Raw genomic sequence first — 62,980 nt, forward strand, 5'->3', positions numbered from 1 at the left:
ATTGGTTTCACTCCGGTCTTGAGCGGGGAGAGAATTTGGGGGAGGGGGGTGCTGGACACAATATATCTTCTGCTTTCCAGCAACTTATACACCATACATTCGCGCGGGCTCTCTCTCTCTCTCTTTCTCGTTTTGTTCTTTCACGTTGTTTATTTTTATTGGTGACCGCTTGATTTATTGTATATTTATCAGTATTATAATTATTAATATTTGTATCAATAATCTTTATTTACGTCTTCGGCCTTATCTACCCTTGCACTTTTTTTTCCTTCAATATGTTTCAAACGAAAGTATGATCATCACTGGCATACAGATGGGGGAGGGGCGTGCTAGGGGTCACGGATCCCCCCATTCTCCCTACCAATGAAAAAAAAAGAATAAAGGAAAGGAAAATAAATGTCATCCTTGTCTCGCCCCCTCCATTTTTTGTTGTTGGCTCATTACGCTACTGGTGAGTTACTATAAAACTAGACTTCGGTTGTATTTTTGTTCTATTCTGTGCAAAGCGACAATATAAATATATTATAATAAATGAATATATGTATGTATCTCTCTCATTACGTCTAAACAAATAATGTTATTTTTAAAAGACAATAATATATATACCAGCAATAATATAGTTACAAATTCATGAAACCCAATACGCATCTCACTGAATTTATAATGCGAGCACAAAGCACGAGCTGTTATTGACATGGAAAGGGGACATTTATACGCCTTTTTTAAATTGTAAACATGAAGCATATCTCGGGGGGGGGGGGGATATCTCGTAAAAGAAATGAGAGCACGATGCGTTAATTTAATATTTTGGATATATTTACCAGAGTTACAATTCTATATATTTCTTTTTCTTTGTGTTATTTATTTCGACAAACTGTAATTGAAGTATTGAAGAGTATATAGGCTGTTATGCCTGCTGATCATGATAGAATGTGGATTATTTTGCTGATTCATTAGATCTTAACTTGTGTTCTTTAAATTGGGTAATTTGGGTACATGTTAGAAACACAGGCATTGTGCATTCAGATGCACATTGTGGAAATGAGATTCAGTATTCCTTGCAGCTAAGAAAGGTTTTGAAAATGACACTACTCTCAATTACATGTATACTGTGTCCACAGTTGCGAGTGTGTGAAAATGAAGGTGTTTGCAGTCATTAAAGTGTAGTTTTGGTTGGAAAACGTTAATAAAACTGTCGAGAACGTACAGTCTTCATGATTTCAGTTATCTCATGTTCTGATCAGTTAATCAAATAAAAAATTATAATGACAAGAACTTGTTAAGTTTATCCTTCTATTTCAATCCCATGATAAACAGAAATCGCGATATTCAGAAATAATAAGTCATACACCTCCTTTTTTCCTCAAGCTCTCACTCACTCCCCCTCTTTCTCTCTCTCTCTATCTCTTTCCCTCCATAACCCTTTTCACAATCATTTTTGTTTGATTTCCGCATAAGCAAAACGATGACGACAATGATAATGATGGTGATGATGAAGATGCTGATAATGATGCTGATGATGATAATGGTGGTACAATGATAATGATAATAAGTACATGAACACACGTTTTCTTCTCATATATAGTTCATTCTTGGAAAATACATAGGCGGCCATATACACATAAAGGTATATCATTTATAGAAGAAAATCTTCATTGATTTTTTTTATTTTTTGAAACTACGTGTAAAATTATATCCCCCATCAACAACAAATTGTTACTTATATTATAACATAATGAATATAATTCGACTATTGGCGGACCATATTTAGATTTAGATTAAGATTTATTCATTTTCCGTTCACAAAGCACAACAAAATCAAAGTAACAATACATAGTCAAATTTAAAGTACAATATCAATCGGTATAATGCATAAGAATTAGAACGTATAAACAATGAGAACTAATGCGAACTAAAATAACCTTGACTAATAACTATATAAAACAGAACATATGGATTTTATTTTTGGATTATTAAAAAAAAATTTATTATCCTTTTTCTATCAGTGAAGAAAACAATCATGATCAACATAAAACAAAAAAGCAACTCACTATTATATACAGTATTATCATAATCTAAAAACCTACGGTGTGTATGACATGATGTGGATGTGGAGACCAGACTGAGAGCACTGTGTACGAGAGGATATGGAAACCAGAGTGGAGGGCTGTGCCGAGAAGGTGACACGACATGTAGCCTTTCACAAGTTGGTATTTTCTTGAATATTAATTTTTACTTACTGAATGTCTTGGTCATGTTTGTATGGCACAAAATTTGCCGACAGTAAACATTTTGCGTGACTACAGTACAGGTTTTTGACAAAATAAGGTGGGGTATACCGTTGGATTTCACCTGGAGCAAATGTCTCCACTTCGGAGCATATTTCGCCAGTCTGAGCGATTTTGACGCTAAGAATGGGGTATGTCTAATTTGTTTCTACTGTTATAACATGGAGCTATATGGTCATAATAATTACATGAAAACGCGTTTTTTTTTTCATTTTAATCGCCAGGCACGTAATAAAACTTACACAAATAATCCCCCCCCCCCCAACCGCGTAGCCAGGATTTTATTTTGGAGGGGACGGTACATGCACGCGAAGCGTGCCAACGCTTTCGGTGTTTCATGAATTAAAATGAAAAGGAGCCGTCTCTCTTGTCTCTAGTACCTATATCAGCTAGCTCCAATTCAGTTGACTATATTTTGATTTTGAACCTTTTTTTCAAAAGTGATTGTGAACGCACAAAAAAGGGATAAAATGGAAGAAATTAAAATAATAATTACCCCGCGCGAGGCGCGGAAGCTAAAGCATTTTATCAAGTTTTTTTTCAAATAAAAAAGGGTCCCAAGATAAGGGTTCTCTAAGTTAAAATGAATGCGTCCCTTAGAAAGATCAGATTTGATTACAAACAATTATATCTTTAACTCGCAAAACAGAGGAGGAGAAGGGTATATGCCGGGAGGAAAATAATCCTCCCCGCCCTGAGCAATGAAACTGAAATTTCAAAGGGCGGACGTTTCATCAAATGCAGATATCTCTAATACCTCATCGGCTCTAATTCAATTGATTTTCTAAGATTATTGAACTTCATTACGAGGAAAATAGTGCGCAAAAAGTTGAAACTTCTGTGATTTATTTAAATTATATAAAAAAAGATGATTTCTTTGACTATTGTCCTGAAGCGCTTCATTTTGAATGATAAAGAAACTTAGGTGTCATTAAAAATTTCAAACTGAGGGCGCAAAACAGGACAGGAGATGAATGTGCAGGGAAATGAAGTTTAATAGAATTTGATAAAAAAATATTGTACTTTTTTTTATTTAATACGACACGAATTGTATACTTTCCTCTTTTTAAATAGGTACCTGTTTGCCCCCAAATTATGGTTGTTTAGTAATGAGCTGAAAAGCGGGAGAAGTTGCCTATATGGAGGTGACGGCAGAAATTGATATAAAGATTTTACCCGCCCGGAGTCGACCCCACCAGAAGTTGCCCGATCAATAAAAAAAAAGATTACTTCATATACTTCAGACTAACCTTACTCTAATTCCATGGAGCTATAAAACATGTCTAATTCCACGCCCTAATGTATACATTTGAACTTTAACTGGCAAAAAACACACATAGCTGAGGTGTAAAAACAGGGTTAGAGAAAGGGTGAGGGGATACAAAGGAGAACTGCAATATTGTCATCTAACCGCGCGCAGCGCGGAAGCAAAATTCATATAAATTTAGAGCAAGAGTGAAAGAGTTTCTCTTTTGAGAAAAAATAAAGAATAAAAAGAAAAACCCACAAAGCTACCTTTCTTCCCTTTCCTCCCTTCGCTTTTCCTTTTCTCCTCTCTTTTTTCCCTTCTTTTTTTTCTTTTTGGGGACGTTTTTTTTTTTTTTTTTTTTTTTTTTTTTGGGGGGGGGGGGGCGACCGCCCTCCCTGGCTACGCGCCTGCCCCCCCACCATGAATAAGCATTAAGAATATCTATCCCTCCTTTGTGCTTACCCCTTTTTTTATATTTCTTTCTATATGCATGTATCAGGGGCCGCGGAGCCGGGGGCTTTAGCCCCCCAATTTTCCAAAGCCGTGTACAAAAAACGTAAGAATGACCATATGATTGTGATTTTTAGCATGGACAGCCCCCACTTTTGACTCAGCCCTCACTTTGAAAACCGTTCCGCGGCCCCTGTGTATGACATTTAATATATCATGCAAGCATAGTTTAAGTTTACTTTGTAGATTCATGGAGCTATGCTCCATGGTAAATTGACGCCTTCAGCCTGTGCTAAAATTGTTATGCGTATGAAAGTACCAATAAAAAAAAAAAATAATAAATTATTGTCGCATTATCGGAGCAATTTACGGCGGAGCAGATGTCGGCGGAGCAATTATCGGCGGAGTAATTGTCGTATAATCGGAGCAATTTTCGGCGGAGCAAATATCGGCGGAGCAATTGTCGTATAATCGGAGCAGATGTCGGCGGAGCAATTATCGGCGGAGCAATTGTCGGCGGAGCAATTTACGGCGGAGAAGATGTCGGCGGAGCAGATGTCGGCGGAGCAAATATCGGCGGAGCAAATATCGGCGGAGCAAGTGTCGACGGAGCACATATCGGCGGAGCAAGTGTCGACGGAGCAACTGTCGGCGGAGCAACTGTCCGGAGCAATTGTCGGCGGAGCAGTTGTCGTATTTTGCGTAGCAATTGTCGGCGGAGCAAATGTCGGCGGAGCAATTGTCATGGAACCGGCTGGCTATGCATACCGCTGAATAAAATACTTTCGGACGAGCTGCAGACTGGCACTGTAACGTGGGATCTAACTCGGCTGGACTCACGTTACCTTGCTCCATGCTACCGATGCACGCCGTGTCCGACCGTGGCCGGGTCCCGCCTTGGGGCCATTGCATGCAGGCATACATGTCCGTACATGGGAATGACGATGTAATATCGATGTGGCAGATATGGCAAGTTCCGACTCGGAGTCCTCGTATAAAAACAGTAGAAGTCTGGATGTATTCTAGGATAGTTGAGCCACATGGCTGATTTGCTTGTTTGTTATGTTAAGGACGTTCCACAGTTAAAGTGAAATCCATGTCATTTTCACCAAACTTTGCACATAGATACTTTAGAACCTTAATATTCGAAATATGTAAAAATTAACATAGGTCCATGTGCTTGATTTTTTGCTATAGAGCTTCAAAGTTCACCTAAATTGATGTTCTTAAAAATTGCGCATTCAAAAGAATTTGGCATTTTTAGACCGCCCAAGATTACTACAATGAGTTTAAACCTTTATTACTCAGTCAAAATACATGAAAAAGTCATCAAATTTCGCAAGAGAGTTAATAATTGTACCGTTAGAATGGAGAATTTATCTATAGTGCTATTTGTTTGCAATTTTAAGTTTAACAGCACTGCCAGTTCTTAAAAATGGCGTAAAAGATAACAAAATCCCAATCTAAAAAATGTGAAATTTCAGTAACAAACTACAAACGTACAATAAATGCTGCACTTTATTCAAAATCCATGTCATTTTCACCAAAATTTGCAGAGTTGTAAAGGAAGGTATACCTAAGTGGTACACACATTAAAAAATAGGGGTTCATGTGCTTGTTTTTAAACTATCAGCATTTTTATTAGAGCAAATGTGCTTTTTAAAACACAAAAAATGCGCCGAATACTTTGTATCTATGTGAAGAAAAAATCAAAACCACTCTACCATTTATTCAAACTCGGGGTAATATTCGTGATTCTTGGCAGCACTGCAGAGTAAAGTATTTTGAAATTGTAGAGAATTTTTGTTTAATCGTCCATGGAATAATTCCACTTTTTAGCTTCATGAAATAACACATCGGATCTGCAGTTAAAGTGCAGAAGATGAGAAAAATCAGCTCCTACCCGCAGCTAATTAATCACCTGTTCATCCATTGTGACGTCAGCGCGCAGAGTGTAAACTATGCGCAGATCATAATGCGCATAAACATAACTGTGGAACGTCCTTAAGCAGTAGGCGAGTGCCTTTTATTTAAGGCACTTGCCGGCTTAAAACGAAACTAGAATTTGAATTTTATTTTATTTTCCCAGCGTGTTTGTCCCATTGAAGACACCGTTAGAAAAAAAAATCGCATCAAAATAAAACGCCAAAAATCCAAAACCCGAGTGATTTCGAACGCGACCCGAGTGATTTAGAACGCGAACGCGACCCGAGTGATTATAACAAGCCTAATCAACTGTGCAAATCGACAGGAATTTGAGGTCTTCAGCGTGTATCTTCTAAATGGGATTGCATTAAAAGTCTATCCTGTGTAGAATCTTATGCTGATTCCAAATATATTAGTCTCAATGAACTACCAATAATCGGTGAAGAGTGTTGATAAATGTGATGAAATCCTTTACATCGAGTATTCATAACGTTGTTTGACCATGCACTGTGGTCATTTTCATGATTTTAGCCACCTTGACCACAATGTAGCTATAAATGGAAACTTCACATATATGGGGAGGCAAATTCAGGAATGAGACATTTTAGCATAATTCAATGTTAGGACATATTTCTAAACTTTATGAAGTAGATAAATTCCTTTATGAGCTAGTGCTCATTTTGGTCACTTTTGGTCCCAACAATGACCAATAACATTTGAATGCATCAAATCGGATTCAAATGTTGTTGTCGCTCTTTATTGATAATAAGATGTATTATAATCAATCATAATAAGTGACAAAATACTTATTGATTTCAATATAACATTACTAATAGTAAATAACCGCAGTGCGTGGTCAAACAACCTTATGTATACTCGATGTAAAGGATTTCATCACATTTATCAACACTCTTCACCGATTATTGGTAGTTCATGCTGATAATGACACTGACCAACATTTAAGCATTTTTTTTCATCAAAGTATGAGTGGTCACTGGTCACTGAGTAAAAAGTGGTCAAAAGGACCACAGGGTCCAATAGTTAGGCCAATAACACTGGACTATATGAAATCATTGTATTGATTTTCACCCAAAAGCTTTCAAACTTTCTCCATTTAACAATAACTGATGCTAATATTAACGCAATCCTGAATCCATCCTCATCATGTTCGCTATAGGGTGAATTAACATACACATTGGGCAGGGGTCAAACCCGGGGTCAAGGTGGACAAAATGACCAAGGTAGTAAAAATACTTTGGGGATGCTCAATTTCAAGGGTTCATACACCAGTGTTATGTGTCACAGCATACCCTTGTAATGATTCTGGTAACATTCGAAGTATTATTGGATAAATTATGTTATTAGTCATTTTGGGGCCAAAAAGAAGCCAAAATAACCAAAAGATTTTAAATACGGTCAATAAGACTGATTTATTTTTAATAACCATAAGATTCTACACAAGATAGACCTTAAATGCATTCCCATATTATAAGGGAAAAAAATAATACACACTTAAGACCTCAAATTCCTGCCTATTTGAACAGTTTATTATGCAAAACTGCGCGAATGGTCAGTAATGTCTAAAGTCCTCAAAATGACCCTCATAGTTCAAAACTGATGGGATAAGAGGTCAAAATACTCAGCTTTTGAGATGTTCAATTCAAAGAATTAATACACCAATATTTGGTGTCACAGCACACCCTTCTAACGATTCTGGTAACATTCGAAGTATTTTTGGATAAATTAAACTGATGTTCATTTTGAGGACCATAAGTGGCCAAAATCACCATAAGCTGTTAAATAGGGTCATTTACAGTGATACATTTGGAATCAGCATAAAATTCTACACAAAATGGACCTTTGAATGCATTCCCATTTAATAAGGGAAGAAGATAAAACACGCTGGAGACCTTAAGTTCTTACGTATTTGCACAGTACATGAATGTAAAACTGTGCGACTGGTCAGTTATGTCTAAAGTGCCCAAAATGGCCCTCATAGGTCAAAACTGATGGAATAAGTTACATGAGGTCAAAATACTCTCATGATGTTCAATTTAAAGATATAATAAACCAATGCTTGGTGTCACAGCACACCCTTGTAACGATTCTGGTAACATTCGACATATATTTTGATAAATTGAACTGATGTTATTGGTCATTTTGAGGGCCATAAGTGGCCAAAATGACCATAATCTTTTGAATAGGGTCATTAAGAGTGATATATTTGGAATCAGCATAAAATTATACACAGGATAGACTTTTAAATGCAATCCCATTTAGAAGATACATGCTGAAGACCTCAAATTCCTGTCGATTTGCACAGTTTATTATGCAGACTTGCGCGAATGGTCAGTTATGTCTAAAGTACCCAAAATGACCTTCATAGGTCAAAACTGATGGAATAAGTAACATGAAGTCAAAATAATTTTGAGATGTTCAATTTAAGGATTAATACACCAATGTTAAGTGTCACAGCACACCCTTGTAACGATTCTGGTAACATTCGAAGTATTTTTGGATAAATTTAATTTGTATTATTGGTCATTTTGAGGGACATAAATGAGCAAAATGACCACAAGCTTTTAAATAGGGTCATTGAGACTAATATATTTGGAATCAGCATAACATTCTACACAGGATAGACTTTTAAATGCAATCCCATTTAGAAGATACATGCTGAAGACCTCAAATTCCTGTCGATTTGCACAGTTTATTATGCAGACTTGCGCGAATGGTCAGTTATGTCTAAAGTACCCAAAATGACCTTCATAGGTCAAAACTGATGGAATAAGTAACATGAAGTCAAAATAATTTTGAGATGTTCAATTTAAGGATTAATACACCAATGTTAAGTGTCACAGCACACCCTTGTAACGATTCTGGTAACATTCGAAGTATTTTTGGATAAATTTAACTTGTATTATTGGTCATTTTGAGGGACATAAATGACCAAAATGACCACAAGCTTTTAAATAGGATCATTAGGACTGATATATTTGGAATCAGCATAAAATTCTTCACAGGATAGACCTTTAAATGCATTACCATTAAGAAGATACATGCTGAAGACCTCAAATTGCTATCGATTTGCACAGTTTATAATGCATAACTGCGCGAATGGTCAGTTTATGTCTGAAGTACCCAAAATGACCGTCATAGGGCAAAACTGACAGAATAAATTATATGAGGTTGATTGTTATGATCCAGCGCACATTTTAAAAATAAATGTGGATTTCTAAAGACATCCAATCTTTGTTCTGATCAATGTTTGTAACACATTTCGGACAAGAAAATCATGAAAATTGTCATTTTTGGTCAAAACATGGCCAAAATGACCACTTCTAGTATGATTTGGAAAATGAAACCACTTTATTTGGAATTTGGGTGCATTTTTGCTCAGGATAGACCCTTTTAATTGGATGTGGTTACAAAAGCATTCTGTTAAGGGACCATTTTCCAAAGAGTGGTCAAATTGGTCATTTTTGGTCAATAATTGGCCAAAATGGCAAAATGTCGTGAGTACGGTCAATAAGACTGACATTTTTTGAATCAGCACACAATTTCACCCCGGATAAGCCTGTCAAACCTTCCCCACCAAAAATTCTGAATAAAGCCCCCTATCTCCTAGACTAATATGGGCATAACTCCTTAATTTCCCCATGGATTTATGTCGATGTAACCGTCATCACAATAACTCGTGAGTCATAAAATTACTTTTTATTGATAATATTTAAAAATGATTTACGCATTGGTCCAGTTAATTGATGAATCTATAAGTTATATGATATAGATTTCCAATGTTGGCAACCATCAGATCATTTTAATTACTTTCTTAAGTGCAAATCAATGTAGAAAAGTTTGTTGACAGCAAAATTTGCATATCAAAAACGCGCATGCAGTTGTACAATTTTGTAATGTACAGGAGGCCTAATGGGGGAAATTATGTTTACAGTATTGCCTTGCAAATAACATGATAAACAAATTACAATGCGTGTTTAACGCAACATAAAAGAGTTTCTCTTTGATTTTCTGGAAAATCTAGATTTGACCCCCCCCCCCCCCCCCGGCTGAAATAATATACTGATCGGCTGAAATACTCTGTTGACATATCGCTGGTGTTTAATCCTTTGATTTGACAAATTATGTGAACAAATCAAGGATCGAATAATAATTAAGGTATGGAAGAAGGAGGAGAGGAGAAGAAACAGAGCGGGAGTGAGTTATAATTATAATTTGTACTATACTACAAAGAATATTATTACTACAACTGAGTGTATAAAACCAATTGATAACAAATATCCTGAGATACATCTATTGCAATATTAATAAAACTTAAAATAAAAAAGTTTTGCAAAATTGTGAGTACAAAAACCAAAAACATATTAAGCAATAATAGGCCTATTGTAAAACTGACAAATACTTGGAATAAGATAATACAATTATTGTTGGCTGTTGAGTGATCCTAATTTTAACCTCAAGTGATACCTGTCAGGGAGGGGTCCAGTCGAGCCCCCTGTACTTGTATACTTTTATTTTGATTGTGAATTTTCTTCCGGGTGCGTATGTCACTTTAATTACACCCCACCCCCTAAAAAGCGAATAAAATAAACCGATTCTAACTTAAATAGAAGGGTATTAAAAGCAACAATTTTTGAACAATTTCATTTTCGGTGCGATATAGGCCTGCAGATTTAGGGAATTTATCATGTTCCTATGAGAAAAAAAATTAACAAGTGCACTGAAAACCCAATATTGTTTTACCATTGATGGTGTAACGGGAGGCTCACCATGATGTAAAATTAATAAGATGCCCTTTAAATACTCTATACTTGCTAATAAAATAGTAATCAAAGATCAAAACACTTATACAAATTATTGTACATTTAAAACAAACTTGTATATACTTCATACAAATTAATGCAAGTTTCATGCATGCAGTTGGTCATTTATGCTCAATTTTTGTAGGCCTACTGGTTTTTTTACGATATAAGAATATTCATCTGTAAAATTGTAGGGCCTATCCGATATATATTACTTTGTATTATGTTTGAATGAAAAAAAAAATGAATTGAGGTGAAGTGAAACGAATAGAGTTGAAATGAATTAAATTTACAAAATTATATCCATCATAAGAAAATTGGTCATGAGAACACGGAATCATGTGGACGAAGGAATGTGCCAAAGGATGATGTATCATTAAAGCCAAAGATAGGGAAGTCCGGAGAAGATGGGCTCACTGGCGTAAATCCCGGGGGGATGGGGGGATATACCCCCCCCCCCCCCACTTTTCGAGGAGGGGGGATGGCCTGTACAAACATCCCCCCCCCCCACTTTTTACGAAAGAAATGAAAAAAAAATCACAAGAGATAATTGTTTTATTGGTGAAAATTCTTCCTAAAATACCGCTTAACAAATAAAACAATATTATTGAATCATACAATGCAAATAAAGAGCCAGTTCACCATTTCCAAACGAAATACTTATGTCCTTATTATAACATTGAAGAGAAACCCCCGTTTCTTCCAATTCATCAATGTTGGGGTCTTTGGGAAGGGATTAAGATGGAATGTCAAAAATGTTGATTGTAATCTCTAATAAAACCATTAAACAATCATGGGGTAAAAAAGATAATAATATTGGAGGGATATTTGCCATATGGACATACAGTGGCGTAACTACGGAGGGCATGGGGGCACATGCTCCCCCCATCAGCTGACAAAAAAAACCCGGGGAAATGGGGGAAAAGAGAAAAGAGGGAGAAAGGAAGAGAAACGTAGTGGGAAAGAAGAAAATATTATTCATTATAATATTATATACTATATCTATGTTATGTTACATTACATAAGAAACATTTTTATCATAACTTTATTAAACATAATTTGCCCAGGGCCTACGTCTTCATTGTTCCTGGTGCTCACATTGTCTGTTCAACGATATATAACATCCTGTTGTACTAAAACATCCCGTTTTCAAGTCAATATAAACCAAATATATTTCCTAGCACTTGAGTTATCATTGTTTTATGTAGTGACATATGCTTCTTTTACATGACTCAAAAAGTGATTGCCCCATGTTAAGGTCTTCGTATATATAAAAACATTTCCTGTCCGTGATTACGTTCACATTAGTGGATTGGTGAGTCTGCTCTTCATGAATTCCTAAAATCAGTCCTTAAAATGTCCCTTCTTCTGATCTGAATATCAAAAACTTTCAGCTCGCGCTTCGCGCTCGTATCGAAATGCGTATGGTTCTAGTTAATTTATACAAAGAAACATTAGAATGCCCCACTTCAGGTCTGAATTATCTAAATTATCTCAATTTTCAGCTCGCGCTTCACGCTCGCAATATTTGATTAGTGAGATGCGTATGATAATCATGATTGCAATGACTACAAAAAGTGTTTCATGTGTTCAGATGTAATTCTAATAAAATCAGCAAGCGCTTGGCACTCGCATTAGATGACTATGGTGAGATATGCATACTCTTGAATGAATTCCTAAAATATATTCCTTAAAATCTCGCTGTTTGGGGTCAAAATATACGAAAATTTCAGCTCGCGCTTCGCGCTCGCATTGTTAAGCGAGACAGGTGCCTATCATGATTACACAAATTTGATTATAATTTCCCTTTTTAGGTGTGAATATTAAAAAGAAATTCAGCTCGCGCTTCGCACTCGCATTATTTGATCAGTGAGATACATATCCGTTCAATGACATTGTCCTTAAAATTTCTCTATTAGGTCAGAATAACTAGCAACTGAGCGCGCTTCGCGCGCTCACTCAGTGATTCAAAAATTTTGCTGGTGCCCCCACAATGCCGTGACCCACGGTACGCCACTGTGGACATATCAATTACAATTGCAAAAAAAACCCCAAATATTTCAGTCATCCCCCCCACCCCTCAACTCGGATTTACGCCAGTGGATGGGCTAATTCACTGTCTTTTGAAATGATTGTCAAAATTTCCTTTTAATGTTGTATGTTTTATTTTTTTCTACTTATTTATGTCATATTATCAATACTATTATATATTATTATCTATAGGCCTAATAGGCATCAGTGGCAGGTAATCGTAAATGCACTGTATAGAGAATTTCATCCCGAGAATCCAGATAAAAAGACAAATTATTAGCAGAATTCCCATGTAATCACACTAATAGTTTATTGAGATACAATTTGTCTTTCATATTTTCAATTGTAATGAGGTTGGATTCCTTTCTTCAAGATAAAAGCCGGAGACAGCATCCCTTTTCTCAGCGTTACAACGTACGAGCTATGGGTACATCCGGGTACTTCTGCAAATCAAGACCTATCGAGCAATGGCCGACCATGCTCCGCGCAATCACAGACGTTAAGTACGCGCGCCTATGGCGACTCCGCACTCTAGCGTAATTAGTATACACCTCTATGGTTATACCCGGGGTATAAAACGCGTCATTTGACGTCATTTTAATCCATGGACTAAAGTTAGCACCTAGGGGCTAACTTTTGCGATTCACAAAGGTGGACTAAAGTTATACCGGGGTATAAAACGCGTCATTTGACGTCACGATTTAGCCCGGGGGGGGGGGGGGGGCCACTTACATTGACGAGTGGATACCATGCGCGACCAAAAAAAACACTTCAAAAGGATGTCCTTTTCACGATAGGGCACGTTACGTACGTAACGTGATAAGGGTGTCAAAAACACAAAAATAATGAAAAAAGGGTGTCTATTTCGCTAGGAAAATTACGTGTTTAGGGTCGAATTTGCGGGAATGATAAAACCAAAAAAAAAAAACGTTTTATAAAGGATGTCCATTTTGCCCCAACACTTCGTGTTTAGAGTCCGATTTGCGGAGGTGTAGAAGGTGGGGTCGTACTAAACCAAATAAGGTAAAGCCGACGACCGAAGGACCCGTAACAATAAAACATTCCTGTACTTGTTTAGGGGTTAGTTTCAGGGAATATTTGCCAAGAGTATCGTTTTGTTTCCAATACTTGTTAAGGGTAGGGTTTCACACGCCAATACTTGTTAAGGGGTGCATTTTCAGAATATGGAAATTACGTGTTTAGGGTGCTTTTCGAGACCCCATGGTCGCGCATGGTATCCACTCGTGAATGGAAGTGCCCCCCCCCCCCCCCGGGCGATTTAGTCAGCTCTTTGGGGTGGACTAAATCGGTGGATTAAAGTTAGTCCACCGTTTTAACCAATCAGAGAGCAGCGTTGCGATTGCGGAAAAGTTTGCCGTAGGAAAAAAGTTATTTGGACGGAGACGAGATTTGGTGTGATCGGCTTATCTAAAGCTTAAAATTTCACGACTTCAACCGAGATTGTAAGTAAATCACATAATTTTTTGGAGCTTAAATCATGACGGAGCCTTCAGTTCCATCAGTAAATATTATTGATAGCTTTAACTTTCCAAAAGTATACTCGAAAACTTGAAATGGTATCTGAATCATTGTTATCGTCGCGTCTCTAAGGTGCTCAGTCCCAGCCATGTACTTTTGTGTGCGTTCATATCTATGAGCAGTGCAGTGCAGTGCGAGACGCAATTAGCGTACACTACACAGGCAAGGTAGGCGTGATTGAAAGGCCGATACTAGTTATGCCAGGCAGTGGTTTTGAGTGATTCTCGATTTCGTGTGATTTTCATGAATTTTTTGTTGTCTACGATACCCCTGCCACTCCTCCTGGCTCTGCCAACACAATCTACTGTGTATCTAATTTTGTCTAAAGCAAGGCCAAGGCAAGGCCAGGACTCCTGGCAGGATAGCAGCAATACAAATGATTTTTTTTTTAAACACTAACGATACAAATACAGAGCCGGTATAGACATTCTACTCTGGGCTGGCTTTGCCTTGGCTTGGATAGATGGTCAAGCTATGAAGCTTACCTGGTAGCCATGTTAGAGTTAGTCCTACAACATCGTTGGAGTAAAAAAAAATATTATAATAAGGGTCACCTCTAGCTAAGACTAAGGCTAAGCCCTGATTAAATTAATTTTGGAATAAAAAAAAAAAAAAAGATTGGGTTCCACTCACCGCTGTTTACTCCAACAGCTATAAATGAGCTGATTTTACTTTTACTAAAACTAAGTTTTACTGACCTTCGGCATCGCATTTGCGATCACTTATAGATTTACGGTGTCGTCAAAACATAAAAAAATAATGGAAATCCTAGGCCTAATTAATATTAAATTTGAGTAGATCTAACTGAGGTCTAACTTTGAAAATTCTCTCTTTTGGGGGTTATTTTCTCTACCCCACCCTCTTTGTTTGAAGTATTTTTTTTTTCACAAGGTGTCCTTCCAATGTTAAATTCACATGAGACCACAGACAAGTGCATTTGATCTTTAGTCCTCTACATTTGTAGAAGACCGATAAATAGGTTTATTTCTGTCAGGGATATGCTCCCCTGAGACTTCATGTGGCTCCGCAGCATCCCCTCCCACAAAAAAAATCAGAAAATGTTACAAGACTCCTCTGAAACAGCGGATTTTATCAATCTACATTTGTAGCTGCTTTATAATTTTTTTTTTATATACTTTGACATTGCAGTATGATTGATGAATAAATATTTTTTTCATTTTTTTTTCCTTCCATATCAGCCACTCTAGGCAACACCGCAATACTTACCCGTGTTAATAAACTGGGACTCCACTCACGCGCATTTGGGTCGCCCTAGCTTAGAACTAAAGTTTATTATCTAGAAATTGTTAAACTATACTGATAAAATATATTTCATTAAATAGCTTGATACTGTTTGATCGGTACTCACCGGTTCTTTTGTTGCATTTTCAGCCCAATTCTCACAATTCTTGGGAAATATTCGCGACAAATCTTGTCGCCATAGACAGCTACATGTCCATCTTTATTTATAAATGGAGCGCCCTTTACGATAGTTGTTAATGCCGCAGAGAAATCGTTAGGCATTTTGGCCTGTGTTCAAGGCGTAGCTGTTCTATTTTTTTTTTTATAGGTATGAGATCGAAATCACAGCGAGTATTTACACTCTTCCATAATGATTCCGAAAGGGAGGCGCAACACCCCCCACCCACATGAGCGCAAATTCCAGGGGGACATGTCCCCCTCACCTAGAATAGTAGGGGGGCACATTATGAAATGTCATCCCCCTACTATTTTTGGTCTTTTCATTCAAAATCGAAATAAAATATGTATTTTGGAAGAGACGATCTTACTTTTGGGGTGCCCTTTTTTTTTGCTTGTTTGCTTATCAAATTTCTTTTGGTCAAGATGACCTTCTTTTGGGGGTGATAAACCTTCTTTTTTGTTTTTGTTTGTTTGTTTTTTTCTTGTCAAATTTTCCAGCCCCTGGTCCCGGCTACCTTTGGGGAGAGATTTCCGCCCTTGCCTAACAGTACACTTGATATTGTTTGCGAATCTGCGTGGGCGTCGGGGGCTGGGGGATGAGGAAAAGCGGTGAGACGAGAAAAAAAAAATAGAAGGAAAAAGAGGACAGAAAAAAAGTGAACGAAAGATAAATTAATGGAAAATAAAAGGGAGGAGAAAATAGTGAGAAAAGTGATGGGTAGGTCGAGATTTTATGTGTCCGTGCAAAAAGAAATGAGCAGAGGTTAAGATGTTGTCTGTTTGGGCAAATGTCTGTCTGTTTGTTGGACTGGCGCCTGTTGCAAAAATTATTGAGCTGATGGAATCAGAAAGTTCCAACTGCTTCATGTCAATCCGACAGTGACAGGATATTAGGCGGTTGTAGGTATAAATCACGCTCTAAAACTGTGTTCTTTATTAAAAAGTTGTCCTTCATATTCATTTTCGCAAAAGAATATCAAGTTTTCAATTAATTGTCCATAGTTATCCTGTTTATGATAAAAATACTTAGAAATTGGGTTAGGTTAGGGTTATCAAATTATCGGGGCAGAAAATATATTTTTTCAGTTCGCGCGTCGAGCTGGCATTAGTGATTGTTTTTAATGACATTCATTCTATTCACAGCAATATATTATTAAACATAGCCACTACCACCATCATTATCATCATCATCATCATCACCGCCACCATCACCACCACCATCATCATCACCAAGATAATTTTCATCATCATCATCTTTCTTTTTTTTTCTTATTTTTTCCCCTTCCCTTCTTCTTTTTTTCCTTCCTATTTTCCTCCCGTTTTAGAGGGGCACACCACCAAATAAATATGTTTGTTGTTGTTGTATATAAGTTGGCGGATGCCTCATGAAATGAAATAAAAGAGAAAATAAGGAAATGGAAAAAGTAAGAAGAAGGATAAGAAGAAAAAAAGAAAGCCAAACAAACAAGACAAAATAATATCAAAATTTCGTAATAAAGTCAGTCAGTTTAATAATTATGTTTTCAATGAAATGAGACATAAATTAATTGAAACAAGTAAAAAGGGCTACATCATAGTTAAAAGAAATAGAGGGAAGCTCCGAGACAATAAAAAGTGTAAAAAAAATCAGAAAAGACTTTGAAACACTCTGAACACGAGTATAATATAAAAAAAAAATTGGGAATAAGCGAGGACAAGTAGCTGAGGGAGCCCCCCCCCCCCCCCTCTCTCTCTAGTTATTTACTCAAACTCGCATATACAAGAGAAGAAATTCTTACTAATCAAAATATTGCGAGCAAATAGCATGAGCTGACATTTTTTTAAATATTCAAAATTGATAGAGAGACACATTTTGAACAATTCATGATACATAATAATCATTCATTATAGCTACCAATCGGATTGCGACAAGATCTGAGAATTAGAAATTCATTAAAAGCATAAAATTGTATAACATTAAAATAAGACGGGCGCAACGCATGAGCTAAAGCTTTATATACCAATTAAAAATTTGGACATTTTTAGCGCTTTCGGTAGTCATGAAAAAGATTCATATTTCATGAAAGCTCAAATCCCGAGGAGGAATATTTTTTATTAATTGACTTAAAAAAGGCTGTTCTAATTAAGCCCCATTTAATATTTGATTACAAGTCTCGTTAAACAGTAAAAGATGAAAAAATAAAGCATATTGTGTTCCTCAATTCTCTTTCTCTTTAACCTTATTTTATTTTTATTTTTTTTGGGGGGGAGGTATTTTGGTTAAAAAAAAAAGAGAAAAAACGATAATTGCTGGCTAGTGGGTGTATAGTGGTAGGGACACCCCGCCCCCACCCCCCCCCCCCCCCTGTAGTTACGCAAACATGGGACCAAATGATCCTACTTGTTCCAAGGCGAAACTTGTGCAATCAATTAAATGTTATTTTTGAGAAAATTAAAGCTTGCGCTATTTAAATTCAATCTCTTTCACCTAAATTTGCGATGAATGCTAGCATTATGAAATATATAATTATCAACGTCTGGCGAAAAGAATAACCAACCGATCAGCTGACGAGAACGCGTATCACGTGATCTGCATATCAGCTTCGATCGCGAGTCAGAAGTGAAGAGCAACTGGCAATAAAATCTGGAAAAAGTCGTCAAAATGTAAGTTCCCCTTCATTTCTTTCAATTTTTTTTTATTGCTAACAATGCTTTAACTTTCTTAAACAAAAATTTAATGAATAGACAGTACGATAGCTCGTACTTGTGTTATAATACACAAATAATCATCTTCACAAAGATTTCTGACACACAATACTACAGGGGCCGATTGCACGAAAGGGTCTTTCCAAGGACCGTCTTTCGTGTCGCCCATCTTTTATGATGCGCTATAAGCGGGGTGTTTCTGAAATTTATGATAAACAAATACAATTCGTAAGCTTGCTTTTAAATCAAATTTTATACAATATTGTGAGATATCACATCATTTTATAAACAAATATTTTGTTTATTTTAACGGACGAATAGAATATGTTTGCAGATAATTTATTTGAAATGCGTTTCTCATGGCGCATCATAAAAAATGGGCGACACGAAAGACGGTCCTTGCAAAGACCCTTTCGTGCAATCGGCCCCAGATGTCGCCTATGAGGTCCATACATGTAATGTTTGGACCTCATTGGTACTAGGAGTGATATCAGCAACAGACCATACATGCTCGGCAGATTGTGATCAATCAAGACAAGGCAAACATGGCTCACAATTTTGAACTGCTGTGCCGTCTTGCAAGAGAGTGAGGTATGCCTTATCAATTCATATTAAAAAAAAATTAAATGTCATTAAAATAGTCTTTTTGAATAAAATATTATTTCCGGGATTTGAATTCATCATGTAATTGTAAATGTATATATGTGACATGTATGTTACTTTTTCATTCTTGTCATAGTAATTGACAAAAAAGAAGAGGGGGGGGGGGGACCTTGCTTGTGTGTTATTAACATATATATTTGTCTACTGGTCACTAGCTTTTTTTTAAATATTTATTTAAAAGAGAGAAAGAAAACATTGTCAGTCTGATGAATGCCGGGGGGGGGGGGGGAAAGGTTTAATGAGACTTTGATGAAGATTCATGAAAATATGTTATTCGAAAGTCACTCGCAAGCAATAACCTCTATTTGTGTAAACAAAGTTCCATAAAATTAGTGCCTTGCCTTCATTATTAAAGCCAATTGAAAGTGATTCACTTAATCAGTTTTCATAGAAGCATCTCTAAGACGTGCATGGTTTTATCAATGATGATGATCAGCAACAATTGGCAGGTTTTTTTTCTTCACTTTTACAAGTAGGTAAATAGAAAAGCTACTCATGTCAATTAGAATTTTCATCCTATGTTTTTTTAAAGGATTTCTGTATAATCTTTCACATTCTGTTCCTCATTTTAAACACTTTTGAATTAAATGAAATTCAAAGAGTAAATTGCCCGTTCATGGTGACTCTTCAACACAATCTTTCAACTTCCATGCAGATTCAGCAACACATAGAAAGACCACAGCATGGATTAAGAGACAGGAAGAATCCATTTGAATACTACGAGGATGAACCCCTCAGAGTGGGGTACCAACAGAGAGGACCACACATTGCCTGTCATGTTACAGGTTTTGACAGGACTTTGTTTTTATGCCATTGGTAAGTTTTCATGTGCGAACTATAAAGCAGAAGGTAATTGGGGGGGGGGTCAAATTATGTTCTATGAAAATGATTCTCCAGGCCAAAAATAATGAGATTTTGATAAAGAACAATTCGACTAGCAAAAACCATCAATATTGGATGGAGAATTATGAATTGATTCAGTTTTAAAGTTTTACATTACTTGGGGGAAACAGTTCTGTATCTCATATGCAATATTCATATCCCCACTTGTTCTCTAGTGATCTGAAATTATAATCATTAATTTTTTTCCTCCAGGAATGTAAAAATTGGGTTGACTGCTGATTATATATTTAAGATAGTTATTGCGAGTTCAGAATAATGTAAGGATCAAGGATTGGAAGTATCTAGTCATGAAAATTAAGTTTTATGTTTTGCTTAGCATGCAGATTTTCCATTGAGTAATTGTCGCCAGAGCAAATATCATGGAACCCTTGTACATTCATGTGTGGAAAATGTGTGGATGTGACATCATCAGGCTACTTCTTCCATATTCATGATAACATGTACATGTTTTACAGAAATAATTAATGCAAAACCTAATATTAATTATTAATCATCCAAATTGTATGATTTTTGTTTCTGCTTTCAGCCAGGAGAACTAGTAACCCCTTACATGGGAGGGGAAGTGTTGGGGGTATTTCACAGAAAGGTTTTTTTTCGGAATGAAACATGTAACCCTTTGGGTTGGAAATAGGTGGGGATTTTATTTTTCTCTCATTTTTTACCATGTAGCAACATTTTTTAATACAAATATATCATATTCAAGTGGGAAATTATCATGAAGGATGATTTATAACCACCCAAAAAGAAATATTGGTATGTCATTTCAGCTAGAGAGATATTCTCCATTTTGCATGGATAGTTATTGCAGTAGAGTTTTTTTTTATGAATCTAAGAAAAATCTCTTTAAGCAGTTCCAGTGCATCATAAACATCAGGTCATGACAGAAGCACAATGTCTGCAAACGTAAATGGTAAAGTATCAATTGGCTTTCATATCAATAAACCAATTACATAACATCACTTATCATTCGATAACTAAAGGTACCTTTTAGAAGATGCAAGCAGACGAAGCAACTATATCACAGTCATCCGTGTGCAGAATCATCAAAGATTTTTCTGAGGCAATAGCAAGGAGTAATAGTTAATGAAGTTTCCAAAGACAAGAAATTCAAACCACCCATCGACAATTTGATGATTGCTACAGGTTTCCAAGAGTCATAGGTGCTATCGATTGGGGCCAATCCGGGCCATGTCTACATCAGGAGTCCTGATGGGGAACAAGCCCTGTACTTAGCAGGAAGAACAGGTCTTCTGTAAATGTATGGGTTGGTATACTCAATCAGTTTTCAATGTGATATTCTCTGTATTCAACACCTACTAGAGGTATGTGATAATGAAGAAAAAAATATATTGGCCCCTACTACATGTCTTTTACTGTCTTTTATCAAGTTTCAATCTTGTTGTTGGTCAATTTTTTTTGTAATTTTAAACTCTTAATATGTGAAATAAGACAATTTTAAAGATTTCACTGAAGAAAACAAATATAGATAATCTGCTAACTTTCCTATTGCAGGAGAAATGAAAAATAGATAAAACAAAATGCATTTTGCTTATTCAGGTAAAGGAGGTATTAATTGCTTGATCAATGAAGATATATTTCCAGAAAGAATACCGAAGAGAAATTTTCTAATATTCATTTTGTTTTGATCCTTATTGCAGGTATCCGTTGCTCCCCTCTTTGGTGAATTCCTGCCTGCATTCTGTTGTCAATAGAAAAGGACGGTGTGCTACGGTATAAGCATTCCATTGGATTATATGTGCATGAAAGTGGACACTTGTGATAAAAATATGGTAGCTTGGTTGATAGGATGTATTCATGCATTCCGATTTATCATTAGTGATCAAATGACCATCTTGCTTTTTAAAACCCAAATTCACAACATTTTTCTTGTTTGACAAAAGGTTTGGGACGTGAATTCCAGGATATAAATGAAACACATGATGGGCTAATGTATAAGCAGGGACACGAGAGGTATAAGCAACATTTTTTTTGCTTAATTAAGTTTGGCATGAGATGGACTTGGTCTTTCTTATGATTCAAGTCGATTTTATACCAAGTTTGTTTTAATCAACAATCAATGTTTGAAGCCTCATGATTTCAATTTTAAAACCTCTTTGTTAATTAAACAGTCATTTTTCTTAGCATATGCAGCTTCTTAATTTATCAAATTTAAATTATAAAATGTCATTTTTGCTGAATATCCTTTTTTCCACCTATTTTCATAGGCCCTAAGATACATTTCTGTAGTAAGCACTATAAATACATTGCAAGCTATTATCATTTGTTTGATATTACTATTTTATAGAATCATCCTTTAATTTCTTTCAGAAATATATTTGACAAATTACTTGTGATATTCATGCTTTAGCTGTAGAGTTAAAATCTTCATTAAACTTTTTTTAATCCATTGTTTATCTATTTTTATTCAGAGTTTCTGAATCAAAAAAAAAAAATCAACCGAGCATAATGCTGAAAATTTCATCAAAATCGGTTGTAAAATAGCAAACTGGAGTATAGGTTAAGGTTGGGAATAATGCGATTGCAAGAGTGACCAGTTAGTGTGGAGGAGCTACCAATGAGTATCTCAGCTCCTTTTAGAGATGTTTGTAGAACTGACGTACAGAGTAGGCCCCCCCCCCCCCCGAAATAATAATAAATTCACGACCAAGAAAAAGAAATGAGGGTGAAATATAATATTTTTTTTTATATTATGTGAAAATCTAACACAAACTTGGATTTTTCATGTCAATTAAAAAAAAAATTGCTCGCTTATTTTTTTTTTCTTTTTTAAAATCAATTTATCGAGATACACCATATAAAAGGACAAGAATAAATAAATGAATTGAAAATATTACTTCCAATGGGAAAGGAAAAGAGGCACGCTTGTGGACGCGAGATCAGATCAAAGCCTAAGGTCATGTCGCTTGGCCCCACGTGACGCTGGCCCCACCATTTACCAATTAACGTACAAAACCCGGGACAAAACCTAAACAAAGATTCAATTCCATTTTCTATCAAAGCTAGCTCCGGGCAAAGTTCCACCGGACTTCGATAAGGTAGGATTCACTAGCGTACCTACGGGGGGGGGGGGGTGCAGGGGGGGCACTCTGCCCCCCCCTGACGAGTCACAACCCATGCAAAAACGTATCTTTGCCCCCCCTGACGGGCTTGAAAAACCTTTTTTGCCCTTCAATGACCTTCAATGCCCCCCTGACGCGCTTGAAGACCTTTTTTTTTTTTTTTTTGCTTGTCAATTTTTTTCTGGTACGAAATCCTTTATTTGTGATCGAAGACCTTTTTTTTTTTTTTTTTTTTTTTTTTTTGCTTGTCAATTGTTTTCTGGTACGAAATCCTTTATTTTTTATCGAAGACCTTCTTTTTTTTTTTTTTTTTTTTTTTTTTTTTTTTTTTTTTTTTTTTTTTTTTTTTTTTTTTTTTTTCTTGTCAAATTTTTTGGTGGACGGTTTTGCCCCCCTGTGGAAAATCCTAGGTACGCCACTGGTAGGATTATACAACAGTATCAGATTGGTTATGATTTAATTCAAACAAATGTGCACTTGATCTAGATGTAATTGGCGTGTAACGTTAGTTTAGATTTATTTTTCCGTAGATCTAACTTCCTCAGGCCTAAATTTAAACGCAGTTACGGCACGCTATTAGGCCTAACTTAGATCCACGTCAAACTGCACTGTTACGATGGCGATCGATCTGGACTTCATACATTAGACAAAAAAGGCAAAACTAAAAAAAAAAAAATTTGGTCTCTGTCATTGTTCCGCTGGACTCTGTTGCCTCCACTCACCAATTGAGAAATAAGAAATTGAAAAAAAATGTGTAAAACCCCCTCGAAACAGCCGGCTGCTGCAGCTGTCTAAAAAAAGGTTAAAACTTCTTCACGTTGCAGTACACCTACCGTACGGTATACGGTACCGTACATTGTGTTGAGTTTGAACTTCTCGATACGGTACGATGCTGCAGGCGCAGTCGAGCTAGCCGCGCTCGCACGCAGGCAGCGCTAGTCCGAACCTAAGTTGGCCAATATTAACAAATAAGTAATGACAATGTTCGTTTGCTAAGAAATTCAAGTGCATGCTGCTGATACATGATTTTGGGGTTGAGTTCTGCTTCCTAACTCATGTGATGCAATGGCGACGTTTCATATGGCCCTAGCAGATTAACTCTCAAATACGGCACTGAGCATGCTCAGTACTGCTATATTACACTGAGCATGCTCAGTGCAGTGTTATAATAGTATGCTAGCTTCAGTTCATGATTTAATCCATGGACTAAAGTTAGCACCGGGGTATAACTCAGCCGTGGGTTAAATTTAGCCCCGGGTGCTAAAGTTAGTCCATGGATTAGTTAGTCCACCGTTTGTGAATAGCGCGGTGGACTAACTTTATACCCCGGTATTAGTTAACCCCCGACTAAATTTAACCCCGGTATAAATTTAGTCGACCTTTGTGAATTCGGGCCATAATGTTGTGTTTGAAAGGAGAAAAATAAATAAAACAGAATGGTGAAAGTTTGAAAGAAATCGGACAAGCAGTAAGAAAGTTATGGCTGTTTTGAAATTGAGATCTCTAAGACTATGTAGATTTCAAATTGGCAATTGGGTAAGTAAATTATGACAAGAGGCAAGGACAACTTTCCCATAGGCCATGTACTTTATTATCAGTGATTTGTGGTTTTCTCCCAAGTACCCATTCCCCCGGGGCTGTAATCTAAATATAGCCTAGGTAGTATATTGCTGTATGTCCTCATAAAAGAAAAATATGATTTGAAGTAAAACATTTGAAAAAAATGTAATTTTAGTCACATTATGTATTGGAGTACATGGAAGAGTAGTCCTTGCCATACGTCACTTTGACATCACATTTGTTGCCAATTTGAAATCTCCATAGGTGTAGTGATTACCAATATTCACAACTTTTAAAAATTCATGACTTTCTTACTGTTTGTCCGATATTGTTCAAACTTTCACCTATCAACTTGTCTGATTTTCCTTTTTCCTCTAAAAGCAAGTTTTTATTTGGGTTGGATTCCCCCTTAACAACGTTCATCTGCGCTGTGCGTCCATATCATATCTAGGCTAGGCTAGGCGGCTCGGCTTGCAGCTCAAGAACAGTTATTACCGGTATGCCATCCAATAGTCAGTGGCGTAACAGGCGGGGGGGGGGCACTGGGGGGCAAGTTGCCCCCCCCCCCCCTGGCGGATTTCACCGGGGAAAAAAAACGGGAAAAGGAGGGAGAAAGAAAGGGAAAGGGAGAGGAAAGGGGAAAATGAAAGGAGGAAAGGGAAAGTGAAAAGAAAACATTATTATGGAAAAGGAATTAGGAAAGCGGGAAAGTGTACGAATGAAGAACAGTTGAGAAAGAACAAATCATTCCGAAATAGGCCTATATGTAATGCAATAGCACGGTGGGAAATAAATTAAAAGATGAGAAATTGGCAAACAATAGCGGGAAACGAAGGTAGAGAGTAATTATTTAGTCAAAAGCTAAATTGGAAAACAAAGAAAAGGGACAAGAAAAAATAATAACATGACCGGGCTGCCGGTGATTGAAATTAAAGAGCGGGAAGAAAGACGGACTGCATGCAACATTGTGCTATAAAAGCTTGCTATATTTCATGCAGATAAGCTACCGGGGCTTTGCCCCAGACCCCACGCAGTAGGGGCTCTTCATTTATAACCATCAAATGGCTCTATCACTGGCATACAGGCGGGGGTGGTCTGCATGGTTCCACACCCAAGAGAAAATAAAAGAAATTATGAAATCAATGGAAACAGTGAAATGTTTTATTTGCTGATTATAATGGAAAAATCTATCAAATAATTAGAATTTAATTTCAATAGGCAAGTTTATTTTCCAGCTCGCTTTGCACGCTGGCGACTTTTCACAAATTTTTCCCACATTGCTATGTTTTGCCCCCTCAAAATATTTGGTTCATTACGCAACTGGGTTGAATAAATGTGTTGTGTAAAAGCTATATTCTGTATATGCCCGCGATTTGTAGCGGCAATCTGCGAGGTTTAAATGGCTTTGATTTTAAGAAGTTCCGGGGGCTCCGCCCCGGATCCCAACCGCACAGCACTGCGTATGGAAGGGTTCGGCCATGGCCCCGAAAAGTTCTACAGACAAGAACAAAAAAGGAAGAAAGAAAAGCAAAGGAAAAGTGTAGGATATGATTTTATTTACTGAATGTAATGTAAAAAAATAGCTCAAAGTTAGATTCTCATAAAAAGGTGATTTTTTTCTCAGTCGCTTCGCTCGCTCGGGACTTATATATAGCAGCTTTTAGCACATCTGCTATACTGCTCCCCTGGTTTTTTTTTTCTTCGCGCTACTGCCACAAAGAATCCTGTTCACAGTGGCGTACAGACCACAAAAATGAATCTAAAGAGAGAAGAGTGAAATATATTATTTTCTGGATATCATGTCAAAATCTATCACAAAATTGAATTTTTGTCTTGAAAAGGTCAAAATTTTTGCTCGTTCGCTCGCAACTATTTTCAAAGATAAATTTTGCCCAATACGCAATATATGGCCTTCTCAAAATAGTCGCCTCATTACATCATAATTACGCCTGTTCATACCATGATATGACCGGGAAATTTTTGGCTCTTGCGACACCCCCCCCCCCCCCCCCACTGGCCACCGACCCCTGTTACGCCGCTGCCAATAGTAACTTCCCTGAAATTTTTGTTTTTGATTGGCTGTCGAGGATTGTTGATGTGGTATTAGCGATTAATCATGGTATTTATTTCTTCTTTCGATTAGGCCTATTGTTGCACACACTTAAAATCTATGATGAGATCATATATACATGCAAAGAGGGGGGGGGGGGACCTTCAATGAACTGAGCTTGTCCCAAAAGGAGTACATGGCATGAAATTTTAACAAGTTTAAGAGAGATTAAAGGTAAAAGTGACCTAGAAAAGAACTCCATGAAATTATGTGAGGGGTGAGGGAATATTTACAAAGGATATGAAATTCCACACATAGAAATAATTAAAAACGAATGATACCTCTTACTCTCTCTATCACAAAAGAAAAAAAAATGAAAACAAATAAATTAAATGATTAATTAATCAATTAAAATAGATTGAAACAAATGATACCTCTGACTGTCTATATCACAAAAGAAAAAAAAACTGTAAACAAATAAATTAAATGAATAAAATACATTAATTAATCAATATAAATAGATTGATAAATAAATTAATAATTGTATTAATATATAAGTAAATCATCAAATAAATTTCTGAAGAAGTAAATACATACACATTTTATTATTCTCTCTCCTTGTTTATTTGGAAAATAAATTGGAGGCCCCCCCACTCCAGCGCCGCCCATGATAATTCTCACCGGCCGGGGAAACAAGCCCCACGACCACGTTATTTTCCATGATATAACAGTGCAAGGGGCCTCGATAACGAGTATACTAATAGCCGTCATCCGAGCCCCGCACACGTGCGAATGTTGGGAAAAGCGCATTGGACGGGGCCAGTTTCGCGATTATCTTAGGATGCAAGCTTAATAATATACTCGTGATGTAGGCCCCGCTACTGTGTTGGAGTGTCTGAAGTGCCGTAGTGCGGGGCCTATATAACGATTATAGTATTATACTCGTGAAACAGGCCCCGCGAACGGACATTCTAAGCCATTCAACACAGCAGCGGGGCCTATATCACGAGTATGTATAGTGAGCTGAAGTTAGCAACCTAGATATTGAGGTATGATCGATTACAAGTTTTTCTCGAGCGGGGCCTATATCACGATTTTGCCAAAACCACAAGGAGCTTACCTGGGGGCGGTTTCTAAGAAAGACGACCAAGTTGAGCCATAAACAAGGCTTGAATTAAGTGTTTCTCTAATTAAGTTACTAGTCTAAGTCTAACAAACGCCAGCCCTCCAGTCTCCTCAGCCCTCTACGTTCATCTGCATGAGGCAGGCCGGGATTCCCCCTTTAAAAAATACACAGGGGGGTTGCAGAAAAGTTAGTATTATGGTAACTTTGCCAGCCAATAGTAACAGCTCTGAAATCTTTGATTTTGATTGGCTTTCGAGAATTGTTGCCATGGTACCTTGCCCCGGGGACCTCGACACGTCTATAGTACGGGGTCATGGATCATAATTGTCCCCTGCTTTCAGAATACGGATTTTATTGTAACTCTTAAGATACAAGAATATTTCTCTTAAGACAATTTTCATAATACGGCCCCAGCTTCATGCACAATTCAGTTAAAATTCCTAGGGTCCTGTGACACAAAAATTAGCGATTAATTGTACGCTTAATTGTCTTGATTGTACATTGTAGTCAATTAATGCAATCGATCGTAATATTTTACTATTGCCAAGCATTGTTACAGGCCCCATATGTCTCTATACACATGTATGTCCAATAAACCCATGAATCTCTATACTAACTTTCATTTTTTATAAGCTCTAACTATCAGCAGACTTAAAGCTCCAAACCCCTTGCCATATTCTTCAGACCTTCCCAATGCCCTCACCCCCTGGCTTCACTCCCCCCCCCCCCCCCCCTCTTCCTGTGTCTCTCACCGTTACACACGTACACACAGACCCTTTCTCTATAGCCCTCTCTCCAGCCCACTCTATATATGTGGATACACAATCATACACACACACACAGGCATATTTGTTTACAGATACAAGGCTGTACAAATACATACGTCATGCACACACACCCGCACACACTCCTTTCTTCGATTTTTATTTCCCTTTCTCACGATGCAACGAGACAAGAATCACATTCACATCATAAATTTATCAGCTGTATGAAACAGGTTTATTACAGAAGCATGCATCATCCTTAATATATAAAACTCTCTTTACAACAGTTTCATATACACTAAAATATTCCCAAGACAATATGAAATTAATTTGGCAATGGGCCAGTTTCATAATGAATAAAACAAAGATATGGGGGATATTAAAAAAAAAATCATTACCAGTACTTTACATGAACACCATGTAGTTTGATTGCCTTTTGATAACTCTTGACAGGTGAAAGCTGAAAAATGACTTTTTACCTCTCCCCCCATAAAATGACAAATGTTTCAAAATATAACACACAATTGAACCAGTTACTCCAATCCAATTTCCTTATTTTATTTTCTTTTTGGGGGAAGGGTAATAAAAACAAATCGTAAGATATAGTTCCTCACCTGTGATGAAGTCATTCCTATAAATTGTAATACTGTACCAAGACAATACTAAGAATAATAATTAAGGACTTATGACTATCCACCCAACAGTACTGCAGTCATTTCTCTGATCATAATGGGATATTCACGAAGACATGCCTATAACTATTTCACCGGAATAATGCAAATATTAGTTGTGGTAACAAATGACAGCAGTGCTAAACAATTTTTTGTATAACAATACTTACTTAGACGGGGAAGGGGTTTACGGTAAAGTTTCATTAAAGTTTAAATTTGGCAATAAGTCGAAAAAAGATTACTGCTCGTAACACACGACACTCCAAAATGAAATTGTAATTAAAAAAGTAAAACCCTGAATTCAGGCATAGTACTTGCTTTGCTAATTTCATTTCTACATCAGCATATCATGGACTATAATAAAAAAAAAAACATTGCAATCGATTTGTGTCACTTCAGAACTTCTTCTTCTTCTGTGTTGAATTCCTCCGTTCACCGGAGAACTGCAAGCCTTTAGTTGCAGTACAGCATGGTAAAAATAATGAGCTATTAGTCACTGTTTGCAGCCGCTTGATCAACAAGGCGCTGTCTTGAGAAATGTATATCAAACACAAATTGAAGAGTAACAGGATGAAAGTCAGGAAACTGATACGAGACATTGCCAATGACACCAAGGAGGATAAGTCTGGTTCTTGCAACATGAAGATAGGAGTCTGTATTTGAAAAGCTTGAGAGCACTTTAATGGCATCCTCTGGAAAATGATTCAGAAGATTAGAACTGTGTACTGAATTTAAGCTTTTTAACACAAAGTTCAGCAATCGATCGTAGAAGAATCTGTCCGACTGATTGCATCAACTACAATGTACAATCGCACGATCACCGCCAAACTTTTATGAAACCCTAAACAGGCAGTATCCTCAAAGGGTTACTTCTTGATATGTTATTCAACATGAAAATACATGTTAGAAGATAAGACAAGTCGAACAGATTTAAAAGGTACAGAGAGATTAGACTTGTGCAAGACTCATATGTAATTAAAAAATGATTTAACTTGTAGAGGTTTAACCCTGCTCTTAACTAGAATTTCAAACCTTACTTTTATGGAATGCTGGTTTCACAGTATTTCTTCCATATTCAATTCATGGCAGTTATAACATACCAACCGATTCAATATTCAATAGAACGATTATTTCTTCCCCAAATTTTGCCTGAACGTGCAACACACAATGGGCGTTTCAGAAACAATAAATAAAATTCGACTGTAGTGTCACTTGCTTCCTTTTGCCAAAGTTGGGCAGTAAGTACTATCAGTGGCAGACCGTGACCCGGAGGAGACAATTGATTGGAGGGGCACTGTATTGTTTGTGAACAATGCTGTGCCCCTCCAATGCTTTGTCTCCTCCGGGTCACAGTCCGCCACTGTGTACTATGCACTTCATGTCATCGTGCCCGATTATGGTGTAAGGAATGTAAAAAAAAATTGCCTGCATTGACAGAAATCATCTTAAATATGTAACTACTAGGATACGTCTTCGTTGATAAATGCATCATACCTGGTTCAGAGCAGTACATGTACGAATAGATATGTGCAGACTGCCAACCTCTGGGAATGAAAAATTGTATTCTGTGATAAAAAAAAGTGTATTTTTTCCCCCAAAAGTGTATTTAATAATAAAATGCGTGGCGCACTCGCTCATCGCGGGGCTCAAGCTGAATGCAAGCTAAAATGCGCACTGCTCTTGCAGATGGAAAAAAAAAACATTTAAACATGTGTATATCTCACCCTGGTTTTAACAAAATGATTGAAAAAAAAAACAAGTTACCTGAAATTACATTGACCTAATTACCATACCATACTTGTGTAAGTTTTATGAAATAAAGACATATAACGTATTTTTTAAAGAAAAAACGTACTGCCGTATTTTGGTTGCAAAAACATACTAAATACGCCAAAAATGTACTGGTTGGCAGGTCTGTAAGTGAAACATAAAGCATGGTGCCCAATGTAGTTTGGGATAATACAGGGGTCAATGAACACGATACATGATACTGGCATAGGGGTCAAATGTCACAATACTGACACGTTATACTTCAGTCTGCAGCATTATATCAATCAGTGAAAAACAAAATGAAAGGCAAATATGAAAATAACCATTCTATTTAATGTGAAAAAAATAGAGTAGCTGGTGCAGCATACAAAATTATAGGCCTCATCCTATACTTGCAAGGCTTATTAAGCAGATTGTGCAAGGCAGTAGTTAAACATATCAGCAATATACTCCACAAGAACTTTATAAAATTAAACTGATAATCCTTAATCACTGCAAAAATATTTTCATACTTAAATTTCGATCGACACATTCGAGAAACAATATTAAAACTAAGAGGGCCCCCCGCATGCTTCCACGTATGTACAAACAACTGTACCAAAAATAAATTCACATACAACCGGTTTCCATTGCAAAGTTTGTTATTCAATAATTTTGAATAAACTTGTGATATTCTATTCTGACTGGCTCAGCTGAGCGAGGTATATCTTGGTTTATATTCAGAATCCATTAACACACACAAACTAAAGATTGATTTACACGCGAGTAGAGACGGCTACTAACCATTTGAAGATTAAAGGTGATGCGATCTACAAAAGAACACAATTTTGGCGTAGTCGGCCCAATAAAACAGGACATAAGCAATGTTGAAGCCCATGATTTGGGCAACACTGTACAAAGGTTACAAATCTATCATTTCAGAACAAGTTTACATAAATAGCAATTTAGGTAACCGGAGATGACACTAAAAATTGATAAAAAGAATCTAAAAATCATCTAGGAATTACCTTTTTCCTACATAAAAATGCTTTTTTCCATGGCTGAAAATATGTTGAAAAGGTCCGCATTCATATAGTCTGAAAAATGGCATCCTTGTTTAACAGTTGTAGAAATTCTACTCAACAGAACTAGTTGGCAGTTCTGTAGAATAGACAAATGTTAGGTTTATTTTGTACTTCTCCTCTATTCATTTAAGACATTGTTGAAGTTATATATCTTTCAAAAGATATTTAATTCATTTGATACAAATGCAACTTTTCTACACTAAATAGTAGTCTTTCAAAGACAGTCAAAGAAAATATAGGAGACAGAACAAACACAAACATACAAATCACAGTAACTGGTGAATTTGGTCGAGGTTTAGGTAAAGGAACATGTTCAGGCAAGGGTGCGTTTCACAAAAATAGCAAACACACACATATTTAGCACATAATCCGTATGGTTGTAGGGCGTGTCCTCTGACCAATGCGGTGATGCATTGTATACCACATGCAACCAAACATACTAGTACTAGTGCGATTTTTAGTCTGACTTGACTCTTTCTGAAATGCTTCCTAAGACAGTTTTGAATTAAATCGTCAGCTCGTCAAATTCACCAAAATGCTTGAATATGATTGGCAGAGAAATACTGGTGGGTGTTTCATAAAGGCTGTTGGTTAAGTTCAGAGCGGCTTTATGAGCAACCGGTGACCCTTTCCTAGGAACTATAAAACCAACACCAATGAAAATTTGTTGTGTCATTTGCTACAAGAAAGGATCAGCAGTTCTTTGTAAAGCCGCTCTGAACTCACAAACAGCTTTATGAAATATCGTCCTGGTTTCTGAATGTTACTATGGCAACAGCCAAGGATGACCAACATGTCTGCGCTATTTACCTTCTTGAATGGTGCCCGAGGCCAGCTCGCACAAAGCCTAACAATTGATGCATGGACTGACCACATGTACAATCGACGTTAGATCAATTGCTATTAAGCTCCATGTGACAATGCACTGGGGGTGTTTTACTAGTTGAGTGTGACTAAACGCGGACACACACATGTATAACTGCAATCTTATTGATTTAATATGCAGGAGTGCTAATCCCCTTGAGCATGTTTTGACCATTTCGGTGATGCCTTTCACACTACATGAAAGTGGGGATTTAAGTGCAACTCTTACTCTAAAAGTCACATTCAAACCCTTGTGAAACACCCCCTAGATGACACTAACTATGCTGACCCTTTCCCCAACCTGCATGGCCAGGCACTCATAACACAAAACCTTGTGATTGGTGGCAGAACAAAAACCATCAAAAGCAATTGTATCAACAATCACAAAGCTCTGAGGGCCAAGGTCCTCGATGCACCCAACATACAGACAAGAACAACTGTTGTCGAAGCCAATAATCAAAAGCCACAAATGATACAATGGCCAACATTCAAAAGGGATACTCTGTAATAACTTTAACATTCAAATCAAGCTAAATTTGTACAAATTTACACCACACTTCCAAGTCACTTTCAGTCACCCATAATGTACATGAAACTTGAGGTTTGCTTGGTTATCAAGTAATTTCAGCACAGCTCAAAAATAAATAATGTTGTAAATTATTCTCTTAATATGCATTCATTGTCCCATTTGACAAAAGGGAGATGCAGACCATCGATATAAAACCCTGGATAGAGCTCGTTGTGTACTGTTGCACACACAGCCTTGAAGCTAGAGGAGAAATACTCCATGACACAATTAACAGTATATGGGGCTACACCAACATGCAAGAAACAACATGTGCTTTGAAGAAGTCTGCCTTATCCAGCCTTCTAGTTGTTCCACAATTAGCACAGTAGAAGCATTTCATTTCCAGACTACAACATGCAAAGTATGAATTATTGATGTCTTCCAGGGGAGTGTTTCACAAAGATTTAAGCCTGACTTTTTTTTAAAGTCGCACTTAAATTTCAGTTGCGTAAGGTATATAACGCAACACCGCATATCCATCAATTAGATTATGTTTTAAATAAAATGTGCACATTGGCATTTATGCTGGACTCTAGGTCACACCATCTTTGTTAAACACCCCCAAGTAGAATTCCGCCTGGAATTCAACAGATTAATGCGGTCCATGGAGATTGGACTTGTGTAGATTCAGTGTATACTAATATGCCATCCATACAAGTATACTTAGCACCGAAGCAGATTTGGTATCAGGTCTATCATCTGAGTTACGCGAGCCCGTTTTTGGATTCATCAAGTCCAGAGATGCGATGTGACACAAGGAGGTTAGAAGGGCAGGACCAAGTCTTTGAATCAGATACACAATTCCAAACCACGTCGTAGAACCACAAAACCAGACTTGATTCCGTTGTCTGCCCAGAGAAATCCAATGTCTGCTCATGAGTAAATCAGCACAGGAATATTACCAGGTCCAGCATTGGTAAGATTTAGACCATAATAGGGTCTAGAACTTGGGAGACACTCCAGTTATTGGACCTATTAATAATGTGTCATCAGAAGTCTCTATTAAAGTAGGCCAGAGTCTGGATAAAGAGCTCTAGATATAAACCAGTTCCATCAATAAAGACCCACCAGTAGGTCCAAGTTGCTATATAGAGGTCCATATATAGACCACTTCAGGGACCCATCATTATAAGACTCTTAGTAGGCCAGCCATAAGAGCAGCACTTAGTCCAGCAGTGGCTGGAACAGTCACAATCCATGCTACGATGATGTTAGCAAACAGACGCCATTCTACCGTTGCTGCGGCTCTCACTTTACCTATAGCCACTACTGATCCAACCTTACAATGCGTTGTACTGACTGGTATACCAATGTTAGACGCTAGAAGAACGGTAGCGGCGGCTCCTAGTTCTATACTGAAACCACTGCAATGAAAAAGAACAAAATAAAATATTAAATCAAAATACATGTAGGAGTATGCTTTCAGGTAATTAAAGTATGATGTTGTCATATCAGGGAGGGAAGCTTTAGAAAATACCCTTCCTGGTATGACTATCACAACAACTCCATCAACAATATAAAACAGAAAAGAACGGAAATAGAGACAGTAATTCATAAAATTACCTTGACACTTCTTTTATTACGCGAAGGCGCCCCCATGCGCTGACAAGAATCGCACAGGCACATGACAATGTTAATAAAGTCTCAAAGCGCTTTGCAGAAACACATAGTGACGACCTAACAGTTCCGATATTCCAGTGGTGCTATAAAAAAAACATTTCATCAACATTTTTGTCTGACAAGTTTTCAGATTTAACTTTCCTTGATTTTGATTGGCTAAGAAGCACTGTTACTATGGTAGCTGTCTGATAATAATGAGACATGCTGGATAAAACTTTCCAATAAGTCCATTTATGAAACCCTCCAGTGGCCCGTTTCATAGACTTACAACTGTTGTAACTTTGCCATCACGGCAACTACCATGGTAACCTTGATTATGATTGGCTGCTGAGCCCTGTTACCATGGAAGTTGCCATAATGGCAAAGTTACAACAGTTGCAAGTCCTTTATGAAATGGGCCCAAGATGTCCAACAGTTTTGTAACAACCACTGAAACCACTTTAGAGGATGATTGAATACTGACGGATGACTCTCGTACAAGAGGACATAGCATGAAACTAAGGAAGCAGAGATGCAGATCTGCCGTTCGCCAAAATTCATTCTCATTGAGGGGCTGCAATAATTGGAATTCCCTGCCTGAGTCAGTTGTAAGTGCAACTAGTCTAAATCAGTTCAAATCCAGACTTGACAAATTTTGGCACAACCATCCTCTGAAGTACAGACCTTACCAAAGATAAGAAACTCAACGAGGGGCACATAAGCATATTGCTTTACGTCTCAACATCCAAGTAAGTAATTAACTAATTCATTTTGTTGTTGTCAACTGTCAATACCTAAATAACAAATATATATGATAATGAATAATTTAGGAATATACAATGGTGCTCATAAGTTAGTGAACCCCACCAGAAAATGAACATATTCAAAGTGTTCAAGTTCTGCCATGTTTTAGATAAATATTCATATTGTGAAGTCAGGTAGTAAAATGTTACATTCAATGAAGTTTATTTCTCTGGGGTTGCTGAACATCGTAGTGTTGTTGTCTACATTCAACACTCGGCATGAAGGAATGCATTTTGTGGTGAGGTTCACTAACTTAACAGCGCTACTGTATAACTTGTTGCTATGGTTACCTTGATGGTGTCATTGGCGTAAGGTTAGATCCTACTGTCTCAATGACCCTCCGTCCCAACAACCATAGACCAATGGTTATCCCTGCACCTCCATAGACAAGGATCCAGACTGGAGTTCCAGACTTTTGTTCCACGTTACCATTTGAATAGATAGCCCACAGTGCTACCAGTGGACCGATGGCATTACTGTTCAAAAGAGGAACAAATAAAAATGAACTTAATGATAAATACCAGTTGTGGTAACGATCTCAAAATGAGTTCGAACAGAATCCAATGAAACGACCACCAAAGTGTTTGTATGTATAAATGAATAAAAAAAAAAAAAAGTGCCAAATGGCTCTAGAAAAAATGTGTTACTGCGGAGAAATAAGCAAAATAAGCACGGAATTCCATAAAATGTCAGGTATACAACAAAAAAAAAAGAATACTGTCCCCCATATGCATTTCCGCGTTTATACCGATCATCATAATTATTGGTTTTCAGCAAATAAAAGATTTCATGATCTTACAAAGCTTAGTTTGATGTATATGGCGGCATTTAAATGTGATTTTAAAGACTTTGTCAAACTTACTTTAATCATTACTGTTGAAAAGAGAACAGGAAGGGCAAATTAACTTTGAACAAGAAATTAAAGATTCTGATATGCCTGTAATCCAATGTGCTATTTGAGGCAACTTAAACCCGCAAAGCCACATGGACTTTCCATATGTTTTCTCATTTAATTTTTGTTTATATACATATTTAGGGAAAGTGATTTACTGTTTAAACAAGTGGAATGCCTCTGGCCGTCTCACCTGCATCACGCGATTCAATATAGCAGCAGTGCTGATTTTGAAAACTACTATAACTCGCACAAGATGTTCAGTGATACTTGGTTACTCTTATTTCCACGTTTTATGAACTAGACCAATACACTTATAGAGATATGATGGCAATTCAACAAATACCCCCAACGTGGCCAAAGTTCTTTGACCTTACATGACCTTTGACCTTGATCATGTGACCTGAAACTCGCACAGGATGTTCAGTGATACTTGATTACTATTATGTCCAAGTTTTATGAACTAGACCAACACACTTTCAAATTTATGGCTGTAATTCAACAAATACCCCAATTTGGCCAAAGTTCATTGACCCTAAATGACCTTTGACCTTGATCATGTGACCTGAAACTTGCACAGGATGTTCAGTAATACTTGATTACTATTATGTCCAAGTTTCATGAATCAGATCCATAAACTTTCAAAGTTATGATGGTAATTCAACAGATACCCCCAATTTGGCCAAAGTTCATTGACCCTAAATGACCTTTGACCTTGGTCATGTGATGTGAAACTCATGCAGGATGTTTAGTGATACTTGATTAACCTTATGTATAAGTTTCATGAACTAGGTCCATATATTTTCTAAGTTATGATGACATTTCAAAAACTTAACCTTAGGTTAAGATTTTGATGTTGATTCCCCCAACATGGTCTAAGTTCATTGACCCTAAATGACCTTTGACCTTGGTCATGTGACATGAAACTCAGGCAGGATGTTCAGTAATACTTGATTAACCTTATGGCCAAGTTTCATGAACTAGGTCCATATACTTTCTAAGTTATGCTGTCATTTCAAAAACTTAACCTCAGGTTAAGATTTGGTGTTGACGCCGCCGCCGCCGTCGCCGCCGCCGTCGCCGCCGCCGTCGCCGTCGGAAAAGCGGCGCCTATAGTCTCACTCTGCTATGCAGGTGAGACAAAAAATGGCCTGTTCTGTTTTCTCACAACCTGTAAATTCATTTCAAACTTTATCTTATATGGGAATTCTGTTTTGCAAGAGGAAATGTACACTGCTAACACATGAATTCCATTTTGCAAACTTGAATTCAACGAGTTCTTACATGAAAGGTAAAGAACAAAACGGATTTTCAGTTTTGATTTACTGGTAAACAGAAAATCACTGTCCCTTATAAAATCATCTTGGCAATTAATGTGATCAGTATCTTATTACAGATAACTTAGTGCAAGGATCTAGAAATGAAAACAAGTTTTATCCAGATTGTTACCTCACGTCATTGCCACCATGGGCAAATGAAGCGAAGACGGCTGATAAAATCTGAAGTGGAGTACATAACTTGGCGACTACAGGATGGTCTTTGATGTTCTTCCAGGCTTCAGATTCTTTCTTGCTCTCTCTTCCTTTGATGGAATCCCTGTTTATCAGCTGTTTCCATTTACCAGTATTCAGCTTACCAAAGCGGGTGCAGTGCTTGGGGTCGGGAGAGCTGTTCATCGACGACACACCTGAAATGAAAATAAAAGAATTTTCATTTACAAATGCAATAACACATAATATAAAGCACTACAAAGTGATAGGGAGTCCTCCAAAAAGCAAAGAGCTTGTTAGGGCTCCATACAAGTTGCAATCCTCCTGCACAAACAACAGACAACCAAGGGAGGGAAATAAAGTAAGAGGGGAAAGGAAAAGGGTATACATATTATGGAGAGTGCACAGAGAGTGACACAGGATGAGAGAATGAATGTATATGAACAGATGTAGCCACTCTTAACCACTTGACTGCGTAGCACGTAATATTACGTGCTGGGCGAGTGTATGATCCGTGCTGGGCACGTAATATTACGTGCTTGACCTATCTTCTGTTTGAGGCGTCAGCACCGTGCTGTTAATACCCCTACGATGAAAACAGCGCATGTATATCAAATTTTAGACTATGGTCACCAGATGGCGCTTTTCCACAAAAGTTATTGAAACTTTTGCAGTGATTTATAAATGTTCGTATTCACTTTTCCAAAGTGATAGTGTACGGCGCTCAGTTCAAAATGGCGACTCGCAGTGGAGAAGTGAATCAGAAGGATTTTGACGAAACTTTAGACGATAGGAGTAATAAATATAGTGAAAGATCTGTGTCGGAAGGGGAAAATGATTTTTTTGTATGGATATTGGAAATAGTGATGAGGAAAGTGATGTGACTATTTACAATTTTTCCCCCAAGTTGCTGTCGGTAGTAGTCCCAAATAGATCTAACTTGTTAATCCCATTCAGTAGCACCAGGGGGGTCAGTGCGCATTACAGCCTATAGCAGTCAAGTGGTTAAGGATTAGAAAAAAAAATGAGTATTTGTCAATTTGATATATATAATGTGATGCAAGATCCCTAACTTACCTGAACTTAACATGCTATCTTGTTCAACAGGAGAGGGCTCCGTACCATTCTCTTCCTTCATCTTCCCGTCCACTATATCAACATCGATACCTTCATCAGACAGGGGAACTATAGAAAAATATCAAAAATAAATAGATTGATAAATAAACGTAACACTAAATTAGTCTTTGTTTGGTGATACAGCATATATGCCCTAGCTCCTGTCTTGATGTCTCAGAGGGCATAAGGTTACATTTAGAGAGGCAAGTGTATTCTGGTTCAGAATAGTATAAAAATAATGATTGGAGTTTAGTTTTGGAGGTTAGGTTTTATGTTTGGCTTTACCGTGCAGATTTTCCATCGGAGCAATTGTCGCCAGAGCACATATCATGGAACCCCTCTTTTCGTTCTTTCATAAAAAGCCTGGGTCATATTTAGAATTTAAAACGAACCCGACATATTTCAACACTACATATCAAACCAACTGCATTAAAAACAAACACAATTCTCTACGTCAGATGTGGAACTTCTGCATCATAATATCAATATTGGTGATTATTTCTGTGTCTTGTTTTCTCATTTTTTCCCCTGTTCATTCATCTTCAATGCCGAAAAAAAAAAAAAAAAAACGAGCTACGGTATATATCATCACAAGCATACATACATGTAGCAGCTGCTATGAAATAATCATTGCACGATTTAACAACACAAGTTCCCTATACATGTAAATGTAAACAAATACTTGCTCTTTGGAGCTGTCTCAATGATCTTCAAATAAAAGAATCAACCATCGGCAGTTACTTTTATGTTTTACCAACAGATCTATCGAGTAGATTCTTTGAAGAGCCTACATTTTATAAGATAAGCTTTATAGGATTTTGCCGACAAGTATGATATCTTCATAAACAAACATTTGTTCTTGGGCTTTACAAATACATGTAAAAGAATGTTCAGACAGGAATGACTGAGTGACGAAGTGGGTCACGTTATGATTGTAATTTAATGATGTCACACTAATAAATACTTTAATCTTATCATATGTAAACAGTTCAAGTGGGTTTGATGTACATAACCAAAATGCTGGATTCTGTATCAGTACGTATCTAAAACAAACTTAAATATAAACATTGCAGTCGCATAAAAATATATATAATAACCTACATGTAGTTGTTTCAGAAAGGTTGCCTTTAGGGGTCTAACTCCATGAATGTTCTAAAGAACAATTGTATTTGTTTACAATGAGAGCATGAATTTTACATTATAATAAATATCATTAAAATTTTATTTCCAATAAAGTTTCTGGATAATTTATGAAAAACTCATTCTTTCCATACATAGGACACTTTTTACATGTACATAAACACGAAACCCTGTGTTTGAGAAACCATTGCCAAGTGTATTATGGGTCTGTTGTATTAACAGATTAGGGCTTTTCTTTCTAACTTCCACTTACTTTTGACATCGGTGTCCAATTTGACTTCCTGTAGATCATCATCATAACTGGATGTCTCGGATAAAACTAGAAACAAAATGAGAAAAAAATAACCTCATTAATACTGTATCATAGGTTACTCATGAGAGCACGCACAATTTGAAAATAAACCAACTCTTACAAGAGAAACATCATAAATCCTTTATTTTGAAATGATCCCATTCATCTTCTTATTGCACTTGAAGTGGTGTCTTTTATTATCTAATATCCATAGAGTACAGATTTTCTCATTCAAATTTTAAATTGTTAGATGGCTTGGTCTCTTCACCAAGGCTGATTCATTGCATTTATTAAAGCACTATAAAAGCGTTTTCTTTTTAAATGAGCAAATCCATCTTTCAAAATGATTTAAAACATTTTAAAACAGGAAGTAAAAAATATTAATCACAAAAAATGACCACGTATTTTGTACAGCATTTTTCAATACAATCGTGCTGCAAATTGGCGACAAACACTCTGGTTCGCTTATACTGGAGCTACAGCGTGATAGCTCAGTTGGTAGAGTAGGGGTCTCAGATTCCGGTGACACGGGTTCGAATCCCACTTGGTGCGCTAGTGCCCTTTGGCAAGGCATTTATCCTCTTTTACCAGGTTCCTTGGAGAGGACCTTAAGCCATCTGTCCTCTGGTTGCTTTCTTACAAGCATTCATGCTTACTTAGCAATCGGCTAAAAAAATCAACCATTAAACTAGCAAATTTAACACAAAGCTTTATAGCAATCATGGAAGCATATCCTTGACGATTGATTGCATCGACTACAATGTACAATCAAACGTGAGAATAAAGCATGCAATCAATCGCCATTAAACCTTTGTGTTACATTGTCCTTGGGACTGATACTAACCTTGCAGTTCTTTTCTCCACCTTGGTACGAAGACGAAGAAGACGATGAGACCGGTGACGATACCAACCCCAAAACTAAGGATCATTACACCCCAGACTGGGATAACATGAAGATAAAGCACTGTATAAATAAAAACAAAGAAATTATACTTTAATATCAAATGGATTGTTTACCAAGATTGGCTTAATCAATGGGATTGTTTACCAAGATTGGTTTAATCAATGGGATTGCTTACCAAGATTGGTTTAATCAATGGGATTGATCAATAATGACCAATAATTGGTTAAATCAATGGGATTGTTTACTAAGATTGGTTTAATCAATGGGATTGATCAATAATGACCGAGATTGGTTTAATCAATGGGATTGTTTACCAAGATTGGTTTAATCAATGGGATTGATCAATAATGACCGAGATTGGATTAATCAATGGGATTGTTTACCAAGGTTGGTTTAATCAATCAAGATTGGTTTAATCAATGGGATTGATCAATAATGACCAATAATTGGTTTAATCAATGGGATTGTTTACCAAGATTGGTTTAATCAATGGGATTGTTTACTAAGATTGGTTTAATCAATCAAGATTGGTTTAATCAATGGGATTGATCAATAATGACCGAGATTGGTTTAATCAATGGGATTGTTTACCAAGATTGGTTTAATCAATGGGATTGTTTACCAAGGTTGGTTTAATCAATCAAGATTGGTTTAATCAATGGGATTGTTTACCAAGATTGGTTTAATCAATGGGATTGATCAATAATGACCAATAATTGGTTTAATCAATGGGATTGTTTACTAAGATTGGTTTAATCAATGGGATTGATCAATAATGACCGAGATTGGTTTAATCAATGGGATTGTTTACCAAGGTTGGTTTAATCAATCAAGATTGGTTTAATCAATGGGATTGATCAATAATGACCAATAATTGGTTTAATCAATGGGATTGTTTACCAACATTGGTTTAATCAATGGGATTGTTTACTAAGATTGGTTTAATCAAGCAAGATTGGTTTAATCAATGGGATTGATCAATAATGACCAAGATTGGTTTAATCAATGGGATTGTTTACCGAGATTGCTTAAATCAATGGGATTGTTTAATAATGACAAGGATTACTTGGAGATAAGAGGAACTATTAAATTGTGGCTCAGATAGAAAAGCAGCTGAGGTATGACAAGAGTTATTAAGAGACTTACATTTTACTCTATTTCATCATAGGAAATACATGACGGCAAAGGGCAATTTTGACCTCATTACAGCCCAAAATCATCCTAAAAATTCCCCAAGACTGCATGCTTCGGGATAACCATCTTTTTTGTGAGTCTCCCGAAGATCTGTCTCTCCCAATATTCAATAACGTTTAGAGAATCAATATTCTACATTCTTGTTGCAAAATAATTATTTTTTTATCAATAAGATCTGCATAATATTGCTCATTGGACAAAAATTTTAACCCTTAGTAATCGCCATGTGAAGGAAAAACAATAGCTTATAAAAATGAAATAGTGCTTCTTACTCTGCTTCATTTATTTTTACAGGGCAAGTACTTACTTAGTTAATATAAAGACATTATTATCTCAAAACAAAACAAACATTGATTATTTAATTTTATATAATTTCACTATCTGTACATCTCTACGTGTATGAATACTCATTAGACTGTCCTGATTCATATGCCCTACTTAAATGTGAGAAAAAAAAAGAATATTATAAAATGTGGGGATTATTGTACACAAAATTTGCAGTTTTCTATAGCCAAAAGTGCAGGGTTTATTCCAAGACATTGGCCTTTGCTGACTTCAATCACTGACTGGCCTCAATGCAACCTTTTACTGGCCATGGATATTTTTCAGCCAATTTTGTCTTTCTTTTTATGTGGTAAAATAAAAATGCACCCTTTTGAAACATGGCCTAACCTACCGGGTATATCAAAATTAAAAGCCTAAAAATGTATGACGAAAAATTAAAAATTTAACTCTCGGCAGATCGGTGATATTCTTGGATTATGTAATTGATGCTAATTTCAGGAGTATAAGACCTCACAGAAATGTATACTGGAGTATCTAGTGGTATGAAAACAACTTACTTTCTGGACCATCGATGAAGATTGAGATACAGTTAATAACAAGAACCAAAGCATAGAAGAATGGAAGGACACGTAGACCTGGCTCTAGTGGATTATCCTGAAATAAATGAAAATAATTTAAAATGTTTAAAGTCTGGGTTTCACTACCCTATTCAAGTTATAGAATAATGATATTTGATTATTGTGCCATCATCATTGTCTGTCAAAAATGATACCCCTTGCTCAGTTCAGAGAAAGCAAAAGAGAAAGAGAGACAAAGAAAGAGAGGGGGAAAGGGGCACAGAGAGAAAAAAACAAATGCATCACACATAGATTAAGAAAAGATGTAAGATTATAAATAGAAATAATAATGATCAATAAATAATAGAAGTAGTAATAATAATAAAGTATACATGTACCTGTAATAATAATAATAATATTGTGTAATGCAGTCTATCTAAAAACATTCTGTTCTGAGGCACAAAAAATATAGAAATCATCTCCTATAACCAGAATGATACAACCTTGACACAATGTACAAGTATGTACAGTAGATTGCTTATCAATCAGAAAATATCAATAAAAAAAAATAAAAATAAAAAAAAATAAACCATGTCACATAAAAAATGTGGGTGTGTTATAAGGACAAAGTTGGGGGAGTTGAAGGATTTCCACCTAAAGACCCATCATCAAATTATTGATTTTGAAAGAACCAAGATTACATACGTGTATACCAAAATGACAACTTTCTGCTTTGATAGCAAATGCATTTCCAAATAACAAGGTTACATATATTATGTAGGCCTACAAGTCAACTGAGGTCTGGTGTACACATGCATTACGTGCATGTATCAGGTCGATGATACTATAGTATTACAAGTATGTAAACAAATCTTGGTCTATATGACGTCGTGTGACGCAGTTATTGACCAATGATACCACTGTAAACAGTTAACAAGCCATGAACTTTTATGAGCTTCATGTAAATGTGACTCCACAGGGCTCTTAAAGTGCACATTACCAGCAACACCCCCCCCCCCCCTTCATCCCCAGTTTGCCCCACTCATTCTTGATTCTAAAGAGCTGAAGTAAAAAAAAATCATCATTTTCTGAAAGATATATAAGGAAACCTGATCAAAACTTTGCAGAAATAAAAGATATACCGGAATAATTCATTGTACTCTAAAGACCAGCTACTTATACTGTACTTGAGACATATTGTTCAGTTGACACCGTGAACACTAGAAATAAGTAACAATGCTAATTTATTTACATGACTGAGTAATTTCTGTGAACACTGTTTGGGTTTGATGAACTCAATTAGAGATACATGTAAGGGGATTCAAGATTTCAAAATTCCTCAATATTCCACTTTGCAATTAAGAACTTAAAGGAGAATGAAACTCTTGGAGCAAGTTAGCTTTTGTGAAAGCAGAAAAATCAAAGAATAAGATCAACAACAGTTTGAGTAAAATAGGACTAGCAATAAAAGAGTTATGAGCATTTGAATGTCGAGATCACTGATGCTATGGAGATCCTCCCATTGGCAATGCGACCAAGATCTATGATGTCACAGATGAACAACTCTCCCCTTTTGGACACTGAAAATATACCCCAAAACATCTCTTTTTGCTCATTCTAATCATATGACAAACGATTCATCAATGGTATAATGTTGTGAAACCTCTGTACTTGTCCTCTCATAAAGAGAACACCTCACCTTGTGATAGACTCTATAAAAGTGAGAATATAAGTGAAATAAGTACTAAAGTAATGAGGGAGTTGTACGTGTGTGACATCACAGATCTTGGTCGCAATGCCAATGAGAGGAACTACATGGCATTAGTAATCTCAATATTCAAATGCTCATAACTTTCTTATTATTCATTAAATCTTCCTCAAACTTTCAACAATATGTTTCGTTGATTTTTCCCTTTGATATGGATTCAGCTGGTTTCAAGGGTTTCATTCTCCTTTAAACAGTAGCATTCCATGATAAAACCCTGATTGCATCATTTTCTGTACGCAGGCTGGATGAGGACGCATCAGGCCCATGTGTAGCCATCTTAACTTGCATTGGCTTTGCTAATCTGGGACTTCATCTATCTGGTTCCCGTTGCCATTTCTGCACTTAAAGGCAAGTTCATTCCTAAGAAATATTTTTTTGTAAAATAGCAGAAAAAAAACCCAAAAAATATTGGTTAACATTTGAGTAAATTCCATTGAAGATTAAGTTATTAAATCAAAAACTTAAAAATTATAATAACATTCTCAATCCAGGACTGATTTTCTGCAAACCTTCACCAATAATTTTTCATTATTTTTTTCTCGTATTTTCACAAAATTTTCTTAAGGATGAACTTCCCTTCACAAATGACAGTTCGGTGTTACAGAGAATGATGCACTTTGTTTTCTTGCACCAATAGGGCGGTATATATCAGCACAACTTCCTTAAGGGCGACATGACATGTTTATGCACAAGTGTGAATTCTCGTACGAGCAGTTTGCCGTGTACTGGCGATTCCGTGAAAGCTTACCAGGAGAACGGGCCGTCAGCTGCAGCGTATTTATGATGAATGCTGGTTAATGTAGCCTGCTGGCAAGTATAGCGGCGGGCTTGCGCAAATTGTAATTCCCTGAAGTATGCAAGTATGAAACAGCTTGGTTAAAAAAGATATATCTATAAATATGATTTATTCATTGATCTTTTTGCTGGCTAGTGCATCACGCCGCAACATAATGAAAGACGAGCATGCCAAAAACAAAAAAAACAAAAAAAAAGACCCCCCCCCCAGAAAAAAATAAGAAAACGGAAAAATAAGCACAAGACTTTTTGCTTGAGCATTAACACAGTGTGCCTCAGTCACATTTCCCCTACAACTGCCGTACCGCGAGTCAAAAACAGCAGTTTATTCATATTACCTATAAATGTAAATGTACATGTAGCTGGTACAAAAACTGGTAAAGAACGGCCGTTTTTGACTCGCCATACTACAGCTGCCTTAAAGGACAAGTCCACCCCAAACATTTGTTGATTTAAATAAAAAGAGAAAAATCCAACAAGCATAACACTGAAAATTTCATCAAAATCGGATGTACAGTGTAAAATGAGAAAGTTATGACATTTTAAACTTTCGCTTAATTTCACAAAACAGTTATATGCACATCCTGGTCGGTATGCAAATGAGGAGACTGATGACATCATCCACTCACTATTTCTTTTGTATTTCATTATATGAAATATTCTAATTTTCTCCTCGTTGTCAAGTGAAACAAAGATTTATTCCTCCCTGAACACGTGGAATGAGCATTGTTTTACTATATGGTTCAGTCAAGTTGGTCCTCATTGTCAAATTTGTAAAAAATGAAATATTGTATAATTCAAACAATAAAAAACAAAAGAAATAGTGAGTGATGGACATCATCGACTGTCTCATTTGCATGTCACTGACACGTGTATATCACTATTTTGTGAAAAATAAGCGTAACTTTAAATTGTCATAACTTTCTTATTTTAAATCCAATTTTGATGAAATTGTTTGCGTATTGCTTGTTTGATTTTTCTATATTCATTCAAATCATCATTTTTCTGGGGTGAACTTGACCTTTAAGAGAAATGTGACTGAGGTATAAAACATGGGTTGTGCCTTGGATGAAAAAGAGTGATTCAAGAAAGAGAGATGGGGGGGGGGTAGCATGAAGCAGAACAAAGTGGGAAAAAATCCAGTTGATTCACAGGTGCGCACAATGTTACATAGAAAATTTACAAGGGCATTTTAACAATAGTTCATATCAAACTGATAGAATCTGGTTTTCATCAATATTTGACCTACTATTTAAATACACAATTAGAGCACATGTACCTTCATGTACATGTACTGCAGGTTCAAGGAGAAGCAACAAGAGATTGGCATTTACAAAGGCAAACCATCTAGTTTCAAAGGTCATAGCATTGCTAAGATAGGGAACCTGTACATGAACTACTGTAGCACTGATTGTTGATCAAATGGTACTCTTTGATCAAATTATACATTTGCATAAAATGAAATGAAATAATAAATATGAAATGAAATATTTACAAAAAAAGATTGATAAAAAAATTCAAGGGGGGGGGGGGTCAGAAACAAAAATAGCAAAGGATGGAGGAAGAATAATGTATCTGAAAAAAAAAATGTTTTTGCCAAGAGTCAAGAATTGGAGTCAAATTCATTTTCATACTCTCGAGTTATATTACCGGTATACACATGTATGGAGAGGGAAGTTTTTTTTTTAACTTGTCTGTGTACTTTTGGTCAATTGATTGAAGAGAACTTTCTTGATTAATTATTCTTTTAATTGCGAACCTATATAACAGGGCATTCAAGACAATACATGAAAAAAAGGTGGGAGTCCTTTAGAAGTTCACAAACATACTACATGTACACAAGAATGTGCACTTTGCCTAGTTATAAAAACAATAAAACATGGTACATGTACATTATGCTCAAATTACTGAAGCACATATTAAAAAATATGCCACTATGACATTATTTTCTTTTACTATATTGTAATGAGAACAAAAGCTGATTTATTGAGACATGAATGTTAAACTTTGTCTGCACTAAAATATACTTCATTATTTGATTACCAAAGCAGGCATCGAAGACAAGCTACGCTTATTTTCTTTTACTATATTAATGAGACAGGAATGTTTAACTTTGTCTGCACTAAATACACTTTATTTGATTACCACAGCAGGCATCGAAGACGAGCTACAATAATTTTTTTTTTCTTCCCTATATTGTAATAAGATTTATAAGGAAATTCATGAGACATGAATGTGCTCTAACATGTAGGCATGCAGTATTAAAAAAAAAGTGTACTTTTATTGTGTGATTACCAAATAATGCATCAAAACTATGCTACAATAACATTTTGCCACTGTATTCTAAGCACAGTAGAGGGCGGTTTTATGAGACATATGTTGAGCCAGAAGGTTGGCAGGAGATTGTCTCTCTTCCTTCATGTGACAGCCATGTGTGTGCCAGGCTACCAACCAACCAAACCTAGCAAACGAACAACATGATATAATCAATCCCAATCTCTTCCTGTGATTACACAGTCACACGGATCAACAAATTGCAAATAAGATCAATTCAACTCCGCCCCCCACACACACACATACAGTATGTAGGTCATTGCAAGAAACTAGCGATCAATTTCAAATCTAATTTGCAATTGACTTCTGGGGAGCGTTTCATCAACATTTTCATCCGATCTGACATCTTCCCTGATCTTAATTGGCTGAGAAGCACTGTTCCTATGGTAACTGTTTGATAAAATGGGACTTGTTTTATGTCCTTTCATGAAACGCCCCCTTGTTCTGCATATTGCAACAAGGAGCATAAACTGATTTGCGGCAGTAGCTGAAGTTGATCTATGACCCATTTTAGAATCGCAACAGAAATTTGCAAATTGATTTGCACAGATAATTGCATATACAAGGGGTGAATTTTCTACCAATACTAATTATACAAAATTAGCAACTGATAAAAGACATGTACACACACAATGTGGGGGGGGGGGTATAACACCCCCCCTCAACTTTTAGACATTAATGTAAAATAAAAAGACAGAGGTATATGTAGAGTAAACCAAGATAGAAATTAATAAAAAAGCAATATTTGTGCCCCCCCCCCCCCACAATCATAAAATAATTTCCCAGGGGCCAGTTATGTAAAGTGTTGCCATCAAGCGCAACTAAAAAAAACCAAGCACAATTCCTACACATGTCCATGTATATCCATTGGTTGAAGATCAAATTGCATTTGAGCTTCGCACTTGATTGCAACTCTTGATGCAAAGGGCCCCATATCTTTTACCTATTGACCAGACAAAAGATGCAATCCCAGGGGCGGATCCAGGATTTTCCCAAAAGGGGGGGGGGGGGGTGGCGGCACATTTTCCCCAAGAAAAATCTGACTAGCTGAAAAAAAAGTGTTCACTTTTAAGAGGGGCACACTTCTGTTTTAACAGCATTTTTACTTAAAGGGGAATCCAGCCTTTGACATAAAATGTTGTGTTGGGAAGGAGAAAAATAAATTAAACAGAATGGCGAAAGTTTGAAAGAAATCAGACAAGGGATAAGAAAGTTATAGCTGCTTTTAAATTGAGATCACTAATAGTATGTAGATTTCAAATTGGCAACTGGGTAAGTAAATTATGGCAAGGGGCAAGGACAACTTTCCCATAGGCCATGTACTTTATTATCAGGGATTCGTGGTTTTCTCCTAAGTACCCCTTCCCCTGGGGCAGTAATCTGAATATAATCCAGGTATATTGTTTTATGTCCTCATGATGAAAGAAAAATATAATTTGAAATAAAACTTTTTGGGAAAATGACATTTTAGCCATAATATGTATTGGAGTACATGGAAGAGTAGTCCTTGCCTTACATCACTATGACATCCCATATGCGGCCAATTTGAAGTCTCCATGGGTATAGTGATTACCAATATTTACAACTTTTAAAAAATCATAACTTTCTTGTTGTTTGTCCAATATTGTTCAAACTTTCACCTATCAACTTGTCTGATTTTTCTTTTTCTTATAAAAACAAGTTTTTATTTGGGTTGGATTCCCCTTTAACAAATTTTAATTCTGCCTCTCAAAAGGGAGGGCATGGGCCGGCTTTGCAGTTTGCCCCCCCCCCCCTCCCCCCGGATCTGCCAGTGTGCAATCCATCAATGAAGATTTAAAGGGGATTACCTTTATTAACGTGGAGTTGGTATTTAAAATAAGAGCAGCAAGAAGCGAATGAAACATATCGGGAAACATTTTGCAAAAATCCATTAAAAAATAACAAAATATGACGTCTTTTATCCTTCGCATGTGAATACCACATGATGCTATGTAGGGAAAGCTTACACAACATGTTTATGTGAAAGTGTCACTGCTCATCCTAATGAAAAATGCCACTGGAGAAAGGTTGATCATTCATGAGTAACTGCGAATAGGCTTTTATAATATTGGCATGAATGCTCAATTGGGAAGCAAGAATTGAAAGCAGAAATTCTATACAGTCAATAAAAAAAAAAATGGCAATGGGGGGGGGGGGGCAGGGATGACGAACCTTATTGATGACGATCTTCTTGTAAATGACAAATACTACACATGAAACCAGGCCCGACATCACAGGTGAAAGGAACCAAGATCCAACTAAGAAAAAAAAAATCAAATCATTAATGTCATGATTGTCATCACAATGTTTCTATTTGAGGGGAAAATTCAGCATTCAAAGTGGATTCCTGATTATGATAAATCACAAGGTCTATCGCAACTGTGTACAGTATGTATTCAATGCTTCTTGCTCTATAAAAATATTTTTCAATATTCTTTCAATATTTCATGTACAGTACCTGTCACCATTCTTTGAATCACTATATCCTGTTTCAACCAGAGAACAATAGATTTGGTCCACTGATTCTATTGTTCTCTGGCTGAAACAGGTAATAGTGAGTCAAAGATTGTGATGGGTACTGTAGTGTAGCCGTAGGGCAGATGCACAGAGATTTCTGTGTGCTGTTTCACAATGAAGTTTCCCTCTTCCAAATGTAATTGCATTTAATCTTTATAAAAAAAAAAGTATAATGTAAACATGAGTAATCAATTCCAAAGAAAGATTGCAGAAAGAAATCAAAGTCGTCACACACTTTAATAATGACTTTAAAGGACAAGTCCACCTCAACATAAAGTATATTTGAATAAAAAGAGAAAAATCAAACAAGCACAACACTTAAAAATTTCATCGAAATCGGATGTAAAATAAGAAAGTTATGAAATTTTAAAGTTATGCTCAATTTCACAAAATAGTTTATGCACATCCTGGTCGGTATGCAAATGAGGAGACTGATGACGTCATCCACTATTTCTTTTATATTTTATTATACGAAATATGAAATATTCTAATTTTCTTCTTATTATCAAGTGAAACAACATTAATTCCTCCCTGAACATGAGGAATTAGCATTGTTTATAAATACTATATGGTTTAGACCGTTCAGTCAAGTTGGTCCTTATTGTCAAATCTGTAAAAAAATGAAATATTGTATAATTCAAACAATAAAAAACAAAAGAAATAGTGAGTGAGGGACATATGATCATCGACTGACTCATTTGCATGTCACTGTGTTGTGCATATCACTGTTTTGTGAAAAATAAGCGAAACTTTAAAATTTAATAACTTTCTTATTTTATGTCCGATTTTGATGAAATTTTCGGCGTTATGCTAGTTAGATTTTTCTTTATTCATTCAAATCTACATTTTTCTGGGGTGGACTTGACCTTTAATAATGACAATTCATGTAATAAATTTATATGAATCGATCCCCCCCCCCCCCCAAACATATCAATCCATACAGTACATTTGTAAATCTCACTGTACTATATTTGAATTTTATCTCCCCTGCCCCCCCCCCCCCAATTTATTTTTTTGGCTTCCCTCTTCCTCATTTCCACCTGACCCTTTCTCCTATATTACAGTAACACGGCCTTTTCCAAGCAATTCCTTCAAACTATTGGCTTCCTTCTACCCCCCCCCCCCTCCTTTCCTCTCTCTCCCAGTATAACATTACCAATAATGCAATACTTCAAACTACATACATGATTGGTCTCCCCCCATCTCCTGTATTGTGTAATGCAGAAACAAAACCAAATTACTTCTAACCAATTGCATCACACTATTGCCCCCCCCCCCTCCTCTCCCTCACTCACACCCCCCCCCCCCCCAATAGTCCCTGTCTTGTCCTTACCAATGAAACCGAATTGTCTCCAAGCAATGCCTTCAAACTGAAAGACAACGAGATGAAATCCCAACATAGCTCCTACTATACTGTGCGTTCCAGAGACCGGCATCTTCAGCCAAGTGGCTAGTAGCAACCAGATACATGCTCCTAAAAAGATATGAAAAATTAATGTACAAGTGGGGTGAAACTTGTATCAGAAGGCCCGATTTCTTGAAAGAGGCACTTTCAATTGTACCATGGTACAATACCATGGTTTGCGCATAGAGAATCCTAAAGGTAAAACCTAGTTCAACTGTTCTGCTCTTTTCACAGCTGTGAACATTGCTGATTCAGCATCTACTGAATAGAGACAAACGGTACAAAGACCCATTCAGTGTAGATTATTGTACATAATTATGCTCATTTCATCACATACACTTTTTTTTTTGAAAAATCCGCTAAAATGCCCACCTTCGGCAAAAAGGGAAGTGGAATAACAAGAATTCTGCATAAAGCCATGGTTTTGTACGATTGAAACCTCTTTTGAGAACCCAGGAGAGAATCAACCCTCTATTTTAATTCTACTCAAGGGGAACTGTTTTTTCATATAGTCTAGCTTGTGATATTGCAGGAAAACAAACTAATAAAGACAGCCTTTTCTACAGTACGACACTCCTTGTGCATTGACTCTTTGAGGTTGATATGTCGCAATATTAATTGAAATTGTTGATAAAACATTACTTTGTGCCGTTGATGAATATTCAATAATACTGGGTATTGCAAGATAAAAATAAAGTCAAATGGAAGTTTGCTCACAATAAAAAAGATATTCGAACATATTAAGAGGTCAGACATAATACAACTAAGGAGTCTGGGCCATACTGTATTACAGCCAGATAAGGGCGATCCAACTTCCCATGTTTTTACCAACTTTTAATTATATCAAAATCACACTGGCCAGTGGTTTGAAGGTGATCTTCATATTTTGGGAACAAATGATAACAAAGAAGGTCTCTGCCGAACTTCATTCAGGCGAGACAATAAGGAAATCAGTCGCTGTGAAATAAAGGTGTTTGTTCAATATGATAGCAAATTGCCAGATCTTGTTTTCTTTTGTGATTTGCAACACTTCAAAAGGTAAAGATCTACAACATACATTTGTATTTGCTTTTGTCTTTTAATACCTTTCTCTTAATATTCACACAAGGAACATTAACAATGGAAGCTCAATGCAATCTTTTTTATGTACTGGTACCCTCATTTTAAATACATCTAGCAATTTTTTTTTATGGATTGATAGCTTTTATCATAAGCCTTTTCCAATAAATCAAATAAACCCTTCATTTTATGGGACTTGACAAATTACCATCTTGATTTCCAAGTTCTTCAAATGATTTCATGAAAACTACAGGCCCTATATTCTTTTGAAATACATTTGTAGGATTTTTGTGTACACTGTACTGGTCTGTACTGTACACTTGAAGCTGATAATCAAAATTTAATATTTATAGACGTGTCTACTTCAATCTGTTTGAATAAATACAATACCTAATATCAGTTCTCTCTCCCTCTCATTTTCAGTATGTATTTTTAAATTTAAAACTGAAACTGCATTTTGAATTCATTCCCATCTTACTTAACATGAAACTCAAGAAAATTTTCTACAACATGTAATCTCGATATATTATTATGGAGAATTGTGGCTCAGGCTGGGCCCAGTGGATTTTGAAACAGAGATTCATGGATTCAAATACAAGCCAAGGAGTAAGTTTCTTCAGAAAGAAATTTATCAACAATGTGCTGTACTCAACCCATGTGAGGTGAACTCGTGAGCAAATTCCAAGAGTGAACAGCACTGGAACAGCTGCTCGAGCTCAAGCCAGGTGAATAATTATGGAGTGTCTTGAAATAGATTATTTCTCATTTTCTAAATAGATGGAATCATATAAATGCCCATTATCATTATCAATGTCAACAAATAAAACAGACTAATATTCATAATTACAAGGCACTACTAGTATGGGTTCTAATGCATATCATCATTATCAATACATGTACATGTAATGGATGGTAAGACTAATATTAATCTCTTCTTTTTGGTAAAATATTTACTTACCTCCAAGAGCACAAACTTGCCCAAGCATCAAGACTTCTTCCTGGCCTTCATAAAGGCTGACATCAAAGATGCCTTTCCTTATGGTATCCGAGACCTTCGCGCCGAGCAAAACAGCTCCGGCCGTCTCAAAGATAGAGGCTAGAATACACGCCCACGGTAGAGTGAGAACCTTCGCACCAACTGATGTAGCAAAAGAATTTGCAACATCGTTGGCTCCTAACCCACAGGCAAGCATGAATGACATGATGAAGCCGCTGATCAGCATCCATAGAACATCACCATTGCTCACAGAGGGCGCCCCAGTCGTCATGCCCGTCACTCCTGCCATGTCCGTAAATAAGCTTGTACTGGTCTCCATTTTGTTTGGATCTGCAGGGAGAAATAAAAATAAATAAAAGTTTGGTAAAAAAACCTTGAAAAATTGATAAAATTCAAAATCATTATCACTTTTTTTTTATTTTACATGTACAGGTATACAAAACAGGGTTGTCATTCCAGAAAAAAACGAGCTTCTGTACAATTTAAAAAAAAGAGGCACTAGATTTGACTGTTTTATACCATACCACTCTGAAAAGTACCAATCAAACTATCATGAGTACCGTATTCTCCCTTGAAGAGTATGGTAGGCCTAATCAATAAGTCAGTATTAAACTGAAATTGCAATAGGTGACAAGTTCACATTGTAAATTTTGCACCCAGGTTTACGTTTATATTGTTGAATCCCAAGATATTCACGTAAGAGAAAACTTCAAACGAAAATCTAAAAGGCAGTTTGTGAAAATATTTATCAATACTATTCCCCTTCTGGTATTACATGACACACAAAGAAATACAAGTAATAGTACTGATGTAGGCCTAGTCTGGAATTGACAGATAGTCACTTAGTGAGATACTTACACTATTATTATTAAGTAGTCTACTAAGATGTGAACAGAAAATATTATTTAAAAAGAGAAATTAAAAAAAAAGTGCAGTGATGAATACCGTCATCAAAGTTGAATAAAAAGTGCTCACTTCCTCTTCCTCAGAATGAGATTTTAAAATGATCAAGCCAAAGTCAGAGCCCAATGAGCCACCTTACTGAACAGGAAAGATCAAAGTCATGTGACTTTGATTCCACCAATCACAATGAATGGAAATACTTTTCATCCAACTTTCTCTCGAAAGGACTACCCATCAAGCCCAGGTAGGCTAGACCTAATGAAAGTCGAAAACCAGGCCAGGGGCCAGGGTCAGGCAAATAGGCCTACATCTCATAAGAATATTTTCTGCACTGCAGAGGACAGAGGATGGCTTTCACACTTTAAAGTTTAATAAGGGATGCTCCGGGCTGAAAATAACATGATTTAAACAGATGAAGAATAATCAAAATATAAACAAAACACTGAAAATTTTATCCAAATCGGACAACAAATAACAAATGGCATTTTAAAGATATGCATTATTCCGGTGCAACACTTCTAGGCATGTCTTCATGAATATTCAATGAGCAATCATGATGTCATATTCCCACTTGTTCTTTTTTACTTTTGTATTTTAATATGAAATAGTTTAGATCTATTCAAATTTTTTTCTACCAATAACTGAAAAAATTGGACAACTGTGCATTCATTGCTGCAACTATTTAGCATCTAGAGCCACATAATCACAGATGTATGAAAAAATGAAACAATTGATATTTCATGTAGGGCCTAGGCCTAGATCTAGTACTTATTTAATAACATTTAAGAAAAAGGAAAGTAGGGATGTGACATCAGCCCACCTAATGAATATTCATGATGATGTGCAATTGTGCCTCGAGACCTCGACTATAGACATAGTCTAGACCGCCTAACTATTTTCACAAACTAATGCTAATGCCCCCCCCCTCCCCTGGGGGGGGGAGGGGCACTCAAATGTATTGATGTACACACGCCTTGCCAAATTATTTCCAAACACCCCTAAATGACATTTTCTCTGTGTGCAAAATAACCCCCCTAAACAAGTTTTTCGCGGGCTTTATTTACACATTTTTTGGCCTCTAAACAAGTTGTCACCAGAATATGACCCCGGGGAAAAAGCTTGGGGAAAAAAACATATCCTAATCTAGAGTATATTTTTTCCCCTAAGCACATTTGGCTAGTCTTAAAAAAAAGAAAAATAGCTTTGGCCAGTTTGGGAAAAAAACATACCCTAAAATACGTTTGACCCTGCGATTGACCACTGACCACCCTTTTTTTAATCTGTTTTTAATAATACCCTTTTCACGAGTGCATGCGCGGCCGGCGTCCAAAACTAAAAAAACACCCCTTTAAACATGCTTTTTTTCGTCACACGTTTGTACAGCGGTATAATATATATTTCATATCTGACTGCGCCTAATGCCTATTAAGAGTAATGTTAAACTGTGAATGATTGAAATTCAATAACTTAATTGTCATTTGTTATCCGATTTTGATGAAATTTTCAGCATTTTGCTGTGATTTTTCAGCATTTTGCTGTGAATTAATTAGATCTCGATCTACAACAATCTAGATATCTAGGGCCAGGGGCCTAGGCCTAACCAAAAGTTAGATGTAATTTATTTTTTAGCCTGGAGTAGGGCCTAGGCTACCCCTTAGTTTTAATAATATTTTGAAGTCATGTTTAACTTTATATTAGGGCCTAGTCCTAGACCAGAAGGAGGCGCGATTAAGAAGGAGGCACGATAGCTCAGTCGGTAGAGCGGGGGTTTCGGATTCCGGTGACCCGGGTTCGATTCCCAAGTGGTGCGCTAGTGCCCTTTGGTAAGGCATTTATCCTCATTACCAGGCCCCTCGGAGAGGACCTTAAGCTGTCGGTCCCCTGGTTGCTTGCTCACAGGCATTCGTGCTTTCTTCATGTTCTTAGCAGTCAGGTAAAAAACCTCGATATAACATAACATAATTATAAAGACCATCCATGGGCATGGACCATGCGCATGCCATGCCTACTAAGTGCTAAAATAAAATAAAAAGTAAAGTCAAACTTCACAAACTTGGCCTTGGCTTGGGTAGCCAAAAAGAAAAACGAAACAGGATTTTTTTTTATCAGCAGACAGCATGCATAAATTGCATTAACATTACAACATGATCAAAATTAAACAGTTGGATTTTTCATATAGGCCCTATATAAAATGAAAATATTCATAACGAACACACGTCAAATTTGTCAAGCAAAACTTAATAATATCATTCGGCTACACACGAAGTGTGACACGAAACACCAAGTGAACATTTTTAACACGTCGTCGATCGAAGGCAAACTTGCTCGGTTTACTCGACGTCCGCAATTGGAACAACTTTCTTCCCGCGCCCGTTGTCACTCACACATTTTCACAAAATCTCACATTTCTCATTATTCCTTTGCACTGATTAAAACGTACTTTCATTGCATGCAAAATAAAAATATCGCTTTTTACCTTCTGCCAACGATGAGCGAAAGAATCGTCTGGATATTGTTACAAAAAGGTTATCCAAGGGCCCAGATGTGGGGATTTGTTTATCCAAAATTCTCGTAACTCACCGGCTAAATTTCACGCGGGAGATGCCTCGCGAAGATTTCTATTGGACGATGACCGCCGACCGCAGCGCAGGCATTAGGAGTAAGAGAGACTGACGCCTACCACAGTTTATTTTATAATCGTGCGAACAATCTCATAGATGCGTGGAGGATCATGACGCAAAACGAGTTTGGTAACCAGTCTTTCATTCATTCATGCTGCATCCTAGCTCCATGTGATGTACATGTGATCGTTGGAGTAAAATAACAACAAAGAATGCAAGGGGAAATAGTACGACTAGTCTATTCCACCATACGCCGACATTTCCATATTCTCCGAACACGTGTGTGATAGGAGATTTATTAGCCGGGATAAAGATCGGATGAAGCCTATGTAATAATCAAGCAGAGAACTAGCAGGCGTGCAGTGCAGAACAAAAAGCGCGGGGACAGGGGCTAGGGGTGGAGCGAGCGGGTATTGCCAGGGTAACACGGGGGGGGGGGTGTACGCGTGGTGTTTTGAGGGGCGTATATAATTTACAGATAAATTAAAAAAGGAAAGAAAGATCTATTGTACCGTAAGGGCACTAGTATTCAACCCGTTTGGAGAGTTTCCTCAAATATATAGAAATATAGAATTTACCTGAATTTCAGACCCGTCTTATTTTCAAGAGCAAATGCTGGTTATTCTTTTTCCGTTATTTTTTTCTTCAACCAGTTGACTGTGTGCGCGGGCGATCGAATTATACGGCGACGGATTTTGGTACTAGTATTCAACCCGTCGGCACTATTCAACCTAGCGATGAAAGATGGCCCTGTCTCTCAATCTGCCCTTGTCCCATCCGACTATGGACTAGACCATTTGAGATGAGACCATAGATCTAGATCTAATTTAGCAATCTAAACCCTTTTGAGATTTGCTATCAATCCTCACTAGGTTGAATACTAGTACCATTCAGTGCAAAAGGCCATCGCCGCATAATTTGATCCTCCGCGCATACAGTCGACAGATTGACAAAGAAAATATCGACAACAGATTACCCTGGAAATAACAAAGGTATGAAATTAAGATAAATTCCCTATTTCTAAATATTTTGGGGAATATGTCAAAATCTTTGAATTATGCCGGGTTGAATACTAGTACCCATACGGTACTTGATAAAAAGTACATTTCCTTGATTGCGATCCCCCCCCCCCCCATTTAAAGGTGAAATAGTCCTTAAAAATAGTCTTTCAAAACTAAAAAGGGCCTCAGAATATAAGGGCCAACCTTTGCCAGTCTCGCATTAAAATATCAAATATTATGGCTCTCGGGGGGGGGGGGGCGGGGCATGGGCCGGAAGCTTGGGGGCGCTGAAGCATATTTGGGGTGAGCATATACTTAAGGTAACATGGTTGATGATGGTGATGAGGATGATGTTTCACACACATGGACATGCAGCACCCCCTGGAAATCAGATTGGTAGGCCTATGCTGAAATTTATTATTATTTTTTGCTCGTCAACCCACTCCCCCCCCCCCCGGCCCCTCCCACCACCACCAGTTCCCAAGGCACCTGATTTGCCCCTCCCTATACCTGGATAACACTGTACTGATCGGCGGTTAGAAATCCGTTCTGGAATCGGATTTCTGATCGAGGGTCATTTGAGGAACACTCGAGAAAAGATTGCATGCCCGGAAGAGCCTTTAATCAAAAGATGCTAATTGTAGATTTGTTCTAGATAATGTTTAGACAGACGCTGTTTATATGTCGTTATCAGATTATTATTAGGAATCTCACACTTCAATGCTATCAAGAGTTCAGATTCGATTGCTCATGAGCAATCGAATCATGAGAAAACCTTCCAAGCAACTCATGGGTCGCGGAACCCCCGGCTTTGAAAACCGTGAGTGATCGTGTGTGTGTGTGTGGGGGGGGGGGGCACTCACATATATTGGTGATACGGGGACGAGCCGCTTTGATGACCCCCTTGATTCAGACCTAATTTTCAGTTCTCTAGATAATTCGAATGACAAAAATTTCGTTCAAAAGCCCGCAAGACCCCCGTTATATACCGACGAAACATAGTGCAGAAAATCACAACTCAATTGTAATTTTCACGATTATTCTACATTTAATGACAAATAATGAGGGAGAGGGCTGATCACACCGGTTCGACGTCCCCTGCAACCCACTCCCGCCCAAGGAGTCAAGTCGTTTGGCTTTGAATTTTCACTTGTATTTTGTTTGTCCTTTGTAGACCAATTATATATATTCAATTTCAATTTCATTTTTCAACAGAACAAAGTAAAATGATCGAAAATAATTACAATGACATTTGCAAATGAAACTTATACAAACAATTTAAATTGAGGTTTGTACAATACATGATAATTATCCATAAGTAACACAAAACAAAGTATTATTTATTAAGCAAATGATGTAAGTCCTTAAAGGGGAAGTTTACCCTGACGAAATGTTTATTGTAAAAATAGCAGGAAAAAACAATAAAAAATATTGCCGAAGGTTTGATGACAAAATCCATAAAAAAATATAAAGTTATTAGAATATTAATTACTAGTATTTGATTTGTGACGTCATAATTATGTGAGCAGCATTCCTACATAGCGAATTGTAAAAAAATCAATGAAATTTCATTTTCTCAGAAAATTGAAAATGTTTTAAGGTATACCTTTTGTATAACAATAGAAAAATAAGTTCACACCCGATCATGAATAGAAAACAAAAAATAAGTCATCAGGAACCATTAAAAAAAATGAAATTCATGAATTTTATATCACACAACACATGGGGAAGCTGCTCGTTACTTTATGACGTCACAAATCCAAAAGTTAAAATTCCAATAACTTTCTTCATCTTTATATAACGGATTTTCGTCAAACCTTCACCAATATTTGTTGAAATATCTTTTCTGCTATTTTTACAACAAACTTTTCTTTAGGGTGAACTTCCCCTTTAATGTGAGGATTCCAATAAATTTCAGTTTGTTTATTATAACATTTTGAGACAATAAACTCTATAAAACTCGGTCTGAGATCTCTGTTAGGCCGATTATATTGCAAACTGATCAACTAAATGAGTTGTTATACACTGCAAAAACGCTTTAAGCACGTTGATCAAACTCGTTGATCGACAATGCTATATATGTTATTTAAAGTTATAAAAAAGGGGTGTTTAAAAGGTCAAACAATTTAAAAAAGCAATTAATATTGTTTAAAAGTTAAAAAGTTATAGCGACGGGCTTAAACAAAGTGCTATTTTAACCGTGTGGAAAGGTGGAGCACGGTGCCCCCGGTACTACAAGGGTTAGTGATGACCCCCCCCCCCCCCCCCCCCCCGTGCAGTTTATCCTATAAAGCGTTTCCTTTCAGATATTACTGCCTTCCCTTTTCCATTATTCCTAGAGGCAAATTGATCCTATCACCTTATGGCTTATAAATGACATCAATTCGGTGACGGTCTATCCTTTTGTGCTCTGAAAAGATCTTTGAATCAAAATCAGTTAAATCAATGTTACTTCCGTTTTTTCTTATCAAAATTATGATATTTTACAACATAACAAATTGAAGGAACGGAGGCCAACACCATTGCGACTATATTATTACGTAGCGAACTACAGGGGGGGGCAAGCAAAGGAAGATGTCCCCTGTCCCACAGGGAGCGTTTCATCAACATTTTCGTCCGACAAGTTGTCAGTGTCAGGTCTGACAGCTTTCCTTGATTTTGATTGGCTGAGAAGCACTGTTACCAAGGTAACTGTCGGATAATATGGGGACTTGTCGGATATAAGTCTTTTCATGAAACGCCCAAGATCTCTGTCAAATCCTATATGCTTATTTAGTTTTATGATTTATTTAAACAAAAGAACAAATCGGGAAGTGTTCCTGATGACTCTTTAACCTACATCGTTGTTTTATTTTCAAAAATGATTATATAGCTCGATCGCTTCGTTTTGTATTGAGCGCTTTACATGCAGAGGGGCTATAGTTTTGTATAAGTCCCCGATGCTATTTTGGATATTCCGAAAGATAAATCGCCCCCATCCCTTTATTAAATATTTCGCCATTTATTTTGTATTTCTATTTCTTATGCCTCAGGTGCGATTTAGCTTTTTTCCAGGGGGGGGGGGGTGACCAGACGGACCGTCACCTTTTTAAACCCCCTTAGGTGATGTTTTCCAGGCATCTATACTAATGCAAAGGAGTCACTTAAAGGAAGTTCATGATAACATCTTTTTAAATCAAGTATAATAGTTTAATACACAGTCCCATAGCTATATTATGATTGTGTTTGGTAAAAAAAAATCCACCAATGAATTATCTATGTATTAATGATATGGTAATCAAGCTACATACTTTTGTGAAACTTTTTATGGTGGAATAATTGCGTAAACAAAAAAAGTTAATTGTTATATACATATATATATATATATATATATATTATGATAGCTGAACATGTTGATATACTGACCTGCAAAAGTACTTGTTTGCAGTGAACAATCGATGCAAGCGCGAAGCGCGAGCTATAAAAAAATTGAGATTCCGACCTGAAAATTGGATCGACACTCTTTGGTAATCATGCACATTATTTTATTTAAAACTTGGCAGCCAAGGGGGCGGGGTTTAAACCCACTACCCCCCGTATATCACGGGACACATTGTGTCTACAGAGAGATACTGCAGTGGTCGGGCCTGGCATTCATATGGACTTACTTTTCAAGTAATAATATTTAAAAAAATGGAGAGGAATAAAAATGAATAATAAGGAAAGGAATAAAGGAGAAGTTAGACTATAAAAAAGAGGTCTGACTCGCGCCCTCCACCCTGCTTTGCCGCTGGTGAAAAAAGTATAATGACAC

At 36.8% G+C, this 62,980-nt stretch overlaps 1 protein-coding gene and 1 long non-coding RNA gene across 3 annotated transcripts; one reads left to right on the forward strand and one right to left on the reverse strand.

Moving 5' to 3' along the window:
* The first annotated feature begins 18,920 nt into the window (after nt 1-18,920).
* LOC129266767 (uncharacterized) lies at nt 18,921-21,063 on the forward strand. Its single transcript, XR_008585115.2, has 3 exons — nt 18,921-19,001; nt 19,729-19,889; nt 20,957-21,063. It is a non-coding gene; the product is annotated as an uncharacterized LOC129266767 (long non-coding RNA).
* A 10,621-nt stretch (nt 21,064-31,684) lies between these two features.
* LOC129266280 (sodium-dependent phosphate transporter 1-B-like) lies at nt 31,685-58,347 on the reverse strand. 2 transcript variants are annotated; one of them, XM_064103664.1, is made up of 11 exons: nt 58,042-58,347; nt 54,624-54,992; nt 52,535-52,675; nt 50,857-50,942; nt 43,767-43,863; nt 41,671-41,790; nt 40,788-40,853; nt 39,356-39,463; nt 38,238-38,475; nt 36,187-36,372; nt 31,685-34,857 (listed from the first exon to the last, which is right to left on the reverse strand). In XM_064103664.1, exons 2-11 carry the CDS (start codon nt 54,979-54,981, stop codon nt 34,620-34,622), a joined length of 1,638 nt encoding a protein of 545 aa, XP_063959734.1. In that variant the 5' UTR covers nt 54,982-54,992; nt 58,042-58,347; the 3' UTR covers nt 31,685-34,619. The 2 variants fall into 2 exon arrangements, with proteins under 2 accessions (XP_063959734.1, XP_063959733.1); XM_064103663.1 differs by having other exon boundaries at nt 58,146-58,240.
* Nucleotides 58,348-62,980: the final 4,633 nt, after the last annotated feature.

Source organism: Lytechinus pictus, chromosome 8 (assembly GCF_037042905.1).
Source record: "Lytechinus pictus isolate F3 Inbred chromosome 8, Lp3.0, whole genome shotgun sequence".
NCBI lineage: Eukaryota > Metazoa > Echinodermata > Echinoidea > Temnopleuroida > Toxopneustidae > Lytechinus > Lytechinus pictus.

Excerpts from the sequence above, each read along its gene's own strand:
- LOC129266280 (XM_064103664.1), bottom strand. The coding sequence starts at position 54,981 with ATGGAGACCAGTACAAGCTTATTTACGGACATGGCAGGAGTGACGGGC. Across the intron at positions 39,464-40,787 it reads ATTGGACACCGATGTCAAAA|TTCCCCTGTCTGATGAAGGT; the intron begins GTAAGTGGAAGT and ends ATTTTTCTATAG. Across the intron at positions 34,858-36,186 it reads ACGCCAATGACACCATCAAG|TGGTTTCAGTATAGAACTAG; the intron begins GTAACCATAGCA and ends TTTTCATTGCAG.